This window comes from Ovis aries, chromosome 22 (genome assembly GCF_016772045.2).
Source record: "Ovis aries strain OAR_USU_Benz2616 breed Rambouillet chromosome 22, ARS-UI_Ramb_v3.0, whole genome shotgun sequence".
Classification (NCBI taxonomy): Eukaryota; Metazoa; Chordata; class Mammalia; order Artiodactyla; family Bovidae; genus Ovis; species Ovis aries.
The window spans coordinates 29,970,147-30,042,235 of NC_056075.1; the positions used below are offsets into that span (position 1 = coordinate 29,970,147).

The 72,089-nt window shown below is 46.2% G+C and overlaps 1 protein-coding gene across 7 annotated transcripts; it reads right to left on the reverse strand.

The window, feature by feature from the left end:
* Positions 1-2,593: 2,593 nt before the first annotated feature.
* Positions 2,594-53,708, reverse strand: XPNPEP1 (X-prolyl aminopeptidase 1). 7 transcript variants are annotated; one of them, XM_015103410.4, is made up of 22 exons: positions 53,654-53,708; positions 50,733-50,919; positions 47,462-47,550; positions 42,115-42,239; positions 31,331-31,394; positions 29,818-29,922; positions 26,399-26,491; positions 26,002-26,145; positions 24,209-24,304; positions 22,022-22,103; positions 20,009-20,219; positions 17,879-17,968; positions 17,547-17,597; positions 16,233-16,291; positions 16,017-16,094; positions 14,085-14,156; positions 12,056-12,116; positions 9,715-9,784; positions 8,679-8,852; positions 7,697-7,773; positions 6,386-6,484; positions 2,594-3,171 (listed from the first exon to the last, which is right to left on the reverse strand). In XM_015103410.4, exons 2-22 carry the CDS (start codon positions 50,750-50,752, stop codon positions 3,043-3,045), a joined length of 1,989 nt encoding a protein of 662 aa, XP_014958896.1. In that variant the 5' UTR covers positions 50,753-50,919; positions 53,654-53,708; the 3' UTR covers positions 2,594-3,042. The 7 variants fall into 7 exon arrangements, with proteins under 7 accessions (XP_014958896.1, XP_042094823.1, XP_014958898.2 ...); XM_042238889.2 differs by having other exon boundaries at positions 51,991-53,708; XM_015103412.4 differs by lacking the exon at positions 50,733-50,919.
* Between the last annotated feature and the right edge of the window lie 18,381 nt (positions 53,709-72,089).

Here is a 72,089-nt window from a genome sequence, read left to right on the forward strand (position 1 = left end):
GGCTTCTCACCGCGGTGGCTTCTTTTGTTGCAGGGCACAGACTCTAGGGTGCACGAGGTCAGTAGTTGTGCAGGAGCTTAGTTCCTCCACGGCATGTGGAGGACCAGGGATCAAACCCATGTCCCTGGCATTGGCAGGCACATGCCTAACCACTGGGCCACCAGGGAAGCCCCCCACAGATGGATTTTTTAACCAGAGGGTGAGCAAGCTTCCAGAAGGCAGCCTCTGGGCTATTCACAGCAGAGGCCCCATATCATAGCCATTTTTGAATCCCATCTTGTACCTAAAACTTCAGGAGACGGTAAAGGAAGAAAGACAAAGACAGAAGAGCAGCTTCCCTGAAATTCTTCCACAAATTTAGCACAATGCCCGCTTTTGCACCCAAACTTTTATCATTTAAAGTGAAGAGGAGTGATTCATTTGATCCTCATTTTTAACTCATCGTCTCCTCTGAGCTCTTGCACATCACAGTTTTATTTTGGTCCTCGGTCTTTTTGGGGCCATCTCGCCTAGTTTATGGCTCTTGAACTTCATGCCAAGACACGCGGGTCGGGCAGGAAGCTCTTGGCACCAGGAAATTTTTGTTTCTTGGGCTTGACCCAATTAAAACAAACTCTGCTCTGAGGCTGCCTTAGGAAGTGACAGGCTTAACAGCCTGGTGAACGAACAGTGGAGTTGCCGTCACACTTGAGTTACAGTCTGTTTAAACTCCAAAACAGCTGCAATTCACAGCTCCCATTTCCTGAGAAAGGGGAAGTTTCAGGATATCACAGAGGAGAAGATGGTCTGGATCCTCAAGAAGGTAGGGGTGGGGCTCCAACTTTCAGGTGGATGAGAGGCTGATTAGTAAGTTCTATCATCAGAGGGAAAACGTCTGTTTTAAGTCTAATCTTATGGAACATATTTGAAATATGAGCAAGGGGGAACCAAAGGCATTCAAGAATTGATCTCTGGCTGATCAAAATATATCCTGTTACTGTGTGGCACTGCTTCTGTGTTTTCCTACCTTTGTTACAAATATAGCCTGAGAACTGGCTGTCTATCTTGCTTCCTCCCACACAGCAAGTTGGAATCAATGACCCTTGGGAGGAAAGAAGGCAGGATGAGTGGTGTAAATGTTGACAAGTCCATTCGTAGGTATTCTGGCAATTTAGGGTCACCCTATCAGTCAAGTTTTCTTTGCTGCCCCCCTGGTTCAATACAGATGGAAAGTGAATGTGTTAGTTGCTCAGTCGTGTCCAACTCTTTGTGACCCCACGAGCTGTAGCCCACAGGCTCCGCTGTCCATGGAACTCTTCAGGCAAGAGTACGGGAGTGGGTAGCCATTCCCTTCTCCAGGGGATCTTCCCAACCCAGGGATGGAACCTGGGTCCCCTGCATTGGAGGCAGATTCTTTACCATCCGAGCTACCAGGGAAGCTCTAGTAAACACAGATTAGTTCATTTTCTACTCCCCAGCTGGAGACAGTAATGGGCACTGGCCCATGCCAGCCATGCTTTGGTGAAAAGCCAACGTATGCTTCTACTTACCTTTCACAAATCAAAGATGATTTGATTTACTGCCCAAATCAAAGATGTAATTTAAGATTCAATGAGGCTGGTTTTAAAAAGATATAGCTATGCAACAGAATAGTCTACAGTCATTAAAAACAATTGGATCTATGGGTACCAATATGGAAAAATAACTTGGTATATATATTGCCAAGTTAAAAAAGGAAATTGCGTATGTATAGAATAGCCCCATGTCTGTACATATGATGTGCATGTGTGCAGGAATATTCTTCTATCTGTGCACACACATTCTACATACTACTGAATACTAAAAAGAAAGAAACTGGCAAAAAAATATGCTGCAAATAGTGGTTATATGTTACAAGGTATGTCTTGGGTTCCTAAAGAAGCAGACCCAAAGACAAGGATTTGCATGGAAATGGCCTCTTGGGAGATGACTCCAGGAAAAGGAAAATGAGTCCCAGGAGGGAAGGAAGAAAATAAAGGGTGTGTCATTGAACAAGATCCCACGTCAGCAAGAAGGGCTCAGTTCCACTGAGAAACCCCAGGAGACAGTGTAGACCACACCTCGGACATCCCGGCTAAGGGCTGAGAGGTTCATTTTCCCAACCCAATGCTCACAGTCTGAGGCCTCAGAATTATAAGCTCTGCCAGCCCTTCAGGCTGCTCCACGTGTGCAAGTGCAGGGAAGGCCCAAGGACAGGAAGTCACAGGAACCAGCCAAAGACCACTTCCTACAAGCAATGAGACAAAGGGACATCCACACTGTCCACTGCAGACTGGATCATGGAAGGCTGTCACTGTCGACATGATTTTTTGTTGGTTTATTTTTTTTTTTTGGTATATCAATGACATTTTAAAACCAGAGGCAGGGAAGGAAAATAAAACTATTCAAAAAAACATTGGGCTTTTAGAGAAAAGAAAAAGAGGCTGAAAATTAAGTCAGAAGAGATACAGAGAGGCCAAGGAAGTCTCCCCAAAGGGCACTCCTGCACCACCTAGAACACGTGCCCTAAAGAGGAGCCTACCCCACACCCAGTAGGGTAGATGGTGCCGGGAGGACAGAAACAGCAGAGACGAAGCCCATTCTCACATTTTAATCTCAGGTCATAAATACAGTCTCGTGTGCATGAAGGGGATCATGAATGAGGGACTAGCACCGGGAACATGGCCATCACAGAGCACTGCCTGCTTCACCAGCGCCGGCCAGAGGGCTCCCTGTGGCAGCTCGGGGCGCCCACCCGATCAAGCACTCGGCTTATAGGTACCCTCCTTCTGGGGCAGAAATCTATTCTTAGCTCATTCAATTAAAAAAAAAAATCATAAAAGATTGCGTGTCTGCAAGAAAATATCAAAGAGGATAAGAACATTCTCAGTTCTTCTCAGAGTCTAAAAGTAAAAAGGGGCAGTAAGGAAGAAGGAGGGGACATGGGGGAAATGTCAGGGGTGTGCCGGGCTTCTTCCTTTCCCCAGAGCATTCTTGTTTGGTTTTTTGTCTTGTTTTTTGTTTTTTATAAAAACCAAGGAGGTATTAAGGCTGTTTGGAGATGGGCTGCGTCTCTCTGATGAGCCACTCGAGGGCTTCCTGGCGGCCCTGCTTTTGCAGCTCCTTCCCGATCACGTCCCTGCAGGTCAGGTGGTAGCTGTTGAGCCAGTCGCACTGCAAGAGGGAGGGAAGACAGACGCGTTCTCACCATCACACCTGCACCAAAGCCTGCCCACCGAGCAGTGGGGCCCCACATGCGGAGCTCACAGGGTGAGAGTAAAGGAGCACAGGACCCTCTCTCCCTGCCCAGCGACAGCGACTTCCCTGTGTTCTGCCTCCCTGGAAACAGACAGGACGAGCCACAGGGCTGATGGTGCGAACGTTCCCAGAACCGTCTGCTGCACACGGGCGTCAGTGACTCTGGGGGAACGGTGAACACCTGACGGCAGGCTGTGGCTCTGGGCTCCCCTGAGTGCAGGGAGACTTGCAGCCAGAGCTCCCTTCAACAGCCCCTGCCTGGAAGCCATGATGAGAGAGAGAGGGGCAGGGGGTCTTGTGGCTCCTGCACCCACCCCACTGCCTCGACCGCTGTGAAGACACACCTGAGGCTGTCCTACCGAGGCACTGATTTCCTATTCCGTATCCACCTCCTACAAAGCTGAATAATGTAGGATCAGCTAGGTCCATGACAGTCTTGCCAGTGCGGCCGTCCAGATGCACCCAAAGCCTCTGGTGGTCAAGGGCTGTGCTGCAGAGTGGGGTGGGCAGTACGCTTGACTTTCAGACACTCAACTGAATGAGGCCACCACACCAGGAGATTAAAAAGGAGGCAAAAAGGAAGGACTTGGTGTGTGTGTGGCGGGGGGCGGGGTGTTGGCGTGCTGAACCTGATAACAGAAATTGTGCATGTGTAAAAGGTTAGATCTCCTCCTCATGAGGAGGCAGGGAGGCTGACGTATGGAAGAAAGCAAGTTCTACCTAGAGCAGAACCCACTCTCTACTGTCCATGAAGGGGGCCTGCCCACTTCACATTAGACAGACAGGGGGATGCTGCCAATGGCTTTGACCCAACTAGGACTCCAGCTCTCACTGATAAGAGTCACTAGTCTGTCTGGCAGGTGGGGGCATGGGGGTGGAGGGCTGCAGTACCAAAACCAAGCAAGCTGCTACATGTCAGCAGCAAGGCCAAGCAGGGCTGTAAGGCAGCTCAACAGTGCAAGAGACAGGAGCAACAAGGGGCCACAGAGAAACTCCCAAGACTCTTTTGGTTGGGGGAAAACGGGGCCCCGTCAGCAGCCAAAGCACCACCACAAAGGCCCTGGCAGCCTGCAGCGCCCACACTCGTGTCCAAAGTCCTCTGCTGCCACCTGGTGACAGAGGGATGGGAATGCAGACCCAACCCCAAAATGCTAAGACTGTGAGAGAGTAAAGGGCAAGGACTGGGAGTTTCAAAGCCCGGTGGGCAGTATCTTGTTGTGGGGTATCTCTATGCCTTAAGACAGAATGAAGTCCCAGATTTATTGCGTGGTATATGGGAAATGAACCCTTCTGCTACATGAGATAATAAATACATTCTGCTTGGTTATATTAAATACTGTCCTCTACTTGTTATTTGTGGAAACTTGCTAATGATTCCAAGGTAAGAAGATATTCCCTGTCCTACAAAAACTGACTAAGAGAATAGTTCAGTGATTTGAGTCCATAAGATATAGTCATGAACAATGGTCCAGCCAATGTCATGGGGGAGTCACAGGTTAACAAAACTCTCCCTCAAGGAAAAACTGGCCTCGCTTAACTTTCCTCATGCGCTGTTTCCCTGGATAAAATGGAAAGTCACATGAGAGAAATGTCTCCTGACCGGTACAGCTCACATGGACAGCAAGGCCTCTCTGACCCGGGATTATTTGGCAGACGACACAGCCTTCAGCATCCAAGAGTGCAAAACAACTTATTAGTAGAGACTCTTTTGCTCAGAGCCTGGAAGCTGTGCTTGGGGGCCATGAGAAGAGACTGGTTCCTTGGGGCTGAGGGTTGCAAGTGGGGCTCCCATGCTCACTTCTGTGTTCTCATCCGCTCCCACCTAAGCTACCCCTGCGGGGACCAGGGAAGAGCCCCGGGACCACAGGAGAGAGTCTTCCTGCTGAAGAGACACACCCGGTGCTGCTTCCGGTTCCATATCCATCTCTGACCTGAATAGAGCAGCCTCGGGGGCCTGTGTCGGTCCCGTGAGCAGGAACGCTTGGCTGAACCAAGGGCTCTGAGGTCAAGAACAAGTGCCCACACACGGAGGGCATCAGAGTGAGAAGTGGATGACCTTCCTGTCAACCATCTGTGAACTGATGAGGCAGAAGAAGGGGCCTCTGGTGGAGAGAGCCCCATCCCACAGGCCTGTAGCAGGGGCTCTTCAGCCCGCAGAGGCACCTTCCTCTGGTGCTAAAAACAAGACCCACGAGGGCTCCACTGAGCATACAGTCCCACCTCACAGCCCCTGGGATGAGGCCAGCGGCTGCCCCTGGTAACAACCACCTCTTATTCCCACCACGCTGCCCTGCCTTTGGCTCCTGCTAGTCTGCCTTTTGCTGGACTTCCAGCCACCTGCCTTGCTCTGGAATTGGTATCCTTCTGGCTTCTGTCTTCCTGGCTCAAGCCTGACCACTTCACAGCAGATAGCTGGAGTGGTGTTATTTCTACCATTTTTGACCCTCGTCCCTGCTCTGACCTTGATCGCCTGCCTGACCCTTCCAGTCTGCCTCCTCAGTTCTGGACCTGAGCCTGGGGACCCACCCGAGGGTCTCAAGGGGTTTCAAGACCTGTCACCCTCTGAGCTCTACAGGTGAGCACGGCCATGCTTCTGCTCTGTGAAGGGTTTCAGAGCCCAGAGCAACCACCCACCTTGTCTGTGTGAAAATCACGCATATGAGCACAGATTGTGCTTCTCAGTTCCTTAGTGTTTCAAGCAACACAAGAAAACAATCTGGTGTGTGCAACAGCCAACAGCCCCCCTGCCCACCTGGCTTTTTGTGGGAAGACACACAGTCCATATTTGCTAAACATGCCTCCAAGCAGTTATGGCCCCTGCCCTCCTGAGAGGCAAGAGCACACTGTTCATTCCCACCTGTGAACACTACAGCCTCCGAGGGTGGGGCAAACAGGGCTGTTATCTACCTCGAAACCCAACAACTACAGGAAAAGCACCTACAGTCCTTGGGAAACCTAGGATGTTCCAACTCAACTGGCCTAGACTCTTGACTTCAAAGTGAAGATGGAGGCGAAGACACAGGGCAGAAAAGGACTTAAAAGTGAGGATGAACGGGAGGACTCAGGGCAGCTCTCCACCCTCCACCCCACACACACACTTCTGCCCCCTGCCCCAGGACACCCTTGTTACCTCTTTGTCTGTTAGAGAATCCACATCTATCATTTTGGTCTGTATTGGAACCAAAGTCAGAGGTTCAAAGGTCAGGCTTCCACGGTTGTTGAAGTTATACTATGGGAGAAGGAACACAATAGGAGCATTTACTCCTCTTCACCATGATGACCCACCCTGAGGTCACTCCCCTCAGACATGACCGCCCCTCAGCCAGGTGTAGCAAGAAATCAAGAGTGGTTAGCCGGTCACTATTTCTAACAGATGAAGGAGACACGAACAGGGCAGGGCCACATTCCAAGAGCTGCTCCGCTGTGCAGACCACAGCCTGCACCTTCAGGAAAGGCCAGACTGAGTGCTGAGGACCTGGTCAGCAGGTATACAAGGCTCCTGTCTGCTGTGATGGGGAGAAGGTATGGCAGGGGGTGGGGCATCTAGAAGCAGGCACATCTCTGGTTTGCTTCTCAAGCCTCTGCTAAGCTGTAAGCCCCCAGCAGATCTTTTTGGTTTTTTTTTTTAACATCAAGTACGCGGCCTGCCTTGCCCCAGCCAGGCCCCTCAGGTGACGTTAAGAGGTCTGTCCAGTGCACGAGGCATGGAACGGCAGAGCACACAGGCCATGCTGGGTCTCTCTGGCAGGGCCTGTGGGATGGGGAGAGGCAAGGCTGCTCCAGTGACGTCAGTGTGCAAGCAGAGAGCAGACCCCGGGGGCCAGCCACCCTGCAGGCCTAGGAAGTCACTTCCCTCCAGCTGTGGAGGAGGAGCAAACAGGTCTTGGAGGTAAAGCGTAGCACCTAAAACCTGCCTCCTCTTGGTAATGTGAAGGGGAGAGGGCACCACACCCATCTTCTCGCCCATGTGTGGTATCTGACCCAGCGGCTAGCTCAGGCTTCCTCAGTTTTACCTGATAACAATCATCTGGGACATCTGTTGAAAACAGTTCCCAGGTCCCAGCCCTGGAGATTCGGTTTCAACATCTGGAGGGAGATTTTAAACAAGCACCCCCCACCACCCCCCTCCATGCCCACACACACACGGTGAAGGTTTCATGATGAGACCCTGCCTCCAGTAAACTCAGGGCCCCACGTTACATGAAGCAGGGACCTGCCTGAGGCTCCCTAAGGTCCCGCCCAGGGTCCCCGTTCACTCAGGATTTTCTTTCTAGCTTTGCAGAAGAGAATGAATTCCAGGAAAAGACCCCAATACCAAGGGAAGGAGACTCCATTTTGGCCCCAGAATGGCATGCTCTTGGTTTGAAGGACAAAAGCCCTCATCTTCCCCCATGAAGGAATAAGGGAATTTTTAAAACAAAATAAATACACCATTACTCACCTTGGTCTTAACAGGCACCACCAGGACAACATTCTCAATGCGAATTCCAAAAGCCCCGTCTTCATAATACCCGGGCTCTAAAACAAACCAAACCCCTGAATGAGGAGCAGCCTGCGATGAAGACACGCACAGAGAAGCTCTCACTGCTGGGATGACCACACTTCAAAGGAGAAACAGCAGCAGGGCCACTCAATCCAGTGCAAGAGCCCAGATACACCTCTTCCCGTGAGGCACTTTTATCTAGAGGTCCAGAGACAGAAAGGCTTGGAATTCCTGAGAACTGGCTGCAGGGTAGGGAGTAAAATAACAGAAAATCCGCCAAACGAAGTATGGGGCAGAGCCGTAAGACACAATGATGCATGTGTTAAAATACGTTCACCAAGATTTGGTAACGACATAGGGACATATTAGGTAAGAAAGCAGAATACAGGCCATATGTCCAGTGCAATTTCAATGATACTAAAAAAGGTATGCACATATATAAAGAAACAAGAAGTCAACATATCCAAATGTTAAGTAATGTTTCCCCTGGGTGGCTGGATTACAAATGATTTTCATTTTCTTCTTTATATCATTCCACCGTCTCACATTTTCTACAATGAATATGTATTACTTTTATAATCAAAAAATGTGGTTGTTGTCTAATTCAAACTGACGGGAAGTCAAAGTGTTAGTCGCTCAGTTGGGTCTGACTCTTTTTGACCCCGTGGACTGTAGCCCACCAGGCTCCTCTATTCATGGAATTCTCCAAGCAAGAATCCTGGAGAGGGTGGCTACTCCCTTCTCCGGGGCATCTTCCCGACCCAGGGATAGAATCCAGGTCTCCTGCACTGCAGGCAGATTCTTTACCATCTCAACCACGAGGTGATAGAAGGGGCAAAATTTTCCAGTTTACTTTATAATAATTAAAATATAAGAAACAACACAGAGCTTTCCAAAAGGCAGAGGATCCACACGCAGCCTCTAGGTGAGGGACACCTACCATCAGTGACGATCATGCCGGCCTCCAAGGGCTCATCAGAGAATGTTTTATAACTGATGCCACATGGACCCTCATGAACATTCAGAAAAGACCCAACACCATGCCCCGTTCCATGCAGGTAATCCAAGCCAGAATCCCATAACGCTGAGCGGGCAAAGGAGTCAAGGAGGTGGCCTGAAAGACACATAAAGGACCACTTGGTGATATCTGTACAGCACTTTCCAACTTGCAAAGCACTTCAGAGATTAGATTTGTTAGTTTTGGCTCCAGAAGATGAAACAGAAACCAGAGGGTAAAAGTTACTGGAGGATTCAGGTTTCAGTCCAGCACAAAGAACTTTCTGACAACCGGAGTTCCTGAGCAGGACGGCTCCCCCACCAGTTGGAGCTCACTCTACAGCTGGAGGATGCTGGTCAGGGACGTCGCCCGCGGCAGGTAAAGGCTACAGTATATGGCACAAACATTCCCTTCCCGGTGCTGGAACCCTACGGTTTTGGAACTACAAAATGAGATCGTAACCAGACTACAAGCATGAGGAAAGCGGTACCCGGGGAGATGAGAACCAGGGCAGTCTAAGCAGATTCGAGGACGGGGTCTTATCAACTTCCCATGCAATGGCCCACCCACCAGTCCTCAGGCAACAGGATCTAGCTCTCAAATCAGGTTCCCAGTAAAATAAATCCCTGCACGGGTCCTGAAAGGAGCACTGGCCCAACAGCCGGGGCAGACGGGAGGCTGAGCCAGCTTCCCCCGCGGCCTTCATGCCTTGCTGCCCTCTCCTGAGAGCCACCCCCCCGAGCTCACCCAACACAAGTGGTCAGGAGGGAGGTACAGCTGACCCTAGGCCCGATCCTAAGTCTGGCTCCCTGGAGGTCCTCTCCGCTCAGTCCAGCAGCACCCCCACTTGCCCAGACTGGGCCTGGAGTAGTCTGGGGGCTGTTATGGCAAGGGGAGGACATGTGTTTTCACCCAAATGTAGACACGCTTGATGCCTGAACAAGAAAAAGCCTGCCATGTGACACAAGGCACCACCTACCTTTGGTTCCAGTAGGGAAAACTGCTGCACTCACAGCTATGTGGCCCTTGAGGACGTATGTGAAGCATTCCTGCCAAAGAAAACCCAGAGGGCAAGTTCAAGATGGGCATAGATGCTTTCATCCTGCAGTTTTCAGGTAGTTCTGAAAACCTTGCCTCTTAAGGTTTCATAGCCATCAGTTCAGTTCAGTCGCTCAGTCATGTCTGACTCTTTGCAACCCCATGAACCGCAGCACGCCAGGCCTCCCTGTCCATCACCAACTCCCGGAGTTCACTCAAACCTATGTCCATTGAGTCAGTGATACCATCCAACCACCTCATCCTCTGTCGTCCCCTTCTCCTCCTGCCCTCAATCTTTCCCAGCACTAGGGTCTTTACAAATGAGTCAGCTCTTCACATCAGGTGGCCAAAGTACTGGAGTTTCAGCTTCAAAATCAGTCCTAGCAATGAACTCCCAGGACTGATATCCTTTAGGATGGACTGATTGGATCTACTTGCAGTCCAAGGGACTCTCAAGAGTCTTCTCCAACACCACAGTTCAAAAGCATCAATTCTTCGGCACTCAGCTTTCTTTATAGTCCAACTCACACACCCATACATGACCACTGGAAAGACCATAGCCTTGACTAGATGGACCTTTGTTGGCAAAATAATGTCTCTGCTTTTTGATATGCTATCTAGGTTGGTCATAACTTTCCTTCCAAGGAGTAAGCATCTTTTAATTTCATGGCTGCAATCACCATCTGCAGTGATTTTGGAGCCCAAAAAAAGAAAGTCAGCCACTGTTTCCACTGTTTATAGCATTACCACAGAGAAAATCAGGGGAACAGAAAAAAAAAATGGTGGGAAAAAAACTTGGCCTTGGGACAAATTTTCTAGAAAATCTTGAAAGTCAATGTAGTAAAAGAGAACTGTCCAAGAGATGACCCCACTAGTCTTTCCTTTGAAATGAACTCTCTACCATTAGAGCCTCAGAAAGACTGAGGAAAAAGTAAGAGGTACTGATGACACTACCTAACACTATCAAGCTACTCCTCGGTGCCAGGTACAATGCTAAGCACTGTATGTCTAACCCCACTCTTCAGGATGGAGGCACTCCTGCCCCCTCACTTTACAGAGCAATGAAGTAATTAACATGCCAGGTCATGCAGTTCATAAGTGGCAGTATCTGGCCTTGGAGCCAGGTGGTCTTGCTACTCCTCCGTGCACCTCACCACCATCTATACTCAGCGCTTAGTCCCGACCGCCCAGACAAGAAAAGTGCTGTTTGGATGGGTAGTGGCTTGCCAGTAAGGTGCAAAATCAGCACTAAACCGCACATTGTTCAATCTGGTCCAGACTGAACACAGCACAGGAATCCCTGGTAATTAGTCGCTCAGTCGTGTCTGACTCTTTGAGACGCCATGGCTCCTCTGTCCATGGAATTTTCCAAGCAAGAATGCTGGACTGGGTAGTCATTCCCTTCTTCAAAGGATGTTCCTGACCCAGGGATCGAACCCAGGTCTCCTGCACAGCAGGCAGATTCTTTACCGTCTAAGCCACCAAGGAAGCCCCAAACTAAAGGTATCTGGACCCAAGGTCAAACTCGTCCAAGGTGCTGGTGCCAACTAATGAAGGACACGAGGGACCAGCACTAGGGTGTCTGCCCTGCAGCACCCCACAAAGCCCTCCTCCCTGGAAAAGCTTCCTGAAGGAGCTCCCAGGGAAAAGGGAGAGACTCAGAGATTCAGCCAGTATTTGCCAAGCAGTGGCTATGATCCAGGAACCAGCTGAGCTCACAGAACCTTCCCAGCCAGCCTTGGAGGTGAGTACTCTGCCCTCATTTTTATGATGGTCTAAGTGTCTAGGATCAAGGTCATGGAGCCTGGGAACAGCAGAGATCTGAAGCCCAGTGTCTAGACTCCTAGCATACATCTCTCTACCTTATAGCTGTATGCCAGAAAGCCCAGACACCAAGCAATGCATGTCATTTCAGAGGGTTCCTAGAGAGCTGAGGCTATAAACAGGAACACTGAAATTGAAAAAAGAAGGGGGGTAGCTTTCAGAATCAAATCTAGACACTGTTCAAAAAAAAAAAAAAAGAAAAAATTCACTACCCTGCTCCCTTCCCCAAAGAAGGCCAAAGTTGTTTAAACTTGAATCTGAGCCTGACCTTAGCAGACAGAATGCTCTTAAAATCTCTCCAATAATCAGTTACATGGATGTCATAAAGCAGATAAGCCTGACTCCACAGTAATGAGCTATTTTACTGCCCCACGTGTAACTTTTACTTATTTATACAATCCCTTTTCATGAGACGGAGTGGTCAGAGAAAGCAGAGGGCCTCCCGAGTGTTCTCTTACCTTCTCATAAGCCGTAGGAGTTCCAAAATGCATGGTGCGAGTGACGTCTGTGGTTCCATCCCTGCCCAAAAGAAAGGACAAGTTATAGTGTTCACTCCAAAGAAGCTCTTCCTCAAATACGAGACAGGTGAAGATGTGGAAAAAATTGAAACCTCATGCACTGACTGGTGGCCATGTAAAATGGAACAGCCACTTTGGAAAACAGTTTGCTGGTTCATAAAAGGTCTCTTAAACATGGAGTGACCTTATGACCCAGCACTTCTACTCCCCCGAGTAAACCCCCGAGAGAATGAGAATGTCCACACAAACACATGTACACTCATGTTTGCGGCAGCAGTGCTCTTCACATCCCAAACACGGAAACAACCTAAATGTTCAACCGGTGATGGGTGAACAAGACGCAGTACAATACATGCAATGAAACAGCATTCGGGAATCAAAAGGAAGGACGCCCCGGTGCGCGCTACAGCATGGATGAGCCCTGAAGGCATTACGCTAAGCGGCAGAGGCCAGACACTGACGCCATATATTAACATCACACAATTCCATTTATAGGAAATGTCCAGAGCAGGCAAGTGCATACAGACTGAAGTACGTTCGTGGTTCCCTGGCTAGGGGAAGATGGAAAGTGACTGCCAATGGGAATAGTCTTTCTTTTTTGGGGGGTGATGAAAATACTCTAAAATTGATGGTGGTGACAGCTGCACCACTCTAGGAACAAACTAAAAATCATCAACTGTACACTTTAATAAGTTGAATTACATTTCAATAAAGTTATTATAAAAAATAAAATGAAACACAGTGTGAAAGCAAGGATGGCCCAGCGCAGCGGGAGTGAACTCACTCAGGCCTCGACACACACGCACTCGTAGTCTACAATGTGAGGACTGTTTCATGGAAAACACCATTCCTGGGGTTATGAATGAAAGGGAAATGGACCTTCTGGCAAAAGAAGGGCAAACTCTAATTCCTCCTGTCAGGATGGCAAGCAGTTTACTAGAACCTAAAAATACCCAAATGCATCTTTTAAAACACCCCAATCTACCCCCAACAGAGAAAGGATAACTTCTAGAATGCTGCTAAAATGTAGAAGTGACCCAGTTACACCATTACCCAAGTAATCTCAATACTCGTAGCTCTAGGCTGTTATTAACACCAACTCATACTTCCCAGGCTGGATTGTGGCTTCCACATACTTGGCTGAGCTTATTTAATAACAAGGTTCTCCACCAGGCAAAGTCCCAGCTGCAGTGGAAAATGGAGTATTAAAAGGCCTGGCTTGGGGCTGGTGCAGGGGGATGACCCAGAGAGATGTTATGGGGAGGGGAGGTGGGAGGGGGGTTCATGTTTGGGAATGCATGTACACCTGTGGTGGATTCATGTCAATGTATGGCAAAACCAATACAGTACTGTAAAGTAAAACAAAGTAAAAATAAAAATTTAAAGAGAAAAAAAAATAAAAGGCCTGGCTCATGCTCTCTCGATGCAGATAACACCTATTTCAGCTCCTCCTCATGGGTTCCACCTCAAGACCCAATCAAATCATGGGTTCTCTGAGAAACTAGTCTAGATGATGACTGTGAAAGCAGCAAGGCATGAAGAAAGAAATTCAGAATGAGGTCATTCAGGGATGACCCTCATTTCTCATTCATCCTTTCAAAATTAAGCCCTCACTCCCCAAGGCCCTGAGGTCACTGCAAGTTGGGGAGCTGGCAGGTAGTTTATGGGCTGGGGCAGAAGACTTCCCAATGGTTCTGAAAGCCTACTTTCAGTTATTTATTTAGTATTTAACAGCTTCCAGCCAAGGACTAAACATTTCTAACAAACAGTCTTTTGTAGGAACAGAATTACAACTGGGCTATTTCAACAAGGGGTGAGGAAAAGGACAAGACATGGGAACAATTCCATCACTGGCCGGCGCGGAATGAGATGACCCGCTGAGAGATCTCAGCTGGAGCCCGCCTTGTCCACCTACTCAACTGCCCTGACTTAGCGGAGGCAGGCTCTCCAGTAGCCCCAATTCACTTACTTGTATTGAGCACCCGAGTCAATGAGGTACACCTCATCCAGAGACAAGGTCCTATTCGTCTCAGGGACCGGCCTAAGAAAATTAATTACAAATTAATTATTCCACAAATGTAAATGCTTCCTGAAGCCGGGAGGAGGGAATACAAGAGTTCTTTGCACTAGCCTAACAACTTATGTAAGCCTGAAATTATATCAAACCCAAGTTACCCAATAGGTTAATTATTGCAAGTAATATTAACCTTCTACTCAAGACTAGTCAACCTATCTCCCCAACTAGATAAGGAGCTCAAGAGAAGGAAGAATAACATATTTCTTTATATCTACCTCCATTTGTGACTAGAACAAAATAAGTGTTCATGAGATACCTGTAAAAACTACAAAAATAATCATCAATAGAAGCAAAAGGACCAAGCTTGAGAAGAGAGCAGCCTGGAGTCATTTGTCTTTATTTGGGGTGTGGGGGGGAGTAGCAGAGGATGGTTCAGTCCCCTGCCTCAAGCCTCCATTTCTCTCCCTCAGTCCTAACCCCACAGGGAGCCTCCCCACTTGCTTCCTAGACCACCAGAGGGGCAGAAGGCAAGTGCCTCACTTTGGAAGAAAAACTAAAGGGACTTTTGCTGGGGAAAGGAGTAGATCATGATGCTCTTATACTAGAGCACTATTTTCAAATGGATGTGAGGTATTTTTTAAAGCAGTTTGATCTCCTTCCAGACAATACACTGCACTGGGAAAAGCTAGACGGGACATGAGCATTCCAAGTCTCCGCCCTGCAGTGCAGAGAGGGTCTCACAGAGGTTCTCCTTCATTCGCAGGCAGTAAGGAGGCCAGTAGGCATTCGATCCCAACGACTAGAAAAGACCACCAGATATGGGCCCAGCACCCTGCTTCTCAACAGGCTTCCAACAGCCACAGTGAAGAAACACAAAGGGAAAGTGAGATTCTCCCTACTTGGACTGAATTTTTTTTTTTAAGTTCTAGGGTCGTATCCAGCCACAAAATTCATCACCTGTGCTAAATACAAGACAAGAACTCAAGTCCTTTTGATAGTTTAATGTTGGAACAGAAGCATTAATATGAGAGAACTGTAATAGCCACACCCGTGACTGTCTCCCACACAGCAGCTTCAAAATTCGTCCCAAGACTAAAAACTCTAAAAGTGATCAGTGGAAAGGGTAGAGGGGGGACTTGTGCCCAAGTACAGCATAGTGATACAGCCAGAGTGCTCCACCATGATGCATGTCACAGATGGGAAGCAAAGAACTCAAGATACTCCACACGAGGCAAAACCACGTGAGCCAGGCAAGCTGAAGCTGGAGCCCATGCGGGAAGCCTAGTTCCACATCCCACCACCTCCACAGGTGGGTCTAGCTCTCCCAAATTCATCATTGCCCTCCTGGTCTCACAGTGGAAGGAAGCTCAGCTCTGTGGGTCCATGGGTTCATGTGGTACAAATCCCCATAGGCTGGGGAGGAAAGAGGGTACAGATTATCTCCTTAAACATAACAGGGTGCTCCACAACCTAGTGGTAAGTTTGTTTGGTATGGAGGTCATGGAGCTCACAAGATGTTTGGACTAGTGCGTCAAGAAGGCTGTCGCCGTCAGAAAAGAAAAACACTAAAACTTCTAACTATCAAGATTCAGGGATTATGACAACAGATACTGCAGTCTCAGAAGGAAAGAGGGATGACCCGTTTCACTACATCATGGACAATGTCGATGGGCAACTTAGGTGCCAAAGAGGCGCTCCCAAAAGGCAGAGGCTTCGGATTGAGAGACAAGACCTCAAAGATCTTATTTCACACATAAGAACAATCTCAACAGACACATGGAGGTGGGCACAGGGGCCTTTGATAAAACAATGTCTCTCCCCTGCTCAGGCTCCTGTGCAGAAGCAGCAGCAAAGCCAGGCAGCGTGCTCCTCCGCATGCCTTACGCGTAGTGTATGATGGCGCCATTGGGTCCCGTACTGGAAATGGTTGGGAAGCTCAGGTCCACAAAGTCAGCCTGCTGCCTGGAACAGAGAGACACACACAGAGCAGAGCGGTCTAAAGGTTCTTACTGTACCAGGAATCAGCGCCCCACCCAGCTTCACTGAATGTGCCAAGGACAGGAGCACAACACTCACAGGGCCCCCCACAGCGATCCTTACCTGCGGAATTCTTCAGCTTTGTTGGCAGCTGAGATCTCTGTCACACCACCTTTGGGCACCTATGAGGAAGTTGCTTATAAACCACTGGGGTGTGATAAATTCACAGGTCTCCCACATACTATGAAAAGTGTTAGTCGCTCGGTCATGTCTGACTCTTTGCGACCCCACAGACTGTAGGCTGTTAGGCTCCTCTGTTACAGGGAGTACATTAAAAGCTTACTTTTTCCTCAATCTCCGTGTTCCAACTATCCATCCTATAGGACACAGCTTATGTCTCATCTTCAACAAGGAGGGAATTCCCAAAGGCTCTTACCAAAGCTATCTAAAAGTAAAAGGACTTCTATCCACTGAATTTTTCACTCAACTTTTCCCTCAGTATTATATTCTAAAACTTCCCCAAATTTAATACATGTAAATTTAAAACTTCAACAGCATTCCCACCTACAATAGCCCAAGAAAAAGATCCTAAATAAAGATAAATGCAAAGATATTATTACAAGGTGCTTGGTAATTGCAAAAAACAAAAAACAAAAAAACACTTTTAACATTTGAAAATAGGAGGAATGGGTAAATAAAGCAGCCTAGCCACTAAACACAGTCTCCATTTGGATCATTTATTTAAAATCTCAAAGAAAATGGGAAATGCTCACACTAAGATACTAAGTAAATAAAACAGAATACAAAATGATAGCGGTACAATGGGAGACATGTAAATATGACCTACACTGAAAAAAAAAAAACAAAAAATGACATGCACAGATGAACAATTGCCAGATGGGAAAAATTTGTGGGAATCAAAGTATTTTCTTCTCCCAAAGTAAGCTACTTTCAAAGAGTTGCTCACAAAATATTTAAAGGGAATACGATACCGTTTAATAAGAGCACAAAGAAATCACCTCCCTATCAGCTACAAGGAGTGAAAAGGCAAAAAACTAATGACCAAGAATCAATTTAATATAAAAAGTTTTATGGCTTAAAGCTCAGAATATACACAAAGATCTTTTTTCTCTTAATACAATCAGCTTGCCTGTAAGTCATTTTTCCTTATAATGAAAGTCCACTTTATTACAAGACAATTCCTTAACCCAGAAAGGATCCATTCTATTAAGGAATTTCTTTCTTCATCTTTGTTACCATTTTCTACAGTTTTTAAAAACACACACAACGAATTTCCACAAAGAACTCTTAAAAGAGAGTACTAAAATTAGATCAAGATCTTAGACCTCATGGTCGACCAGAGTCACAGTTAGAATCACATGTAGATAATTTCTGAATAATCTATGTCCACGTGTTAAACAAAGACTAAGAACCAACCTCTTTTTCCAGCCAGTTAAAGAGTTCACATAAGGCAACGGCATCTTTAATCTGTGCAAATAATAGAGACATTTTTTTAAGTTATGACTGAAAATCAGATGGGCAGATCCAAGGCCCAGCCCCAATGTAGAGGACCACACACCACCAGCAGTCAGGGCTTTCCATGCAGGAGATTCCCATGACCCATCCAGTATTTTATTTTCATTCTCTCATTAACTCTGGAAGGCTCAGAGACATTCCTACCTGCACCAGGGTCAAAGCCACACAGCAGGTAAGGGAGTTGGGCCTTCTGACCACCACACCCCCTCTTCTGCACAGGCTGCTTTACTCACGTGAGCTCGCCTCATGCCTTCTGATTCAGCAGAATTCTTCACAGCTTTGGCGATGCAGATGGGGGTGTAAGGCATACAGCAGCGATGATCCTGGGGCGGGAGGCAGCAGTGTGGGAATCACTTACCCCAGACCAAGATCATCCCTCCAGCCAGGACTCCTCACTTTAGACAAATCGCAGAGAGCGTGCACTCAGGCCCTCCCTGCTGTCCCTGCAGCCCAAAGACCTGCCCTTTTTGGGTGGTGACTCTGATAAAGTAAACCAAACAAGCTATTTCTCGTCTCCCGCCCACCCCTTAGCTCTCTGAGACAGCTGGCTGCCAGCCAGCAGCAAGATGCTGCTTTTCAAACCTCCATGGTCATGTCAGGGTTCACTAACGGATCAAAGCTTGACCGAAATAACCCCTTTCTGGCTGCACAAAGGAGGCCTTTTCCCACCGTCTGGGGATGCATGTGACCAGTGAGGGGGGAGGGAGCTCCTGTTCCTTCCCACCTCACGCTCAGGGATCAGCTACCATTAACAGTCAGGTCTTAAAGGGCTGGGGAAGAGTCTTCCCAACTGAGAACAAGTCAGAATCCAGCCCTGTGTTACCGGGAGCAGGGGGTAATTTTGTATCACCTTGCACTTGCATGGAGCTTCTCAAAGGGCTCTCCCTCTCTCCACGCTGCTTGTTCTCTCTCTCTTTTACATACCTGCCCCTCATTAAACAAAGGCAGGCATGACCCCAACGGAAGCAAAGCTCTGAGTAACTCCATCACACAGTGTGATAGTGACAGGGGTGCGATGGGAAAACCAGGCTAGAAGGCCAGGTCTGGACTCCGCCCAGGATGCCCCTGCTTAGTGGAGGAGACAGGATATTGCTGGCTTTGCCAAAGGCCACTCGGCAGCCAGAGGCCCAGAGCAGGGCAATCAAAAAGTCTCAACTAAGGTGGCATGGACTCTTGCCCCAGGCTTCAGTGAAAATGAGGGGGTACATGTCAGCTGCTTAGCACCACCCAGCAGAGGTTCGGTCAAGAACATCACTATCACTATCATTTGACCTTTGATAAATCCCCAACTCTCTAACCCTCCCTGGGCCTCAAGTCTCCTTAACCATAAAATATGGTGGGGGAGGCAGATATAGAGTAGTGTTTCCCAAACTTCAGACACTCTCACACCATCTGCACAGGGCTTATCCGGGTTGCCTACTCGCTGGACCCTTATTTACTTAAGACTCTTCTTTAGGTGATCTTTGAATCAACAGTCTATTGAAATCAACTCTCTCTTAAGAAATAATTTTTATAATACATGGTCTCATATGCTAATTATATTTTTTTCAACTACACACTAAAATGCTTTTTTTAATTGAAGTATGCTGCTGCTGCTGCTAAGTCGCGTCAGTCATGTCCAAATCTGTGCAACCCCATAGACGGCAGCCAACAGGCTCCCCCGTCCCTGGGATTCTCCAAGCAAGAACACTGGAGTGGCTTGCCATTTCCTTCTCCAAGTGAAAAGTGAAAGTGAAGCCACTAAGCTGTGTCCAGCTCTTAGTGACCCCATGGACTGCAGCCTACCAGGCTCCTCCATCCATGGGATTTTCCAGGCAAGAGTACTGGAGTGGGGTGCCATTGCCTTCTCCTATACAATATATTATATGTCTTAGATGTATAATAGAGTGATTCACAATTTTTAAAGGTTAAACTCCATTTAGAGTTATTATAAAATATCGGCTAAATTCCCTGTACTATATAACATATCCTTATAGCTTTTTTTTATACATAGCAGTCTGTACCTCTGAATCTGGTACCCCAATCTTGCCCTACCTCCTTTCCCTCTCCCCGTTGGTAACCACTGGTTCATTCTTTAAATCTGTTAAAGTGCTTTAAAAATAGATACATTTAAATAAACCTAAGTGTGAATGTGCACCACCTAAAATCATCTCTCATGCCACATCTTGGAAAACACAGGACTCACTGGGTTCTAAGAGCCCAAAGGGCTCATTGCAGGGACGACACCTCTGATATGACACCCAGTCCTGGGAACCTGCCTGAACAACCAACCTCTCTCTGCTTCAAAGAGAAGCCGCCTGATGCCAGGACTGGGAAGGGCCTGGTAGCCACAGTGGGTTTTGATTGGCTCTGGGGCTACCAACCTTGGGGATGGCCTCGCTCACAGCATAGCTGGCCTTGTCACTGACCCACACCTTCTCCCTTGGGGAAAGGCTGGCACACAGGATCTTGAGCTCGCTCAGGATGGACTTGTACGGAAGCACCTGGATTCTGTACTCGGCTTCCAGGCCCAAGTCAAGCAGCAGGTGTTCCTTCACAATGGGGGCGTCTATGCGGTCACCGTCAATGAAGAGCCTGCAGAGGGCCCAGAGGAGAGGTGAGGGGAAAGGCGGGCGCAGGAATCAGAGGGCAAGAACACAGACCCACACACAAGAGACAGGCTCTACCTTCCAGCATCCCAAATGAGCAGCTCCTCTTCCCTCCATGCCCTTCCCAAACCTGTGCTCCCTGCCCCGTGCATGCTACCTTCCACCCTGTCCCCCAAGCCAGGACCTGGGCACTGTCCTCCTTGATGCCCCTCTTTCCCTCCTACATGGAGATCTTTGAACTTATGGCCTAAGCACCCCTCAAACCTCTCCCGCTTTCACTGCAGCCTTGCCCACTTGCTGCCCAGGTTAGGGTTAGGGTTAACCACTACCATCTCTCATGGATTAGTGCCATGGCCTCCTAACTGGTCTCCCTGCCACTAGTCTTCCCTGCTGCTGCTGCTGCTGCTGCTGCTAAGTCGCTTCAGTTGTGTCCGACTCTGTGCGACCCCACAGACGGCAGCCCACCAGGCTCCCCCGTCCCTGGGATTCTCCAGGCAAGAACACTGGAGTGGGTTGCCATTTCCTTCTCCAATGCATGAAAGTGAAAAGTGAAAATGAAGTCGCTCAGTCATGTCTGACTCTTCGCGACCCCATGGACTGTAGCCCACCAGGCTTTTCTGTCCATGGGATTTTCCAGGCAAGAGTACTGGAGTGGGATGCCATCACCTTCTCCAAGTCTTCCCTATCCACTCTATTTTTCAATAATCATAATCCACCCCATAATTTCACTCCAATCATAAATTCTCTATCATAATCTACCCCGTAATTTCACTCCAATCATAAATTCTCTATGATTTACAAGCCTGACCATGTGGTTCCCTGTGGAAACTCACAGCATCCTCAGGACAAGGGCCCAAGCTCCTGAACCTGACTCACAAGGCCTTGCTTATGTGGCCCTGAATACCTGCCGGTCTCCCACTCCAGGTTTCAACCACACTGGACCACTCTGGGTCCTTCACCTGCACTGCACTCTCTCCTGCCCAAAGTCTCTGAGAATGCTGCTCCCCAGATTAGATCACCTGTTTCTCTTCCTCCTCATTCCCTACTCACCAAGCTAACTCCCAAGCACCCTGAATCTCTGTCTCAATATTACTGTCTCCTCTGATCAGGTCAGGCCCCTCCAATAACATCCATACCTGCCCCAGTGACAAGTGAGTGCCAACTATGCATCGGAATCCCCAACTCTAACCCAGGACCCTGTCTGCCTCATTCACCCCAACACCTAGTGGAGACTCTAGCACATAATAGGCACTCAATAAACATATCTGAATGCGGAAAGCCACTCAAACAAGAAAAGCAATGGCAAGAAGGCTGCAAGCAGCAGTTTAAAAGATAATTCAACAAGGCACGACTCAGGGGTTTTTCCTGCATCACTTCTGACTTTCTGAATGATGGGGTCTATTTGCATTGTGGACCCAGGACTGTGTATAACAAAGCCCATATCCCTCTCTGCCTTGGCTGTGAGGAGTCCAATGTGCGGCCTAAACAAGTCTTTGCAGCAGGGATTCTGTGAACTAAGCTTACTCTCTCTGGTTTTGTTCTGATGTCCTTGACACTAATTTTTTTATCTTCTAGTACCACCAATAATTTTCAGGATTATAAGAGAGGCAGGATATAAATTAATAACTATTGTTAAGGAAGGCAGAAGGGAAGGGGAGGCAGGAAAGGGCAGGAGAAAAGCACGACCCTGGTGCAAATCAGGCCGAGACCAGTGGGCCCGGGCCAGGGTGGTGGACTGGGGCTCCAAGGAGCTGTGGGGAAGACTTCAGGTTCGGGGCCAACACTCACATGATCGTCTCTAGTCCTAAGATTGCATAGGAGAAAAATACAGGATTGTGCTCTACATCTGATCCTCGGAGATTGAATAGCCCTGGAAAAAAAAAAAAAAAAATTCCTGTCACCCGCCCGACTGCGAGTTAAGGGGCAGCTGGGAGGATGCAGAGAGCGCTTCCACTGGCCGGGAAGGGCCGGCTAGACCTCTCAGAGAGGCCTGGAGCCTCCCTTCCCTGTCTCGCCTCTGAGCTGCAGTTGCGCATATCCACCAAATGAGGGCACCAGAACTGTGTCTTTCGCTGCCACATCACCATCCCGGGAAGGGAATGGAAAGAGTTATTAGTAAGAATTGCCCTCCAGACAAAGAGTTGAAATGGTCCACCCGGCGGTGACCCGCCAGGCCTGGCCTTGCCGCAGAAAAACCTCTGGCACTCCCAAGTACAAGGGCGGGAGCCAAGCACTCGGTCCCTTCTGAGGCAAGAGACTGAGGGTAGAAAAACGGAGACCCACCCACCAGGGAGGCCAGATGAGGCCCTCTGTGTAAGGGTCAGGAGCCCCGGGGAGGCGGAGCTTCCCAGCAGAGGAACAAAAGCAGTGAGTCAGTGGGGCTCTGGGCCCATGAATGAAACCCGAGCCGGCGGCCCACCCGGAGCCACGGCTGGGTGGAGGACCTGCATGGCCAGAGTCAGGGCCCTGGCGAGGTCACTGCGCGCTGGAGAAATTAGAGGGACCGGTGCTGAGCACAGCTCTCATCCCGGGGCCTCCCGCAGCCTAACACTTGCTCTCCTGAGAATCAGAGTGCAAAAAAGACCCTGGTATCAAACGCACTGCCGCTATTTTAAAACCACGGCTTCTTCAAGTACAGCATGGAGGCAATATGTTTTACCCATCAAACCCAACTAGCATTCTTTTTAAATGATAGTACCTGGGGTCGGTGAGAGTGTAGCAAGAGGGGTGTATTCATGCTGTGCAACCTCTCTGGCAGGTACATGGCATAAGATCAAAGGCCCTACCATGCACACACCCTCCAGCCCATAACACCACCTCCAAAGTCAACCAAAAGCTCAAAGAAAATTATCAGAAACTAAGACACAGATTGTGATGCACCAAGACTTTGATGGCAGTCCTGTAATACAATCATGAGAAAATGCAGAAATAACTCAAAGGTCATCCTGAGAGGAATGGTTAAGTAAATTGTACTATAACCATATGATGGGATATTTAATATTCACTTAAAATCATGTTTATATATGCTTAGAGTAAATACAGTGGAAAAAACCAAGTTACAAAATTATATATGCACAGAAATGTTAACTGATTCTGTGCAAGAAGATTATAGGTGACTTTTTTTTTTCTACTTGCTCTGCACTTCCCAGATTTTCCACAATGAAAACAGGGGATATTTAAATAATCAAGAGGAGAGATTAGCTTCATATGTTATTTTCTCTGATGTTGATGTTGTTAAGTTAATCAGGGATATAAATCACTGATACATGTAACAAAGTTTGAGGGCTACGCATTAGAGATTGTGCAGTATGCCATCTTTCTCTAGTGAGAAAATAAAAAGATAAAGCAGTGCCTTTTCTCAGGTACCTTGGGTCAAATCCAGTCAGAAAATAGAAAAAGAAGGTTCAACTATTCAGGTTCTAGAAGGCACTGAACAATTCCATGAGGATAGTTTAAAATCTAAAGATTTAAAAACTACTATTGTACCAAAAGGTTTGATGAACTTTCAGCTCCTGAGTTTTCTGAAGTAGAAATATTTCTAGAATAGCCTCATTGTGAAGAATCTGGGAAATACAGAAGTATAAAGAAAAAAAATATCTCCTCTGAGCTCACTTCCATACCTATAGAGACAAACCAATGTTGACAGACACAAAAAGTGTGGAGAAAACGCGCCTCCTCGGAGCTGTCACACCACTGAGCAGCCTGGCCAGAGGGGGACACCACCACAGATTTAGCATCAGCGCCTGGCTGTAATACGGCTCCAGACCAACCACAATCTCCTCCCCAATGCCCTGTAATTCTCCATCCAAAATAATCCCTTCTCCATCCCACTTGGCATGCCATATACCCACTGGTGATGGTCTTTTGCTTATTCTCTGACCACGCAGAAAACTGAATTCTGTGAACACACAGATTCCCAGAGAACCAACTGAGAGACTGGGTAACACGCCCCAACAGTGAAACCAGAGCACTCACACGCAATCTCATCCAGGGCAGTGACCACAAACCACACGACGCTCCTCTCAGCCATTTTCGACCGAAGGTCTGCAACCTTGTCCTTCCAGGAGATGCCTGCAAGAAAAAACATACTTGCCACTCCAGCCCCTGGTCTGGTCCTGGGGACTGTTGAGAGCCAAGTGAAAGAACTCATTCCAAACATTCACCAGCACCACATTCCAGGGAGCATGTTATCTGAGCGGACAGAATGCCTGGATACCAATCCCATACAAGAAAAGTGACTCCATCTAAGCTAGTTGACTGTCCAGAGCCCGGACTGCCTCACAACAAATTTAATCCATTTGTTCATCCAACAAATGTCTATGGAACCTCTCTCCTGCCCAGGCATCAATATCTGCAGATGCTTTGCTGGTCACGGCAGTTACAGTTCTGAGCAGTCCCTGCCCTCATGGGGCTTACAGTCTGGAAGGGAAGACAGATAATTAAACCAGCAATCAGTTACCCTTCTGTATAAGGACTGCTGCCATAGAGGAAGCACAGGGAGCTTTGAGAAGACACTAACCAGCAGAGAGAGCTCACCGAATCTTCAGAGGTCAGGCAAATATCACCCTCCATCTTACACTTCTAGAGCCTGCCTTTCAGTGCTAAGATCTAGGAATTCTCCACAGCTTGTCTCAGTGTGACTACCACTTCCAAACCACACATGCACTGTCAGACACAGCCAGCAACTCCCTGTTTACTCCTGTGGGCCCCAGAGAAGCTCACCCCACTACCACCACCACCACCTGACATGAGACAGCACTTGGACCTCATGGTACAGCCACCTATGAACAGGGCAGGCATCTGTCTCATGCACGCAGCCCCTGGCAGTGCCCTGCACATGGTAGGCACTCACGTGTCTGCTGACCCAAAGTCTCACCAGCCAAACCTGCTCTCCCTGCTCTGTAAAGAACAGGTCAGAGCCTTTCCTTCAGTTCAGCAGAATCCAAAGCATGCTGATGGACACTGTTTAGCTGACCCAGGGCCCCCCACTCCTCACTCCCCTCCCCCGTCTGCAATACCCTCTGGTGAGAGTGTCACAAGGAAGCAAGCAGACTGGGGGTGTCCCCACAACCAAACGCTGCTGTGAAGATCAGCTCGGGAATTCTGCTTAAAACTTGGCTGAGAGTCTGCATTGTAATGCTTTCTTCCCAGGACCCCTCTGGGCAATGTGCCTGCATTCCAGACAGCCCCGCTCCACCTCTCCTCTGCTATTTCTACAGCAAGATTCACTCCCCTCTGCCCCACCTCCAGGCCTTTCCCTCTGCACTCCTCACTCTCCCATAAATCCACACTTTCATCTCCCACAGACTGTTCACAGAACTTGCTCCTCACTCACCACTATCACGCAAGCCAAAGAAACCCACCCACTCCCCAAAGCCTCTAGGGCAGAGGACAGAGAGAGGGCAGGGGGCCTGGGAAGATTAACCTACAAGAGCTGGCAGAAGAAAAGGACATGGAATCTAGAAACCTCTAGGCTCTGTGTCTAATATCAGATGCGTGAGAGGGGCAGTGAGCAACTGAGTGGTAAAAAAAAAAAAAAAAAAAGCCATCTCAGCAGCACCCATGGGTCTACCCAGAGGAGCTCTGCGAGAGTAAACTATGCCCACGCAGGTGCCAACAGTGGAAGCAAACTGAACTCCTGCTGCACCCAACGCGCCACGTGCCAGAGAGGGGCCAAATCCTCCCATCGGCTCAATGACCTGGCTCCAGAGGACTTCAAGTGGAGGGGATGATGGCCAGGGCCTGCTGGGCGCAGCCGTGGTTCTGACCTGTGTAATCCAGGCCCAGTGTGATGAGCGGTTTGCAGGGACGCTCGGGGCGGTCTGTCCAGATCTTGTCCACAAGGTTGTCCTTGACAGGAATGAGGTGGTGGCCAGCACTTCTCAGAACCTTGGCCATCTTTTTCCAGTAATCTGAGGAAAAACACTGGTGATCTAGCTGTGAACTGAACACTCTCTATAGGCAGCAGGGCTCTGAGAGCCTGGCACCTTCTGACAGGCAATCCTGCGGCCCTCTGCTAACTCTTCTCCTCACCCTGACCTCCGCTGTGACCTCATGTCATGCTGAGCCCCCAAAGGTTCCACCACCCACAAGCAAACGAGGAGGGTGGGGAGGCATCTAGAACCCCAGGCCTCACCCAAGCTGGCAGGGCTTCAGCTTACTCACCTGTAGGAATGATCAGTGGGTCTACACCAACCCTGGATCCTTCAGGAAGTACACTCACCAGCCAGTCTTCCTGAGTTGGTGTGTCCTTCAGACCTACAGAGGGAAGAACTGATGAGAAACAATTCCCAGGGAGCCTGAGCTTGCTATCCTACCCAGAAGGGTGCAATTCACCAATAACATGAGAACAGGATCTTTACGAAGCATCTTCTTTAAAAAGGATTGACAGCACTTGGAAAATCTGAACTTCTCTTCATCCTGGAAGGCTAGAAGAGTTAGATGCTATAAAAGGAAAGCATAAAGATGGTATATAAGGGGAGGGTGAGACAGAAGAAAGAAGAAGCAGGATTTTCCCTAGACCCCTGGTAAAAGGCATCCTGGGAATCATTGCAACACAGGTGCATGATGTCATCCTGAAGATCATCTCATCGGCCTTCTCTGATGCCCCCACTAACGGTGATGAGAGCGTGAGTGGTGAGATGGTGCAGGCAGAAGCTCAGAGTTTCCCTTACGTCCCACCCAGGTAAGGCAAACACACGCGCAGGGCTCTCGCCTTACCTGGAGGGCATCATTGCAGAGGAAAGGCCCTGCCAGACGATTAGCCTAACTGGAGGGCTGAGCTCAAGTCTCAGCAGCAGAAATCTATCCAAAGACTGTAAGAGGAGCACACAGGAACCCAACATCATGTCCTTAACTGGCTCCCTGGGCTTCCCAATTACCAAGAGCACACAGCCCTTTCCGTTTCTAAGAGACTAGTCATAGGACACCAAATAAGCTTCACAAAAGGAACTAAAATTATTTTTGATATCCCAGTTTTTCTTTAATCCAACCCAGTATATCTTGTACATTTCAGATGTATACGTTTTCATCAGATTTTTGCTAAACAATTAACAAACATTTCGGTAAAATATCAAAGAGTGAAAGTTCTCATATTCCAAAACAGTACTGACTTTTACTACCTTCACCACATAATGGACGTTCAAAGGTTTATAAAGAAATGAGCTCATGAACTCAGTTCTAAAAGCCTGCCTAGAAACTGTCACTGAGTGATTTTCCTATCTGATTCTTTCCTATTTTTTTCCTCAAACCGCTAAACAAGCCAATTATTAAGGAAGTTTCTTGAATGCCCCTAGTATAACTCACAGAGTGAAGTCATATCATCTCCTAGCAGACAGATGTTGGGCAAAACCCCAGGGATCAATCACTCCCCAGCCACACCCACCAGAACCTCCCTACACAGGAGAGCCAGCGAGGAGGTGGGCTGGAGGTGGGCTGCAGGCAGAGGCTAGAGACGGCTTGGAGGGAAGAACGGCTCCTCCCCCAGGGCTGGTCTAAGGAAGAGGCAGATAGTATTCACTCCTCTGACACTCTGACCCCCAAAGCACTGACATCCCTAACAGCTGGAGTCTAGGCCCCAAAGAGAGATGCTCACATCCCAGAAGCACACTAAATGAGACCCTGGGGTGCAAGCAGAAAGTGTCAGAACTTCCATTTGTACTTCTTCTTAAAAATTAAGATATTAAACTTTGCTTGTATGTGAAATACACATGGACATAGCACATGCATCTAACATATAAAAAAATATACACATATGCTAAGGGCGCATGAACCAGCAACAGAGAGGCATGTAATCAAATAGTACAAAGGCCTAGAGAGAGGCCTATCCACTCCTAACAGCCCCACAATCCCGAAGGCCTGTGCTTGTGTGTGTGAGAGAGAACGCAACTGGGACAACACCAACCTGCAGTGTTGCCGTTTCTATAGTTTAAAAGAATTTTGAGAAACCCACGTTTAAAACAAATCCATTGCCAGGATAAAAACATTCTTAATTCCTCCCTAAGCCAAACATTTATACATGTATATGGAGAGTGTGTGGAGCATGAAGGCGTGCGTGCATGCACGCGTGCACACACACACACACACACACACACACACACACACACACACACACACACACACACCCTCAGTAAAATAGATCCTGGGGTCAACTCAACTCAGTACCAACAGCCCTCTGTTCCCTGAACTGTGAGTCTGGTAACAACCCGATTTCCGCAAACTTCCAACAACAAACAAGAAACATCAGGGATTTGGCCTTTTCTCCTCTTCCTCACTCAGCCCTGGCAGCTGCTTTCCCCTCCTTCTATTGTCCAAGTTCAAAATGCAGCAGGCTGTACCTTTGTACAATCACTAAAACCGTATTTCAAAAGACTACTCTGATGACAAGGAAAAATATAGCATGCAATTAAATGAAAACCCATGTACACACACACATCATTATCCAATAAACACTGAGCTCCATGCTTTCCATATATTATTTCTTTAATCCTCACCATTTTATGGTACTATTATCATTCCACTTTATAGATGAGGAAACTGAAGATGAAGTAACTTGCCCAAGAAAGCTGCAGACCCATGCTCTTGCCCTCTGGCTAAGCTGCCAGAAGTGAGTCAGGATCCTCCTCAGAGGGAGAGCTTCCTAACTCAGCTGCCAGGGGCTCCTTACCTTCACCTCATTTGAAATCACGAGGCAGCAGAGAGCAGTGGGAAGGCCCCAGGGCATGAGTCAAAGGCACAGGGTCCTCTCTGGCCCTCAGCTACTCCTCACTGAAACGAGGGTTCTGAGCCAGGGCCTTCCAAAATTGAATGCATGATGGTTTGTATATAGAAGCCTGTCACTCTCTTGTTCTTCCTTGTACCATGAACTGGACTGTTTCCCCTCAAAATTCATACACTGAAACCCTACCTCACAATGCGATCTATGTTTGGAGACAGGGGCTTAGGAGATACTGAAGGTTAAATGAAGTCATAGGGTAGAATTCTAATCCAGTAGGATTGGTAGCCTTCTAAGAGGAAGAGAAAGAGAGAACCATGTAAGGATAAGTAAGAAGGTGGCTGTCTGCATGCCAGGAAGACAGCTCTCACCAGAGCCTGACCACACTAGCACCCTCATTTCAGACGTTCAGCCATGAGAAATTAAATTTCTGTTGAAAAAAAATTTTTCCCAAAAAAACTTTAGACTTTTAGATTTCCAGCCACCAGCCATGAAAAGATAAATTTCCACTGAAAAAAATTTCTCCCCCAAAACTTTAGACTTTTTACGTTGTATTGGGGTATAGCTGCAGTCCATGGGGTCACAACGAGTTGGGTACGACTGGGCAACTGAACAACAACAGCCGATTAACAATGTTTTGGTAGCTTCAGGTGAAGAGCGAAGGTACTCAGCCATACATATACATGTATCCCTTCTCTAAATTTCTGTTGTTTGAGCCACCCCATCTACGGTAGTTTGTTACTAAGACACCTTGGATTCTAAAAGGGGTCCCTGGCCCCATAAAAGGGTTAAGATTCACAAGCCCTGAGGAGTTCCAGGGTCTCCTCCCGAGTCGGCCAGCTAAACTTAAGATGGCTTTGCATCTACGCACCCATCTTCATGAGCGTCCAGTTGCTGTCCATTTGCTTGGCAGCCTGGAGAAAGTAGCGCCCGTCAGTCCACATGGCCGCATGTTCTTCTGTGACGATGGCTGTGCCTGGAGGAGGGGAGCAAAGGAATGAGAGAGGTTCCTGACAAACACCTAGAAGCTGCCCAAAATGACAGCAGGCAGGCGAGCATGGTGAGAGGCCCCAGACACCGCGTGGCCCCACCACCGACCCCCACTTTGGTGGGGCAGATGGGCCTCTGACTCCAAGGAAACCTCCAGGCAAGAGAAGACGGTACCACTGACAACCAGTTGTGGGCCAACTGCTGAAAGCAGCAGTCTGGAGGCAGCCTGGGTACTGGTCCCTGCACAGAAAGGACCCCATGTGCACAACGTGAGTCAAGGCCAGGAGGACAGGGGTCTGTGGACAGAGGGCCACAGGGCCTCTAGTCAACAGGAGTGAGCTGGAAATGGTTCCTGCTCAGCAATCACAGCCACCTGCTCCAACAGACACCCCAAGGGAGGTGTTTTGCCTTTCCCAAGAGAGACCGCCTGGGCGCTGTGAGCATTCAGGGAGACGCAGGGAGTTTACGTCTCCACCTCTACCTGCCCTCAGCTCCCACAGGCCCAGAAGAACTCAGGGCCTTTCAGCAGAGGTGTCAGCCTAAATCAGCTGGAATGTGCCAACCAACACATGCACCTACATCAATGGAAGCAGTGCGCTAATTGCGAAGAGAGGGGCTCCCGCCAAGCCTAGCCACTTAAGAGGATGGGAGCCTGAAGGGGAAACCCACCCTGAAACTCAAGGGCACAACAGCTCTTGGAAAAGTAATGCAGGATGCCAGTGTAGCTCAACATTAATCTTTATTATTCGAGTTGAAAGGGAAAAGGGGGAAACCAAGAGTTAAGTGCTTAGAGAATTACGGGGGACCAGAAAGCTAAGGAAGGGGTCCTGAGGATGCCACTCATGTCTCATTTCTTATCTGCAGTGCCAGTTACACAGGGGTACTCATGATAAACTTATCTGTCTGTATGTTATAGTTCATAAAAAGTTCAACAATATTTTTTTTGGCTATACTGGGTCTTCATTGTGGCAGGCAGGCTCAAGAGCCTGCAGGCTTCCCTAGATGCAGCAGGAGGGTTTGGCTGCCCCAGGCATGTGGGATCTTAGCTCCCCCACCAGGGATCAAACACACATCCCCTGCTTTGAAGGCGAATTCTTTTCTACTAGATAACCAGGGAAGTCCCCCAAGACTATTTTTAAAATAAAATTTTTTGACTTGAAAAGCAAAAGAGTCATTAAAAAGAAGCATCATTAACACATGAGAGAAGAGAGTCACTAAAACGTAAGCTTAGGAGCTGCAGGCACCGGGACCATGCCCCCTCTGCAGAGGGTCAATGGGGACATCTGGTCTGTATTTTCTTTTTGGTTCTGTATCACAGACTGAAACTGGGTCCACCTATTTTAGGGAGGCGAACACAAGTGCCACAAGAACAAAGAGAGAATTTAGTGACTCACCTGCAGAGCCATCAAATCCAGAGACAAAGGCGCGCCGACAATCACACGGAGCAATGTACTCACTCTGGAAAACAGAGAGGTCAAGGAAGTGGACCTTGATCAGTCACAGCCCAGCAGGACCACAGAGGCTGGGAAAAGCTGGGCACCTGCCTTCAAGGAACTGACAATCTAGCCAAAAAGGCAAGCTGAACATTAAAAAAAAAAAAAAAAAAATTAGTGCACACTACAGGCAACCCGAATTAATTAAGGGCTCCCTTGAGCCTCAATTTTTCACCTGGGAAACAAAGCAAGAGAAATAGATCAAAACTGCTCTTTCCTCGCTGAGATCTTACTCGAAAAACAATCTGATAGCCTTCTCCCTTCCTTGCCACTGACATTTAGGCATCTGTTATTTTTCTGAAAAGCCTGAATTTCTGTTTTATGTGCCAATAACTCTCTAACTTAACTCTCTTTAGCTATCAGCTTATTTCTGAACTTCCTGTCTGTATCCCCTATCCAAGGCAGTGTCACCAATCTCTCCCACGCAGACCCTGTCCCTTCCTGTTAGGGAACAAATGCTTCCTCCAACCCAGAAAGCTTCAGCAAAATAAAACGTCATGTTCAACTCCAGGTCCTCCCCAGCCTCTGAGTGGAATGGGATCAGGGAGAAGAAAGTAAGAGGTTCCATTCCTGGGGACAGGGTACGAGGCCACAGTGTGTACTTTTGTGCCAGTGAGGCCCAGAGACTCAAGGAACTTGTCCAAAATCACATAGCTCAAAAGTAGCAGAGTCAGGATTTGAACCTGGGCAGTCAGCTCCAGAGCTCAACTCAAGCCCTATGCCACACTGCCCCCCTAAACACATCATCTTGCATCCTCAAAATGATTCTCCGGGATAAGACCAATAGCAAATTAGAAAATTGAGGTTCAAAGAGAGAATCTTAAAGTAACTAACAGGTCAGCAGCAGGGCCAGGATCTGACCTGCTTGAGCCCAGAGCTGCTGTTCCTCCTCCTGTCAGCAGGTTGTTCCTGAGCTGAAGGACCTGGCAGAGTTCAGAAGGCTTAGGATAGGGTGGTCCAGGGGCTAAGATTCTGCGCTTCCAATGGAGGTGGCTCAGGTTTGATCCCTAGTAGGAGAACTAAGATCCCCAATGGTGCAGCCAAAGTGCTCAGGATAGAGAAGGAGGGTGGGCATAGGCACTGGCTGGACCTGAGGGCATTTTGGGACAATCAACACAACATAGGGGAAAAACTGGCTCCCAGGTTTCATTCCTGCCATGTGGATGAAAGCCTCCCCTTTCACCAAGGCAGTCAGAATTGCAGCCTCAGACCAGTCACAAGACCGAGACCCACAGAGGTACAGGAAGGGCCACAGAGAATCACAATGGTGGCATGAAGGAGCTCTGTGATCTCTGAGCCACAGCTGCCCTCCAGCAGGCCCAGTTACGTGCTCGGTGACGCACCTCTCCCGCTCTCTCAGCCTCAGTCCTCGCTTCTACAACGGGTCGTTTCAGATGGTTGACTGCAACGGCAAGCAAATGTTTGATCCCCAAAACACAAAGGAACATTGACCAGATAGCACTAAGCACACAGAAAGAAATGGCCACCAGCATCACTGATGAACTGTAGAGCCCTTTGTTTATTAACCCAGCAATTACTGAGTGCGAGACTGAAAAAAATAAAAAAAGGCCAAGATGGGGGAGCGGCTTCCCACCCTTCTCCAAGTTGTGCTGTGAGGAATAGCAAGTACATGTTCCACACAACTCACCAGAAACCCAAGAGAGCTGCACATACACAGAGAAGAGATGATACTAATGTCTGCTTCCTGAGTGCTGAAAAAAGCATCTGAGAGGCTGGGAAAACTACTCTTGTGCTAACAGTCACAGCACAGAAGAGAGAAGACCTGGAGCGGACACGCGAGCGACAAGGAGGTCCCCTGGGCTTGGGGCTCTCCCGCTTGACACACAGCGAGGACTGGAGTGAGGGGCTGGCAGAGAAGAACTGCTGGCCTTGATCTGGCTTGGCCCTGGCACACAGGGACACTCTTGAAGAGTGCCCACTCCCAACTTGGGGAAGCCTGGAAGGAGGCATGGGGGCCCCCCAGGGGTTTACCTAGAGTTTCTCTGAAGAGAGGTGGAATTAACAGCAGGTGGATGTGTTTGGTTTGGGATCAAGATGAGGGCTGGGGTAAGAATGTCTAGACATGACCTAAGTGGTCAACATGCCAGAAAGACATCGCTGACCGAAGCTGTCACCTCCACACCAACAAGGCTAAGCAGACGCCAGACAGGCACTGGCCCAGGCCTCCCCCACTTCCCTCAGCCATGAGGCTGGCAAAGCCTGGGAACATTCTCCCTAGAGAGCAGCAAAAGGCCTAAAATAAGCCAAAGCCTTAGGATACTAGGGAAAAGTCTCAAATAAATACAGCCATGGGCTTTTTCTCTAAAACTGTGATGTCTGTCCATCTTTAATACCCCTATCCAAGCCTCCCTCATCTCTACCTGGACCACTGCCCCTGCAATCCACTCTTCACACACATAGTGAGCTTTCCAAACTGTGTGCGTGTGTATACATCATATTAGCATGTGTCTATGTGTGTGTGCATATATTAGCGTGTGTGTGTATCATAATAGCATGTGTGTGTATATCATATTAGCATGTGTCTATATGTGTGTGTATCATAATAGCATGTGTGTGTGTGTGTGTATGTTATGTTTTTCAAGGGGATGCATGCTTAGTCATGTCTGACTCTTTGTGACCCTATGGATTGTAGCCCACCAGGTTCCTCTGTCCATGGGATTCTCCAGGCAAGAATCCTGGAGTGGGTTGCCATTCCCTACTCCAGTGGATCTTCCTGACCCAGGTATCAAACTCATGTCTCTTGCATCTCCTGCACTGGCAGGCGGATTCTTTACCACTGGCACCACCTGGGAAATCACATCACGTTAGCAGCATACTTACAACCCATCAATGACTTCCCATCACACTTAGAGTAAAATTCAGACCCCAGCAGAGTCCCCAAGGCATGGCTTGATCAAGCCCTGCTCTCCTCCCAGAACTGCCCTCCCACAACCCACCCATTCACGGCACTCCAGCCACACCACCTGCTTCTTGCTCCTTGCACTTTCTGATCTCATTCCTCCTTCAGGGCCTCTGCACGTGCTCGTCCTTGTGCCTGTAAAAGCCTCCCTCTCATCATGGCATGGCTAGCTCCTTATATTTCAGGTCAGATGTCTCCTTCACAGAGAAGCTTACTCTGCAGCTCCAGGAGCCACACAGCCTCTTCTATCTCTCGGTTTAGCACGTGCTCTCCTTCATGACTCTCATGCTGTTACTGTATTGTCCTGCCCAGAATGTAAGCACCAGGGGGTCAGGGTGTTTGTCTGTCTTGTTTGTCACTGTCCCTGAACCGGGCACAGGCCCACAACCAATACTTGTGGAATAAGTGAACGAGCAGAAAGAAAGATGAACCTTCCTTCATACTTAAGACTTTAGCCACCCCTTTGAAAATGGAGAAAGAGCTCCAAGGCAAGAAATGGAGGTGGCCTCTAGAAACTGGAGAAGACAAGGAAATGGATTGTCCCCAGAGCCTCCGAAAGTCACCAACCCCTGCTGATTCCAGCCTTCCACAGCTGGAAGATATTAAATGTATGCCACAGTAAGCCACTAAGTTTGCTACAGCAGCAACAGGAAGCTAATGCTTTGTCCAACAGGAAGAAGACCAGAAGGGATTATAACTGGGGTTTTGAACTCATAAGCCCTAGTGTACGGCAGGTAAACTAAAAGAGTAAAGCAGGACAAGGGGCTGCCTTTTCTAGAGAGCAGCTCCTACTCAGCTCTGATTCCTGTCATGCTGCGGTGTGGGCTCCACCTTCAGTATTTCAGGAGAGGCTAAACAGATGTATGTTCGTGAGATACCATCCCATTTTTAAATGTTGGCATCTAATTCAAACAATGAAATAACACACAGCCAAATAAAGCATATCAGTAAGCTACAGGAAAAAAAAAAAAAAACAGAAAGAAAGCCTCAGCCATATCTCATAATCCAGCTCACACTTGCCCCTTTCCACAAGCTTTCTGACCCACCCAGCTTTCAGAGACCTCCCACATCTCTGAATTTCACAGAACTGTCCACACTGGCATTGATCCATGCCCCCCACCTTGGGTGATGATAACAAATAATACTGGCTAAGACTGCCTAGTTGCCAGTAACTATCTTCATTCCCCCTGATTCTAATCTTAACAGCAGCTCTGGAAGGTATCATCCTACCTACCTATAGGTTGAAAAAAAAAAAAAAAGAAAAGAAAAGAAACAGCCGCTCAGAGAAGTAAACTACCTACTTACCTCCGCAAGACACCACTGCTCTAAAAGCAGAGCTGAGATCTGACCTCAGGTCTGACATTCCAAAGTCCGTGCCCTTACCACACTGCCAAGCAACATCTTTTATTCTGTATACAGACTGCACATCTGGTCTGCACAACTGGATTATAAACTCTAAGGGAACAAAGATGCCCCCCACTCACCTCTACTTTCATCAACCACGTGACAGATGATTCCCACACCCAGGAATCAAACCTGTGTTCAAGCCTGGCTCCCACACTTACTGGCTGGGTAAAGCCTAAGGTTCAATTTTTCATCTGTAAGGCAGGGATGACAAAAACACCCATGTGGGAGGGTTGAGGTATGACATAAAGCAACTAGCACATGCTAAGCTTTTGATAAACTACAGCACTTATTATGCACCAGATGATGAACTAGACTCTATGGGAAACATAGGAAAATATCTTCTCAGAGTGGACAGTCCAGCAAACAAAATAAGACAGGTGTCAGTGAAACGTCAGCCCTAATGATCAGCACATAAATTATGCTGCATATGCAGTATGGTATCTGCTATAGTTCCAAGCTCAGATGTGCTTTGAATTGAATTCTTCAGGCCAAGCTCAGAGGTTAGACCTGGCCCACCAGACAGGTGAGGAGAAGCAGGAAGGTAACACGGAGAGGGGAGAAAGTTCAAGAAGGCCCAGGAGCAGAGGTTTGTGGCAGGACAGCGAATGATTAGCCTGACTGCTGAGGCAGAACGTTCTAGGGAGTGGCAGCAGAGATTCCTGGAAAGGCAGGCTGAAGACAACGGTCAAGACCTCAAACACCACACTTAGAGGCTTGAACTTCCTCCTGCAAGTTCTAGATAGAGAATAAAATTTCAAGAGGGGGTAGTGACGTGACCAGAGCTGGGTTTTAAGAAGAGTGAGCAACATGGACACGTGCAGACTGAACAGGGCAAGCAAGGCGATGGCTGGGTGCCATGGTAAGCACGACTCAAGTTACGTGAGCCTGTGCGGGGTGACATCTGTGCCCCTCACTGGCCCTTCACCTCATAAGCCATAAGCCTGGCACAATGCCTCAGATATATGAGGTTTTCAAAAAAAAATGAAACCGAAAGACTAAATGGCTATGTGTGCACAGGAAGTCCCCGAGTTCAGACTGTGAACAGAGACGAGAACCACCAAACCCCAAATACTGAGGTAACATCCAGTCCTCAGCATTTTCATCTCGTTTAAATGAAACCAAGTCGAGGTAACAGGAAAAACACTGAATAGCTGTCCAAAGAATCAAAGATACCCTTTCCCTACTGTATAGTCACTGAAAGCGGTTGGTTTCCCATCTAGGACTTCATTTCCCAGACCCCCTTGCAGCTAGGTGGGGTCACGTAACTGGTTCTCACCAATGCAGAGTGGGTGGGAAGTGCTGTCTAGGTCAGGGCAATGCAAGACGGATGTGCCCTCTCCATACTACTCCCCTTCCGCCAGCTGGAATGGTGGCATCATAGGATGGAAAGTGCCTGGATCCCTGAATCACCCCTCTTCCTAGTGGAAGAAAGTCACCCACCAACCACAAGCACCCACTCTGGACTGCCACAGGAACGAAATAAGGCTCTATAGCACCGAGTCACTGCAACTTTGAGATGTGTTCCCACAGCAAACATTACTCCAATTAAGACGGTGGCTGAAATCACTGTGGGATAAAAATCACTACCTCCACCCCAGGAGAGAGCCTATTTAAGAAATAAAAAACAGGAAGCCAGCTCCGGGAGGAATGGGAGTAGAATCCAAAGAGTCTAGGAAAATCTGATTCATGTCTTCCAGAAGGAGGAACCATAAACACAGCCAAAAACTCAAGTTGGCAGAGTCAGCCCCGCCAGAACGTGATCTTTTGACTAAGCTGTGCCCAAAAGCAGAATGAGGGGCCTTACAGAAGGAGAAGATGAAGAGCTCAGATTTCTCAAAGGTGGTGCCAGTGCAGTTCTGGCCCCAGCCAACAATTCTCCTGGTTTGGGGCCAGTGGTGCCCACAAATCCCAACATTTGACTTCAACAGTACCTGAAAACTGTAAGAGAGAAAGGACACATCTTTGCAGTAAAAGTCCCTCAGGGCCCAAACTCATTAACACCATAACCCTTGTTCTGAATTTAAAAGGAAAAACCCTCAGAGTCGCAGAGGACAGAGAAGAGCAGACCCCTGGAGTGCCAAGACCTTGCACAATCACGCATTTGGGATGCATATTCTCTCCAGCAACAGTGTGTGGGTGTCTGCATTTCTGGTTTGGAAAGTACACAAAGGACAGAATTCAAGATTCGTCTTCGCTTCTCCAACACCCTCCCTCCCCGACCCAGAGGAGAAATTCCATCAACCCAGAATCTAGCCTGAAAGGAAACAGCTAGGGACAAGAGCCCCAGAGAACAGCAGCCTCTCTATGACTAAGGAGGCTGCTGTGGCAGCTCACACGCAAAGCCAGCCCTCCTTCCTGTCCTCAAAATCCTGGTGTGGACCCAGGCCCCACTTCACAGTCATCCCAGCTTTGCCCTTCCTCTTCACGGACCCGAAGCAAGAATGTGGGGCTTCTCATTTCTTTCTGTGGATGGCACCACAAACCCTCCCAGTCTCCGAACTTCCCCATTCCCTCATTCATCTGCCTGCAAGGTTCTTGCTCAGTCTATCTGCTGCTGCTGCTGCTGCTGCTGCTGCTGCTGCTGCTGCTGCTGCTAAGTCGCTTCAGTCACGTCCAACTCTGTGCGACCCCATAGACGGCAGCCTGCCAGGCTCCCCTGTCCCTGGGATTCTCCAGGCAAGAACACTGAAGTGAGTTGCCCTTGCCTTCTCCGAATCTATCTACTGCTTCTCCTCTAAATCCTTCCCTTCTTCCCTGCTCCTAAGGACAACACCGAAGTCCAGGCCCTCTGCACCCTCACTCTAGGACCCTGCAAGGACCTCCAAATAGGGCTCTCAGTTCCCAGTGTCTCCCTTCTCCAATCTACACTGAACACTGCTCCCACTGACTGATCGCATCACCTTCTTGTTCAAAGACCCACAGTGGGTCCCTACTACATTTAAATAGAAATGTGAACACGATGCAATTCCATCCTTACCCTGCCAGCTTCACATACTCTCTCTGACCAATGAGCTCAGTCTGCACTTTACCTAAATCTGTGCTGACCATTACAGTAGCCCCCAGACACATGTAGCAACCAGGCACTTGAAATGCGGCTAATGTGACTGAGAAACTAAATGTTTAATTTTATTTCACTTCAAATAACTTAAATTTTAAAAATGATGCTCAAGACTCTATTATCATAAATTTTTTTTACTATGTTTGGAACAACGTTGGCATCTAAGTCCACTTTTCAACTGCAGATCTTATGAAATCTAAATATAGATCAAATATTTCCAATGAACAGTCCACACTTAAGTTGAGATGTTCTGTAATAAAGTAGATACCAGAATTTAAGACCTAGTATTAAAAAAAAGAATGTAAATTATATCATTGATGATTTTTATACTGATGATGTGATAAAATGGCAATATGTTTGGACATACTGGGGTAAAAAAAAATTATTTCACTGTTTCTTTTTACTTTTTTTCCACCATAAATATTAGAATTGTTAAACTACATACATGCCTCACATATTTCTATTGGACTGATTGAGTTCTTCTCTATGACATTTACTAGTTGAACTTTGTGTTATATTTGTGACAGGGGCTATCTACTCTGTAATCTGTTTAAGGGAACATTTCCCTTCATTCATCGCTATAATAGTAATAATAGCAACAATAATAGCAACAAATATAAAGAGATTTATTAGGTGACAGATACACTTTAAGCATTTATATTTGTTAACTCATTTAATCCTAGTAACAGCCCTAAGAGATAGGCATGTCATTATTCCCTTTTTTGCTGATAGGTAAACTGAGACCCAGAGAGTTTAATGAACACTTAGGAATTTGAGGTAACTCACTTGAGATCAAGCAGCTAGCTAGTTAGTGATAAATCTGGCACCAGAACCCAGACAGTTTCTAGAGTCCATACACATATCAATATGCTAACTGCTGGCCCTCTACTTAGCCAGTACCCAATACTTAGCCCTGTTACGGCAGTCAGGAGACAGGCATCAAACAAACAAAACACAACTTCTCCTGCCTGGCAAGGCCGATGGCTAGGCTACAGCAATAGAATGATAGTCAAAGATTATAAGAGAAAAATGGGGGGCAGGCGTGGTGAAAGAGAAGGGGACAGCAAGAGTCCAAGAATATAAGTTGATGAGCCTAAACAGTAACTTCTGCAATGAAAGTGACAGCTAATATCAAGCAAGCTTAACTTTTCTGTTTTAGGACATTGCTGGAAAACACATTTTTCCATGATTAGAGATTCACCTTTCTTATCCGTGGAGGAGCCATCCAATTCTGAAATTCCAGACCTATTATAGGAGATGAGACACTAAGCGGAAACCTGGAACATCACCTGGCGTTTGGCCAGTGTCGCTGCCGTTCCCAAGTTGAATAAGAAACTGCTTTGGGCCTATTTGGTTATTTAGTCACTAAGTGGTGTCCGGCTCTTTGCAACCCTACGGACTGTAGCCTGCCAGGCTCCTCTGTCTGTAAACAGACAGATTTTATCCTAACTTCAGGCAAATGAAAACTAAAACACCAACACCACAAAGTTTCCAAACACTCTTAAGTGGAAAAAACCTTCAAAAGTTGAAGCAAGTAATACTCACAGGTCACATCTTTCCATGTAATAAGGCCTCACCTGGAGGTGAAGGTTCATAAATAGAGCAAAACTATGAAGAGTTTGGCTGGGACTCCATGACAGCTTGTGAGACTCTTTGAAAGGAGAGACCCGATTTCAGACAATAGTGTGCGAGGCTGTGAGCGTTAATATTAGGTGGCAACTTGACTGGGTGAAGGGATTCCCAGATAGCAAGCTGGTAAAACATTATTTCTGGGTGTGTCTGTAAGGTTGTTTCTTGAACAGGTTAACATTTGAGTTGGCAGACCCAATAAAGATCGCCCTCACTGATATACAGGGGCAGCATCCAATCCGTTGAGAATCTGAAGAGAACAAAAAGGTGCAGGAAGGGCAAATTTGCTCTCTCCTGTTCGAGATGAGACATCCATCTTTCCCTGCTCCAGACTTCAGCATTCCTGGGTCTCAGGCCTTTGATGTGAAAGCATCCCTGGTACCCTCTGCAAGCTGAAGAACCAGGAAAGCCAGAGGTGTCATTCCAGTTCAAACCGAAGCCTGAGAACCAAGGGAGCTGATGTTGTGTGAGCCACCGCTCAAAATATCATAATATCTCTTTCTTTCCTCTCCCTCTCTCCCCATATGCATGTGTTTGGTTCTGTCTCTCTGGAGAACCTTACTGATACAGGGACTTACGGAAGACCCTAAACCAACTGCTACATGACATGCTCCGCCATCCCGCCCAATACTGCAATAGGGCAGTTACAGTCAAATCAGTCCAGGGCAACTGCCTGATGCTTAAAAGGCAAGAGAATGAAAAACCCCACTGATGAATCCAGCAGAGAATCCATGTGACCTGAAGCCCAAGTCCAAAGGCTGAACTCTGGGGCAGACAGGAAGCAGGTAGGGGCCCATCAGAAGTACCCAGGCAGGGGAAGAAGAAAGGAGTTCCCTGAGGATGAGGCCAAGGTCTGTCCTTCTTAAAGGGTGGGATGCCCGCCTCCTCTGCCACCTACACTCCTCAGGCCCAACTTGTGCAAGCCACGCTACGTACTCACGTTCAGTCCTCAGTCAGGACGAAAGGTGAAACCCTGGTTCCTATGGAGTTAGTGAATCCTGTTCATCTAAACAACAGAGGCGGATGGCAGAATTCCATTACCAGACCCCCACCCTAAATCCCACGTCTCTGTCTATCTCCCCACTGCCTACTAAACTTAGCATTAACGTACCCGGTCACCATGTCTTCCCACATCCAACAACCCCCTGTCCTGCTTGATCTTCTGCTTCTACACTTAACACCTGCTCTCCCACCTCCTCCTTCAACCTTTCAACCACTTTCACTCGCCAAATTCTCCTCTTCGGCAGCCTCTCCTCCTTACATACTATTCTCCCCTTTCTCTCCCCTCTTCAAGGAGCAAGTTCGAACCCATTTATTGTAAAGAAACTGCTACTAAAGATCAACAGACAAAGGAATTCCCTGGAACACTGAGTCCCCTACTCCACTCTGAGATGACTGGAAATTCCACAGACATTTAAATCTGGAAAATGCTGAATATTTCATCTGCTTCTTAGAGTTACACAGCGCACCCTAGTATATCAAAGGCTCTGAGAAATCCTACAGTTAAGAAACTGTTCAAATGGACACAGTTCCCTGTGCCGAGCCCTGGAGGACACACTTGGATGTGGTTTGACAACTAGAATCCTAGAGTACAAACACACTGAGGGGGGAAAGGAGGAAAAGAAAGGAGGGGTTGATGAATCCCATCACCAGCCCATCTCCACTCAGTACCTGGTGAGCGTCTCCCGACGGGATGATGTAGGCCTGGATTGGTTCTGTCACGTACTCCAAGTTCCTCATGGCTTGTCTCAGCTGCCGAAGCAGCTCTGAAGTTACCTTTGGAGCCATTCTGCTGTCTGCAACAACAGGAAGAGTTTGTTCCAAAACCAGTCAGACTGCCCCACGTAACTCAATGACCAGCTGAGTTCCAGATAGGAACGTTGTATAAAAACTGATGATCTACACTAAGACACCATGATCCTCCAAAGTCCATAGTTTACCCTGGAGTTCACTGTTGGTGCTGTCCATTCTATGGGTCTTGACAAATCTCTAGTGACGTGTACCTATCATTAGGATTTAAGAGTTTAATAGTTTTCATTGCCCTAAAATCCTCTCTGCTCAGTCTATTCATCCTTCCCTTCTCTCCTCCAATCCCTTGGTATGACTAATCTTTTTACTGCCTTCATAGTCTTGCCATTTCCAGGAAGTCACATTGTTGTAATCACACAGTATAAAGCCTTTTCAGATTGACTTCTTTCACTTAGCAATGTGGATTTGAGGTTCCTCCGTGTCTTTTCATGACTTAATAGTTCATCTCTTTTATTGCTGATTATTATTCCATTGTCTGAATGTACCACAGCCTATTAATATTTGTCCATTCACAAACTGGAGGACATCTTGGTTGTTCCCAAGTTTTGGCAATTTTGAATAAAGCTGCTATAAATATCCATGTTGCAGGTTTTTGTATGGATGTAAGTTTTCAGTTCCTTTGGCTAAATACCAAGGAGCATGACTGCTGGATCATATGGTAAGAGTATATTTGGTTTCTAAGAAACTACCAAATGTCTGCTAATGTGGCTACACCATTTTGCATTGCCACCGTTAATAAATTCAAGTTCCTGCTGGTCTACATCCAAGCCAGCGTTTGGTGTTTGGGACTTTTGGATTTTACCAACCAATTTTTCAAACAAATAAAAAATACTTGGCTTAACCAAAAACATCCTAATGTACCATCCTGTAAATAATGGAGAGTTATATTGAGGTCATTGTACTACAGGTTATCTTTAAGAATTTATACCCTGGGGCTTCCCTGGTGATCTGGTGGTTAAGAATACACTTGCCAATGCAGAGGCATGAATTCGAGCCCTGGTCCCAGGGGCTCCCACATGCCGCAGATCAGCTAAGCCTGCCTGTGTGCCACAACTATTGGGCTATTGCTCTAGTGCCTGGAAGCCACAACAACTGAGCCCATATGTTGCAACTACTGAAGCTCGCATACCCTGGAGCCGACGTTCTGCAACAAGAGAAACCACTGCTATGAGAGGCCCGCGCACTGCAATGAAGAGTAGCCCCCTCTTGCTGTAGCTAGAGAAAGCCCAAGTGCATCAAGAAGACTCAGCACAGCCAAAAATAAAATAAATCAATAAGTCTTTTTTAAAAAGTGTATACTCTGACTCATCGTAGCTTATAGTCTGCTAGGTATGGATCTTTTTTTTCATTTTGGTTCTTTTTCTTTAACAGTTTTATCTGGTGCTTCTCCATCACCATCACCACCTTGGGCTATAAAACCCTCAGTCTCTATGGTTATCTCCAATAGATTCCCCTACAGGGTATGATACTAATCTTGGGACTCACTGGGAAAGTGCCCCATCTTATTTGTAACCTGCAGGGGCAGCTACAGTTACTGGCCTCAGGGCTCCCACTCAGAAGTTTCCAAAAGACAGAAGTCTCCAAAAGAGAGAGACACCAGAAACAGTCCTATTCATGAGTCAAACATATCCATGATCCCTGCATTTCAGTCGCTTCTGAATACTTTTCAGAGGGACATCCTTTCCTTTTGTCTGTCCTACTGAGCCTATAATTTCATATGTACATGAAAAAGAGGGATCAGAAGTATCTAATGACCTAAATTTATACATTAACACCTCCACTGAGTTCAAAATAAAGCCTATTGTGACTTCACAAGCTTGCCAGCATCCGAAAACTTTATTATGACATCTTTTGGGGTTTCAAAATAAATTTGTGCTTCTGAATCATATTTCTGAGCAATTTAATATTTTTAAAAGTCAAGCAAAAACATAAACATCCTTTGGAGCAGTATTCCAACCTTGGTGGCACATGAGAGCTACCTAGGGGGGAGTATAGCCTGAGCATCTGGAATTTTAGAAAGCAACTATATGATAGAAACCAATGTATTTTCTTTTGACATCACTAGTTTCCTCTGTTCTTCCAAATAGAAGAATTTGACTTCTATTTGGACATATCCTGACTTAAGGATTTTGCTAGCACTGACTAGGTGTTTATTGTGCTGACTGTGGCACGGATCAATACTATCAGTTACTGACTTCATCAGTAAAGTCAACAGACCCAATGGCAAGCACAAAATCTTCAGTTACAGGTGGCACTAGTGGTAAAGAACCTGACTGCCAATGCAGGAGACATCAGAGACACGGGTTCAATCCCCGGGTCAAGAAGATCCCCTGGGGGAGGGAATGGCAACCCACTCCAGTGTTTATGCCTGGAGAATCCCACAGACAGAGGAGTCTGGCTACAGTCCTTAGGGTCACAAAGAGTCCAACACGACTGACATGACTTAGCACAGCAAGCACACGCTGAAAACCATCAAAGGCAAGATGGAGCCGGTCAAGGACATCTCTGCTTCCTGGTCACCGCAGCCTGCTTCCTCAGCACACACTCTGACCTTCATCACCATCTCTCGCCTCACCAATACATTCCTCCTCCAGACTGGCCTCCCTTGGGATCACCAGCATCCTCAGTTTCTCTCCACTACAGGGCCATCTTCACACTTTCCTCCACAATGCCCCCTGCCACCCTCACCACTATTAACATCCCCCCTGAGCCTGCCTTCCTCACCCTTCACGCCCCTCACATTTGCTCAGTGTCCTCGGTCTGATGCAGACACGTCTTTGTCACCTATATGAGACTCAACGAAAAGATTCCCAATACCACAGCCAGAAGATAGGATGGCTGTGGCTGAAGCAACAAATGGGCTGCAGCCACGGAGGCAGCTATCATGGAGATGGATACAGTGAGAAAAGGTGGCTGCAGGACAACCGGCCTTACAAGTGAGGGAACGGGTGAGCAGCTAGAGTTGAGGAGGAGACAAAGCAGGTACAATTACGAGACCCAACCACTGAGGCGGCGGCAGCTGAAATGACAGTCACGATGGAGGAGATGGAAACCATGGCGGGCGATCTTCATAGGCTAGTTTTTATGAGGATTAAATGGACTATCATATGAAAAGCATTTAGAAGCAGCGCCTGGCACATAGTAAATGTTGTGTTTGCAATTACTAGAGGTAGATACACAATTAACTACAATAACTATGAAAGCAATGTGAGAAATGGTGAGAATTGGTGGCTATATTACTTCTCCTTAAGGCAGAGGCCACGTCATCTTCATCCCTGAATCCATGTATCTAGCCCAGCATCTCATACATGCATAAGCTCACTCGAAGATGGCTGAATGAGTATCACAGCTCTGTGCCTATCTTTTCAGACTCAACATAACAGTGATGAATCTTCTGTGAAAGAAAGCTAGGATCCTAGAAGATGCCGTATTTTAGCATCTGCTCATTGCACATCCCATTACTTTTCAGAAACGTTAGAAGCAGCCAAGAGCTAATCAGGGTGTGCAGAGACGTGGGGAGCCAAGAACAACAAACCTAGTGCATGATGTAAAATTAGCCCATACATTGCCAGGTATTTTTAAATCATGCTCTAAAAAGAATGACTCATTTGAAAGTCTCTTGCATATGTGGGTCTGCTTTTAGAAATAAGTTCCTAAGCCTTCAACCTTTATCACAAACAAAAGACTTTTCGCTGCTTGGAATTACATGAAGAGCACACCCTATTTACCTCACTGGGTGGCTAGAAGAATTTAACATGACAGCCTGTGTAAAAGCACCATACATGGCAACTGATACACTGTAGAAGCTCAATCTGAATCTGAAGCACCAGCTGGGATTCCTACATGTCTTGTTACGAAAATAGAAGGGGCTGGTTTACTCCAATTTCAGCATCTTAGCATTTTCACAGATGCCAAGCTGCTCCTCCAGCACCCAGAGCTTTAGAGTTTGTTGCTCTGTCCCACTGCTGAGCAAGGGCCAAGAGCTTTACATACATTAGTGGTTAATCCTCATAATAATCCCCACCCAGGGAGGTTCCCATTTCACAGATAAATAAACAGAAGTCAAATACTTGATGACCCAAGTCAAGCGGATCATCAGGACGAGGACCCAAGGCCTATCCAATTACCAAGCCCATGCACTGATACATCATCTTATCTAGAGAACATAACAGAGGCGGCTCTCTTAAAGCAATTCTAAGACCCAACGAGTCAAAACAAGTGGGCTCCAGTTTCCAGCTGGAATTTACAACCTCAGACAACTGAAGCTCCCTGAAGCTCTATTTCTTCATATGCAATAAAAAGAAAGAGAAATTCTCACCAAACTCTAAATCCAATGGTTCTATCACTTTTCCCTTTCCTACTTCCTCTTCTTCTCGTTCCTTCCTCTCCTTCCTCCAACATGGTCCAAAATGTGTTGGACACAGTAACATTTGTCAAGAAAAGGGACCTAAAACTGCATATAGTTACAGCATTGATCTTCCAAAGAGAGATCAGTTATGGTTACTAACGTGCTTCATGGGACTGATCTTTTTCAGTCAACTAGAAGGAAACACTGTAGTTCTCCTGAGTAGTCCGCAGAAAAGGGACTGGAAATTTAGAAATATACCACTTCTTTTTTTTTCCGGAATTTGGGTTTCTGGCAACCCAACAATATAACTAATCAGTTCTGGGAAGAGGATATGGTTCCAGAAAATTTTCCCCAAAGGATTTTCCTGAATGTCTGTTCCATTTATAAAGCACAATAATATATTATAAACTTATTTCATAGTCTTAAGATGAAAACTGAAAGCCAGTCTCTAAGGATGTCAATAAATTATATTAGAAATTAGAAAAATCAGACTAGAACTTATTCAATAACAACCTATCTCAACCACTACCACCACCATCACCACCATGCCAAGAACAATGAATTCAAAAACCATATCCCTCTACTTTCTACTGAAAAAAAGTAACATATATATGTGTATATATATATACACACACACACACACACACACACACATATATAAAATATATACATACACACAATAACCAAGAACTCAGGAAGCCAAAAGACAAAATGGGTTCTAATTTCCAGACATACATCCCCTCATCCCTAGACATGATCAATTATTAATCCCTTACCCTCCCTTCTCTCTCAACTTGGTGCTGAAGCAGAGGAATCTAAAATCCTTCCAAGATGTTCCATCTAAAGAGGCAAAATTATTACCTGTTTCCACACCTGGGTCTCCTGAGTATGTCAGCTCGTTAGGTTCAATTATTCTTAAATTTCTCAGCTGAAAATCCTGGTAATTTGCCCTAAAGAAGAGAAAGAATAGGCTATTGCATACTTTGACCTCAGTAAACGTGGCAAGGTTTAGTCAGAGAAGAACATCAACTCGACTTAGCAATTTTCCTTTATGAGATGGAAAAACTCTCACCCCAATATCAGTGATGAAATAAGTAAGTTTCAGATAAAACATCACCATGGCAGGTAAATCTCAAACTCAGTCTCTAATTCATGAATTTTCTTCCACTATAAGCAGATCCTAAATTCATACAGAAATGCAAAGAATCTGAAATAACCAAAACAATCATGAAAAAGAACAAAGTTGAAGGATTCAACCCTTCCTGATTTCAAAATTAATAAAACTACAGTAATCAAGACAGTGTGGTACTGGCATAAAGATAGACATATATCAGTGAGGGCTTCCCTGGTGACTCTGTAGTAAAGAATCTGCCTGCCAATATAGCAGACATGGGTTCAATCACTGGGTCAGGAAGATCCCCTGGAGAAGGAAATAGCAACCTACCACAGTATTCTTGCCTGGGAAATCCCATGGACAGAGGAACCTGGCGGGTTACAGTACGTGGGGTCACAAACGAGTTGGACACAACTTAGCGACTTAACAACAACAACCAGATCTACCTCCTAAGAATCTGTATGCATGTTAAGAAGAAACAATTCGAACGAGACATGGAACAATGGACTGGTTCAAAATTGGGAAAGGAGTATGTCAAGGCTGTATACTGTATTATTTAACTTACATGCAGAGTACATCATAGGAAATGCTGGGCTAGATGAATCAGGCTGGAATCAATAGTGCCGGGAGAAATATCAACAACCTCAGATATGTAGATGATACCACTCTAATGGCAGAAAGCAGAGAAGAACTAAAGAGCCTCTTGATGAGGGTGAAAGGAGAGTGAAAAAACTGGCTTAAAACTCAACATTCCAAAAACAAAGATCATGGCATCTGGTCCCACTGCTTCATAGCAAATAGATCGGGCGGAGGCAGGGGGGTGCAGAATGGAAACAGTGGCAGACTATTTCCTAGGGCTCCAAAATCACTGCTGATGGTGACTGTAGCCACAAAATTAAAAGATGCTTGCTCTTTGGAAGACAGCGTATTAAAAAGCAGAGGCATCACTTTGCCGACAAAGGTTCATATAGTCAAAGCTATGGTTTCTCCCGTAGTCATGTATAGATGTGAGAGCTGGACCATAAAGAAGGTGAGTGCCAAAGAATTGATGTTTCTGAACTGTTTGTGCTGAAGAAGACTCTTGAGAGTCAGAGTCCCTTGGACTGCAAGGAGATCAAACCAGTCAATCATAAAGGAAATCAACCCTGAATATTCATGGAAAGGACCGACGCTGAAGCGGAAGATCCAATACTTTGGCCACCTGATGCAAATAGCTGACTCACTGGAAAAGACCCTGATGCTGGGAAAGATTGAGGGGAAGAGGAGAAGAGGGCAACAGAGAATGAGATGATTGGAAGGTATCACCAACTCAATGGACATGAATTTGAGCAAACTCTGGGAGATGGTGAAGGACATGGAAGCCTGGCACGCTGCACCCCATGGAGTTGCAAAGAGTAGGACACGATTTAGGGACTGAACAACAACAACATCTAATGGAGAAATATATAGTCTCTTCAACAAATGATGATGGGACAAATGGATATCCACATGTAAAAGAAGGAAACTGAACTTCCACCTTCACACCATATACAAAAATTAACTCAGAATGGATCACAGACATAAATGTTTTCTTAGAAGAAAACAGAGACATAAATCTGCCTGACTTTGAATTAGGCAATGATTTCTTAGATATGACATTAAAAGCATAGGCAGCAAAAGAAAAACAGACGGGACTTCATTAAAGACTGGAATGCTTCAAAGGATACGATGAAGAAAGTGAAAAGGCAACCCATAAAATAAAACATTTGCAACTCAAATATATGATAAGATTCTGGTATCCAGAGTATATAAAGAACTACTATAGGGACTTCCCTGGTGGTCCAGTGGTTAAGCAACCACCTGCCAATACAGAGTACATGGGTTCAGTCCCTGGTCTGGGAAGATCCCACAAGCCACGGGGCAACTAACCCCATGAGCTGCAACTACTGAAGCCCACATGCCTAGAGCCTGAAATGAGAAGCCACCAAAATGAGAAGCCCATACACTGAACTAGAAAGTAGCCTCTGCTCACCACAACGAGAAGGCCTGCACCCAGCAACAAAGACCCAGCTCAGCCAAAAATAAATAAAACGTTTTTTAAAAAGGACTATTACACCTCAACAATAAAAAGAAAAATATTACAATTTTTAAATGGTCAAAGATTCCAAATAGACATTTCTCCTAAGAAGATATACAAGTGGCCGATAATCAACATGAAAAGATTTTCAGCATCATTATTCATAAGGGAAATGCAAATGAAAACCACAATGAGATACTGCTTCACACCCACTAGGAAGATTATAATTTAAAAAAAAAAAAGGACAAGGGGCAAGGACGTAGAAAAATTGGAACAACCAGAAAATCACTGGTGGGAATGTAAAATAGTACAGTAGCTTTGGAAAACAGTCCAGCATTCCTCAAAAGATTAAATACAGTCTTATGACCCAGCAATTTCCCTCCTAGGTACATAGCAAAGGAAACTGAAAACACAAGTCCACATAAGAACTTACACACAATGTTCACAGAAGCGTTATTCATGATATTCAAAAAGTAGAAACAACCCAAACATCCATCAACTGGTGGATAAATAAAAGTGGTCTAAACATACAATGCAATATTATTTGGCAATAAAAAGGAATAATTACTGATATATGCTACAATGTAGTAAAGCTGGAAAACATTTTATGCTAAGTGAAAAAAGCCAAAGATGATCATATATTGTATGATTTCATATGCAGTGTCCAAAAGAAACAAATCCATAGAGAGAGAGGAGGCAGTGGTTGCTTAGACGTAGGATGGAGCTGGAAATAAGGAGTGACTGCACTGTGTACAGCGCTTCTTCCAGGGAGGATTAAAATGTCCAAAAAACTGATCATGGTCATGGTTGCACAACTCTGGGAATATCCTCAAAACCACTGAATTGTACTTTTTAATAGGTAAATTGTGTGGCACATGAATTATATCTCAATAAAGTTGCTATAATATTTTACAAAGTAAAAAACCTCTTTTCCTTGGACAGAAAACAAGTCACATTCTCACCTGGTTTCCCTTGACTTCATATACACATTTAAAAGACGGTGAGCCAAGGAAGTCAATTTCTCTACATACTCAAGTGACTGGTTGACACACAGGACAGGAGAGCTGGAGGGAAACTATTCAAAAGCAGCTCTATTCATTCACTTTACATGAGAAGAAACAACTCGCCACAGGCCATAAATATTAGGAGCTGCAAAGACAAGACCAGAAATCAGTCTGACAGGTGACGTTCCCAGAGAACTTGAGTTCAAGCACTCTCTGTCAGCATCACCAACTCCATCTTCCTGTAAGGATCAAAGGAGCCACAAAGCAGCTGAACATTATAACAATCATGCTCCTGTCATATCCTGGTCTCTGCAGAGTCTGAAATCCATCTACCCTTCACTTACTTGGACAGACACATTCTCCGGCTCTCAGAGCAAGGTTATCATTAAATGTTAGAGCTAGGATATACCTGAGGGATGATCCAACTCAGCTCCCACCTCTAGAAAGAAACTGAGAAACAGAGGTCAACAAATTGCTCAAGGCCTCAGAGCTATTTGATGGCACAGCTAGGCTAGCACTGGAGTCTAGGCCTCCCAACTTTCACTTGAGTGCTTTCTCCTGCCCCAGACTTCTTCAGCCTGTGGTTGTTGTTTAGTCACTTCGTGTCTGACTCTTGCAAGCCCATGGACTGCAGCCTGCCAGGCTCCTCTGTTCATGGGATTTCCCAGGCAAGAATACTGGAGCGGGTTGCCATTTCCTTCTCCAGGGGATCTTACCCACCCAGGGATTGAACCCGTGTCTCCTGCTGGGCAGGAGAGTCTTTACCACTGAGCCACCTGGGAAGCCCCTTCTCCAGCCAACACCTTCTCAGTATCACGATGTGCCATGAGATGAGTAAGAGAAAAGAAGCATGCAGAGAACTTCCTATTCAATCTATATGCAATCTATTTATAAGATGGTTATGGCACATTTTTCTCCCTCTCTCTTTTTAAAGAAATCCCAGCAGTGTTATTACCCTCCCCATGCTGCCAGTCCAAGATGAGAATCACAGGTGTGTATCATTCAGGATGGGGCAAAACAAGGACCAAGATGCTCAGTCATGCCCTGTAAGGTGAGACAAGGGTAGAATGGAACAGGTTCTAGGGTGAAGAAGTGGGCAATGTTATTTTTGCCTACCCAGAATCCAACCCTCCCTCTTTTGGTCAGAGCATCTTTGTTTTCCTTCTGAAAATGTCTCTTCTCCACTTTCAGCCCAGAGAGTTGGAATGAGTCTCACCTGTTCACCCACCAAGTTCTGGGATCCAGGCCTGCTCAATCCATCCTTCCAAACCAGCGAAGGACAAAGGATCAATCCATCCTTTCAAACCAGCGATGAACATAGGATCAAATCAGTCCAGTGAGGATCAGATTTGGAATTTCTGCTCCAACCATTAGGTAAAAGGACCCTATTTCTGCTGGGGCTGTCAGACTACAATTGTCATAATCTGCCAAAGGAGAAAGTCTGCCTGACAATGAAGCCAACACTGAAGAAATCAGAGCTAAGAAGTGTAAGAGAGAAACCAAGTCTGAAACTGGTGTGGTCACCTGGACTCAGCTGCACTAGAAGCTGGCTCAACCCCTTAACTAAGTCAATTTGAGTTCAGTTTCCATCATCTAAACCAAGCCATGTTTACAGTGATAGCACTCAAATTCTGCCATTGGGGGAAGTACCTAGGGCAAATGGCCCCCCTTCTCTCAGCTCTCAGTGGCCTCCTGTGTAAGGTAAAGAGGCTCTTTCAGTTGATGCCTAAAGACCCTTCTACCCCTAAAACGTTGTGAGTCTATGAAACCAGCAAAGACCAACTTGGTCCTCAAAGGCTACTTCTCAGCCTAGGGCCCTAACTCAGGATCCACTTGTCTGAACCCACCTCCAGCACTTAACACACAGGCAGCTCCTTCCCCGTGCAGGTTAGCCACACATCAGACATCCTTTCACAGGGTGGGCAGGTTCTCTACTCATCCCTAACATGCTGTGGCAAGGCCAAGTTCAACTCAAGGTCGGCTTGGGATCCCTCCACTCACAAACACCAGCACAAACCTTGGTCTGTGTTCAGCAAGTGAGTCTGCCCAGGCTGCGAAGCCTATTCATTCAAGTTTCAGCTAGTTAGAGGATGGCTGACCTCGTGTGGATAGCCAGGGTGCTTGGCTTCTGACCTTTGTGACCCTCAACTTATCTCTCAGCCTCCTCCCATTTTGTTAGCTGCTCTGATAAGTATTCCCTGGGTATGGGGGAAGCACAGGCTGCAACCTGTTAATGTGAGACCAGGGGATTATCCTTCTCACCTCCCTGAATCCAGGGAGAACCCAGGGCAGGTTACCGGTGGGACTTTCCTGGAAATTATGCCCTAGTATTCCCTAGCCTCTGAAAACACTTGGGTGGGGAAGGGCCCGCTGTTGCCTATGCTTGTGGCGGTGACAGATCAGTAAGGCGAATTGCAGGTGTCATACTGTCAGGGTTGTAATTTGAGGATTAGATTCCCAGGGTAGAGGAGCGAGGGCAGGGGCTCGCCCGCCTCCCCGAACCCCGAGAAGAGCCAGTAGGGGTCAACTTCCTGCCAGAGCGGGCCTTCTCACCCGGCCGGGGAAGGGGCGGCGATGGCCATCGCCCCCTCGGGCCGATCGCCGCAGCTCCGCACACACACAAGTCCGGGGACCTGGCTCGGGCTGCCTGGGGGTGCCCGCGACCGCTGGAAACCAACCGGAACTTGCCCGGCTGCATGGTTCCCTCCCCTGTGGCCTCGCTCGGGGGGCTCCAGCCAGCCCCAGCCGGCGCCCGACTGCGGTGGGCCGCCCGCAGCTCTTCACCCGCTTGTCCCTGCCTTCCGGGGTGCAACATGCGTGCCCAGGCCCGGGGGGCCGCGCGCTGCCCGGACGCCGGATCCCCGGCAGAGCGCCCTCACCTTACTCGCGGTGCCTTTCTGGAGGCTGCCATTCGGCGGTGACGTGCCGGGGCCCACGTCAGTGGAGCGCAGACCAGCTGATCGCCGGCGGACCTGCAGGAGCACAGGAGGCCGGCGTGCGCGCCGGGCCGGCCACGCCCCCCTCTGAGGCGTGAGCCCGCGCCGCGGCCCCGCCTACCCCAGGCCCCGCCCACTCACCCCCGGACCGCCCCACCGCGCTGAACCCGTCTGCGTTCCCCTCCCAATCCGCAAGCTTCTTTCCTCGCGCCTAGTGAGGGAATGGAGGCTGTGCCGTGGCGTGTGGTTTCGGTTCATTTTTCTCGCCATTCCCCAAAGAGGAAAAAGAAGGGCTTTGTCGGCCGAAGGGGCTGCAGAGGCGCGATGAGCTAACCTTCAGGGATGTTCTAGCTTTTAGGAGGACGTGCCCAGTTCTGAAAGTGCCTCAACACGCTCTCACTTCCTGAAGCTTAAGCATGTTCCCAATATACAGGCAAAAGCCAGCTGCTCACTCCACTTGAATAGCTAATAGGCATCTCAAACTTATGTCCGAACGGCACTCCTGGCCCAACGCACCAAAACAGAACGGCGCTCCCGCAGTCAGTGGATAGATCTTGGAGGCATCCTTGCCTCCTCTTTCACACCCTACATCCAGTCTGTCAGAAAATCGTGTTGGTCCTGTCTTCAACACAAATCCGTAATCCAGCCTCTTCTCATTACCCCGACCTGTCCCCCCTCCAGGTCTCTGTCACTACCTTCTCACCCTTGTGATTGATTATTCTGGCTTGCCTAATACCACCGGCACCTGCACAGCCTAGCCTAAACTTAGCAGCCAGGTCAGCCCTTTCACGTCTGAGATCTTATCCCTGCTCTGCTTAGCACTCTCTGTTGGTTCGTCCTTTCATTCAGGGTAAAAACTCTGCTTGGTTTGTCCCTAACCATTTCCTCTGTTCTCACATTGCTCACTCAGCTCCAGCAAAACTGACCTCCTTGCTTTCTTTGAAAAAGTTGGGTACACTCAGAGCCCGTGGACTTGCTCTTCCCCCAAATATCCAGGCTCCCTTCCTCACCTTTCCCTCCTCTTGCCTTCAAGTCTTTGCTCAGGCATCACCTTCTCAACAGACCTAACATGCTCACTCTATTTAAAATTGTAAAAACCTCCCAAATTCCTAATCCCCTTACCCTGCTGTTTTTTTTTTTTTCCACAGCACTTACTACCTTTTAACATGATAAAAAATGTATATGTATATTGTATTCTGCCCCCACCTTATACACACACACATCATAGCCATTAGTGCAGGAGTGGTGTCTGTGTTAACGATGAACAATATGGGACGTGTACTAAGTTCTCATTACATATTTTCTGCTTGAATGAATGTCTCCAGAATGTGCAGTACTCAAGGGTAGGGACAGTGGCTCTCCTGTTCATTGTTATGAACCTGGTGATTAAACCAACACTCGGAACAAAGTCAGCACTTCAGAAACATTTGCTAACTGAAAGCAATCTACACCTCTTCCTTTGACCTTGGTGAAGCCCTGATGCATCTGTAGCAAGCAGTTACGCTGCATGCAAGAGCTTGGAGTCCTAGTTGTTATTCAGTCAGCATCTAGACAAGCTAAATTAAGGCCTGTAGAAAAAGTATAAAAGAACTAAAAGATGTGGCGCCTTGGAAAGTAGCAGATGTCTGTTTCATTTCCCCAAATTTATGAAGCCAAAAAAAAAAGATTGTAAATAAAATGACTGGTTCCAGCCCACATCTGAAAGATGGTGGGAAAGATCAAGTTGTAAGGGAAAAAAAAATAGATGTCAGAGAGACAGATTAAGTGGAACCTAAAGGGAGCAGGTATTTCATAATCACATCGCCTAGAGTCTGCTCAAGATTTATCACATCTGGCTTTAGGGGAAAAAGAGAAATACTTTGTGTTCTCTGAACCGGATTTGAATTTCTGTTTGCAGGATAACAAAGCATCCCTCCCCATCTTGAATTTCTTTCAGGAGAAGCTCAGGGAGAAATTGTTGAGCCAAATCATCAGCAGAGGGTGAGAACACTGGGGTTATGTCGGGCTCTCCTCCCATCTCTGAAGTCCGCACATGTCTGAAGAGACGGAACAGTCACATTGACTCATACTTACTTTGTGCCTCGACCACAACAATCCAAGGAGTAAAAGACTGTCATCCTCATTTTACTGTTGAGGAGATCAATTTGCAGAGGTTAAGTCACTTTCCCAAAGTCCGCAAGCTGGTAAGTGGTTGGACTGAGGTGTACATTCAGGCGACAGGTCGTATTCCTCGCCCTCAGACACTGAATCATCACTAGGTTATATGAAAGGAACACTAGAGGTCACCTCATACAATCTCGTAGTCCTCATACAATCTCTTAGTCTCACATCATGTGTGGATGTGAGAGTTGGACTATAAAGAAAGCTGAACACCAAAGAACTGATGCTTTTGAACTGTGGTGTTGGAGAAGACTTCTGAAAGTCCCTTGGACTGCAAGATCAAACCAGTCAATCCTAAAGGAAATCAGTCCTGAATATTCATTGGAAGGACTGATGCTGAAGCTGAAGCTCCAATACTTTGGCTACATGTTGTGAAGAACTGACTCATTAGAAAAGACCTGGATGCAGGAGGAGAAGGGAAATGATTGAAGGCAGGAGGAGAAGGGGACGACACAGGACGAGATGGTTGAATGGCATCACCAACTCGATGGACGCGAGTTTAAGCAAGCTCCAAGAGTTGGCGATGGACAGGGAAGCCTGGCGTGCTGCCATCCATGGGATCACAAAGAGTCAGACACAAGTGAATGACTGAACTAACTGACTAGGGTTCACCTCATACAATCTTTTAGTCCACACAGTGGAAAGCAGGAAGCAACTGGATTCATCATTCCAACTCAGACTGGATGGGTTTTAAATGTAGCCAGAAACATTGTTAGTCGCTCAGTTGTGTCCAGTCCTTTGCGACCTTATGGACTGTAGTACACCAGGCTCCTCTGTCCATGAAATTCTTCAGGCAAGAATACTGCAGTGAGTTGCCATTCCCTTCTCCAGGGGATCTTTCTGACCCAGGGACTGAGCCTGAGTCTCCTGCACTGCAGGCAGATTCTTTACTATCTAAGCCACCAAAGAAAGACCCTGTTACTGGGAAAGATCTAAGGCAAAAGGAGAAGAGGGCAGTAGAGTATGAGTTGGTTAGATAGCATCACCGCACCAATGGATGTGAATTTGAGCAAACTCTGGGAGATAGTGAAGGACAGGGAAGCCTAGCATTCTGCAGTCCTCGGGGTTGCCAAGAGTCTGACACGACTTAGTGACCGAACAATAACAACAACAAAAAAAAAACATTGTGTGGATATATGTTATGGCTTGAATTGTGTCCTACCAAAATTCAGATGTTGAAGCCTCAACCCCCAAACCTCAGAAGGTGACATTATTTGGAAGTAGAGCAGTGTAGATATAGTTAGTTAGAATGAGATTGTACTCAGGTAGAGTGGACCCCTAGTCAGAATTACTGATGTCCATATAAGAGAGAATTTGAACACAGAGAAAATGCCATGTGAAGATGAGAACAGAAATCAGAGCAATGCCTCTATAAGTCAAACAACTCCAAAGACTGCCAGCAAGCCACCAGAAGCTAGGAGAGAGGCTTGGAACAGATTTTCCATCATGGTTCTCAGAAGGAACCAACACTGACAGCACCTTGATCTTGGACTTCCAGCCTCCAGAGCTATGAGTTAATAAATTTCTGTTTGAGCCACCCAGTCTGGTATTTTGTTACAAAAGCCCTAGGAAACAATACGAGGTGAGTTCCAAACGTTCCAAGTATATGAACTGTGTGAGCTGTTATTTTGGCCACACAGCACTCATCCGTTATCTTTCTGGTAACCGTTCTTGTATTTCCCTCTGAGGATCCATCTTTGCTTCCATCCTTCCCTCTCTTTCTCTCAGTCCAAGTTATCTGGTGAAACACTTGGATTCCAGCACAAGCCACAGGGATAGGCTCAGAAATAGGACCAATGCAACGAAATTTCCTTGGCAATTGCTGGAAGAGAGCCTTGTTCTCCTTTGCCAGGCAAGAACCCAGAAGCACCTACTCTGGAGCTGCTGGCTGTCCATGCAACATGTGAATGGCACTAAAGCAGCAGAAGGCAGAGCAGGGAGAGAGAAAAAGAAACAGAAACCTCTTAATATCATTTGTGCCCTGTATCCTGCAAGCCTGAAACCAGATCTCCCTCTGGACTTTTTAGATGTCAGCCAAAAAGTTTCCTTTTGTGTTTAGGTCAGTGTGACATGAATTTTCTGTCACTTGCAATCAAAGAGCCCTCACTGAATCATTTAAGTAAGTTATGTTCCATCTATACAACTGGATTTTATCTATGAAATGGGTATAATTGTGTTAATATTGACAACTGTGAATTAAGATATTGGGCTTCCCAGGTGGCACTAATAGTGAAAAAAAAAAAAAAAAAAAAGCCTGCCAATGCAGGAGACATAAGAGATCCAGGTTCAATCCCTGGGTTGGAAAGATCCCCTAGAGGAGGGCATGGCAACCCACTCCAGTATTCTTGCCTGGAGAATCCCATGGACAGAGGAGCCTGCTGGGCTACAGTCCATAGGGTCACACAAAGAGTCAGACACAACTCAAGTGACTTAGCGTGCACACCTATTTAATACTGATATAGATTTATTTTTTACAATAAAAAGTAATCGGGGACTTCCCTGATGGTTCAATGGTTGGTACTCATGCTTCCACTGCCAGGGGTTAAGGGTTCGATCCCTGGTCAGGGACCTAGCATCCCGCATGCTGCACAGTGTTGCCAAAAATTTTTTTTAATAAATAAATAATCATGAATAAAAAGAAAACAATCCACAGAATATTAATAATGCTTACCTCAAAGTGGCAGAATTTGGGGTGATCTTAATTTTTCTTTGCTTCTTTGGTTCTTTTGAGATTTTTTTAATCTAAAAGAAACTTGAAGTATCAATATTGATCAATTCTCTGATCCTTTCACCTTTGAAGAGAGAAGGTGAAAGAAGGAAAGTTATTCCATCCTTCAAATATGAGCATCACAAGTTATAGTAGTCCTTCAGTGTTCAACTTGATACCTGGTTGATGGCCTGACCATTGACTGGGGAGGTGGGACAGCCCTGTTGGTAAACCCCCAAATGAGAGGACTGAAAAGATAGAGATTCCTGTAGGCTATTAAACAAAATTACAACTTCAGTGGATGATTTTAACCTTTTCAAACATTTCAATTTGTTCTAATAAAATTGATAGTTATAGGAACAGTGATGAGTGAGGCTCTCATAAATTGTTTTAATATGGTCTTATTTTCTGTAAAGTTAACTAAAAGATAGGCCTGTGGTTACACCCTAGAAAGGAATCAGAGAAGAAAAGCCAACTTTCAGGATCATAGAGTCTGCCAAAACAATGTACTGTAAATTAAGGGTGGGAGAATGCATTTGGCTCAGATCAGAATCCACTCACCCTTTGTATTCAATGAAAACTGAACTCAGACTTTTGATATCTGAGTTCCATTTACTCTTGGCAAAGCTCTGGTTTCTGGTTTTAAAAAAAAAAAAAAAAAAACCTCAAGAGGCCCAGAAGATTTCTTGGACATCAAAAGTTTCTTGCACAAACAACATATTGATGAGCTAAGTGTAAATGAATCAGAAACATACTGAGTAAGTGACTCTAAAATACACACACCCTCCCATGCTATACAAAAAAAAGAGGCTCAGAGAAGTGCAATGTTTGTCTCTTCCCTTAAGGAGGATTCCTTTTAACCGTATTTTATCCCTTTTTCAAGAAGTTTTGCGGGGACCTTTGTAAGATGCAACAAAAGAAAGAACATAATTCGCTGCTCCCGACATTGACTTTTCACATTCCCTTCCTGGCTGTGCCCTGCAAGAGGGGCTTTGGATAGAAGGGCTTCCCGGTAGCTCAGCTGGTAAAGAATCCACCTGCCCTGCAATAGACCCCAGTTCGATTCCTGAGTCAGGAAGATCCCCTGGAGAAGGGAGAGGCTACCCACTCCAGTATTCTTGGACTTCCCTTGTGGCTCAGTTGGTAAAGAATCCTCCTGCAATGTGGGAGACCTGGGTTCGATCCCTGGGTTGGGAAGACCCCCTGGAGAAGGGAAAGGCTACCCACTCCAGTATTCTGGACTGGAGAATTCCATGGACTGTATAGTCCATGGGGTCGCAAAGAGTGGGGCAGGACTGAGCAAATTGCACTTTCACTTTCACTTTCAGCATGGCCTAAAGGTCAAAATCAAAAGAAAAACTCTGGTCCTGGCTCTGCCTCTAAAAAGGCACGTGACTTTAGAACTGGTAGAGCAACTTCTTCCCTGGTTTCCTAAAAATTAAATGGGACCAGCCCCTTCCAGACCTGTTGTTCATTTGATCAAGTCCTAGTAAGAGAACCTGAAGTTGGCAGCCTAGCAGATATGTTTTATGTGGCCCTCACTGTATTCTTTTTTAGTAACAGCTTAATGGGTGTATAATCCACCTACCATACAATTCACCTATTAAAGTATGCAATCCAGAGGTATTTTAGTATATTCACAGAGCTGTGCAGCCATCACCACTATCAATTTTAGACCATTTTCATCACACTGACAAGAAATCTACACCCTTTAGCATCACTCTCCAATTCCCTTCATCCTCCCCACTCTAGGCAACCACTAAGCCACTTTCTGTCTCTATAGTTTTGCCTCTTCTGGACATGTATGAATGGGATCATAATATATGTGGGGTTTTTTTGTGGCCTCTTTAGCTTAGCATAATGTTTTCAAGGTTTATCTATGGTGTCGTGTGGATCGCTACTTGATTCCTTTTTATTGCCAAATAATATTCCCTATAATGTCTACCTATATTTTAGTTGATGAACATGTGGGTTGTTTCCACTTTGGGAATATGGTAAATAATACTTCTATGAACTTCTATGATAAATATGACTTCTATGAAGTCATGTTTAAGTTTTCTTGTGGACATATGTTTTCATTTCTCATGATTATATACCTATGTGTGGAAACATTGAGTCATAGTATTGCTCTGTGTTTAACCATTTGGGGAACTGCAGAAATATTTTCCAAAGTGGCTATATATTTTGCATTCCCAACATCAGTGTATGAGGAATTCAGTTTCTCCATATCCCCACCAATATGCATTACTATTTTTCTTATTGATTCTGGCCATCTAACTGGATGCAAAATTGTACCTCACTGTTTTGATTTGCATTTCCCTGGTAGCTAATGATGTTGAGCTTATTTTCAAGTGCTCTTTGGTCATTTGTATTTTTTCATTGGAGAAATAACTGTTCAGATGTTTTGCCCATTTTTAAATTGGATTATTTCTTTCTTTTATTATTGAGTTGTAAGCATTTTTTATATATTCTAGATGTAATTCCCTTCATCAGATATATGACTTAGAAATATCAATTTTTTTCTCCCATTCTGTGGGTCATTGCATCTTTTATTCTAGTTAGATTGCAACACTTCAAAAGGAGACATTCTCTGTTTAAACACACACACATACACACACACACACACACACATCTTGGAAATTCCCTGGCAATTCAGTGGTTAGGACTCCAAGCTTTCACTGCCAGGGGCCTGGGACCAGGGATCTAAGATCCCACAGGTCACATGGCATAGCCAAAAGAGAAAAAAGAGAGTGGGAAAAAGGATGTAAGTTCATTAAATAAATAAATAAAAATTTTAAAGTTACCTTTTCATCTTCTTTTTGAAGATCAGAAGTTTGGTTTGGCAACACTAGTCCTTCCTCCTATGTAGCAGCAACCAGCCAGAGAAGGGGCTACTCCCTTGGGATAGGATGATGTGATCTTTTCTATTTAACCTGCTAGGCCCCTGTATACATCTTAGTTTGTAGTTCCTTCTCTTAGAGAATTTGACAAAGCATGAGCTGAATTTACACTCCACTGAAATAACCCTTGCAATTAATCAAGCACTTCCTGCTAGGCTTCCCTGGTGGCTCAGATGGTAAAGAGTTCGCCTGCAATGCAGGAGACCCAGGTTTGATACCTGGGTTGGGAAGAGCCCCTGGAGAAGTGAATGGCTACCCAAGCCGGTATTCTTGCCTGGAGAATTCCATGGACAGTGGAGCCTGGCAGGCTGCAGTCCATGAGGTCGCAGAGAATCAGACACAACGGAGTGACTAACACACATACTTCTTGTTAGAATGTTTCTCACCTTTGGCACTTAAACACCAACTCCCCCAAACATAGCACAATTCAGCAAATTCCCCCACTCTTCCTGTTTTGTGATTTGGATTTTGTAAGGCATGGGGCTTGGCAAGGGTCCCAGAGTTTTGGCAGCCTTATTGGTACTGATGTCATGAGTGTCCCTTGCCATAATGCATCCTCATCACTAACTCAAACCAGCCAAACTCAAACAAATGTAGTTAAAAAATAAAGTAACAGGCTGCCTGAGCTTCAAAACACTGCATAAAAATACCAGAAAAACAATTTTGTGCTTAAAACCACTGCCAAGAGTGGAAAATCACAATTTCTGATTGCTAACGATCCTTTTCCCTGATCATAATTTGCCTGTCACAAAAAAAAAAAGTCTTCTCTAAGAATAAAATGAAAATCTCTAAAAAGATATATTAGTAATTTAACCTGGTCATGGAACATTCTTTTCCCTTGTGTCTCATTAATTTTTGTTTGACTCTTTACTCATCCATTCCTTCATTTAAATATTTTTATTCTTACTCTTCTTTTTTTTTTTTTTAGTTTATTTTTGGCTGTGCTGGGTCTTCACTGCTGCACATGGTCTTGCAGCGACCAGGGGCTATTCTCCAGTCGTGGTACATGGGCTTCTCACTGGGGCTGGTTGCAGAGAACGGGCTCTAGAGCTCAGAATCAGTGATTGTGGCACACAGGCTTAGTTGCTCCACAGCATGAAGGATCTTCCTAGATCAGGGACTGAACCCATGTCCCCTGCATTGGCAGGTGGGTTCTTAACCACTGGACCACCAGAGAAGTCCTCGTACTCTTCTTTTTTTAAAAACAGCTTTATTGAGATATAATTCACATACCAAACAAATCACCCTTTAAAGTGGACAAGTAAGTAGTTTCCAGTATATTCACAGAGCTGTGCAACCACCAACACTGTCTAATTTCAGAACATTTTCATCACCCCAAAAAGAAAATTCTTACCTTTCATCATCACTCCTCATTTCTCCCATTTTTTCCTCAGCCTTGGGCAACCACTAATCTGTTTTCTGTCTCAGTAGAGTTGTCTTTTCTGAGCATGTCATGTAAACGAAATCATACAATATGGCGTCTTTTGTGTCTGGCTTCTTTCATTTAGCATAATGCTTTCAAGGTTCATCCATGTTGTAGCATGTATTAGTGCCTCATTCCCTTTTATTGAAGAATAATATTTCATTGTATTCCCTGGTGGCTCAGACAGTAACGCATCTGCCTGCAATATGGGAGACCTGAGTTCAATCCCTGGGTCTGGAAGATCCCCTGGAGGAGGAAACGGTAACCCACTGCAGTACTCTTGCCTGGAAAATTCCATGGACAGAGGAGGCTGGTGGGCTACAGTCCATGGGGTTGCAAAGAGTTGGACATGACTGAACAACACTTTCTTTCTTTCTTTATAGGTATACCACATTTTATTTATCTGTCCAAATAGACATTTGGGAGATATAAAGAACTCATACAAACCAGTAGCAATAATAATAATAATCCAGTTTAAAAATGGGCAAAGTATCTGAATAGAGATTTTCCCAAAGATTTACAAATAGCCAATAGGTATATGAAAAAGTATTCAATATGACTAATCATCAGGAAAATACAAAACTAAACCACAATGAAATATCATCTCACACCTCTTATGATGGCTATGATTTCAAAAAATTAAAAATATAACAAACGTTGGCAAGGATGCAGAGAAAAGGAAGCACTACTACCCAGTTGGTAGGAATGTAAACTGGTACAGCCATTTGGAAAATAGTGTGGAGGTTCCTCTAAAAATTAAAACTGAACTACCATGTGATCCAGTGATCTCACTTCTGGGTATATTGCCAAAAATAAATAAAATCACAAAGAAATCTGCACTCCTATGTTTATTATAGCATTGTGCACGATTGCCAAGATAAGGAAAAAACCTAAGTGTCCATCAACGAATGAATGGATCAAGAAAATGTGGTATATATACAAAATGGGATATCATCCAGTCTTCACAAAAAGGAAAGACTGTCATTAGAGATATGGATGAGTCTAAAGGACATTATATGATGTGAAATAAACCAGACACAGGAAAAACAAATATCACATAATCTCACTAATGTATGAAATATTAAAGTCAATTTCTTAGTAACAGAATAGAACAGTTATTACCAGGGGCTGGTGGATAGGAAAAAGAGGATATATTGATCAAAGGGTTATCTTAGGTATAAGATAAATGAGTTCTAGAGGCCTAAGGTACAGCATGGTGAATAGAGCTAACAATAATGTATTATATAGTTGAAATTTGCTGAAAAGGTAGATCTCAAGTGTTTTTTAACCATGGGAGGTGATAGACACATTAGTTTGATTATTATAATCATTTCACAATGTATACATATATCAAAACATCACATTGTACATCTAAATATATATAATTTTTACTAGTCAAAAATTAATTAATTTGATTTTAATCAATATTTGAGTTGCTTTCACTTTGGGACTATCATGAATAATGCTGCTGTGAACATTCACATATAAGTTGTTTTGAGTAGATATAAGGTTTCCTTTATCTTGGATATATGCTTAGGACTAGACTGCTGGGTCATCCGGGTCATATGGTAACTCTATGGTTAATATTTTGAGGAACTATTTCTTAAAGTGGCTGCACTATTTTATACACCCACAAGTGATGAATATGGGTTGCAATCCCTTCACATCTTTGTCTGTTCTTACTATTCTTTCATATACATATATATAAATATTCATTAATGTTTATTTCACTGCATTGGTCCTAGTTGCGGCACGTGGGGTCTTCGTTGCAGCATGCAGGCTCAGTAGTTGCGACACGCAGGCTTTTTAGTTATGGCACATGGGCTTGGTTGCCCCACAACATACAGGATCTTAGTTCCCCAACTCAGGCTGGAATCCACATCCTATCCATTGCAAGGCATATTTTTAACCACTGGATCACCAGGGAAGTCCCTGTTCTTACTATTCTTGATTGAAATGTTTGCCCTCCTTCTCCATTAACTCTCCCCAGATTTCACTGAAATTCCAAATGGTTTTTGCCACTGCGGAAGTGAAGAGGCACTTCATTTTAGAGAACCCACTCACTTTAGCCTCTCTTTTCAGGGAAGTCATTCGAAAAATTATACTTCAAAGGTCCCCATTACTCTAGTAAATCAGATGTGTAAGTACCAGAGTCTGTGAGTACCTAGTCTAGATATTTTAGATACAAACAAAGGAAAGTAATTCAAGTATGTAAATTAAAGCTATAGATTTATGAAATTTAGGAACTGGAAGGAACCCTAGCAGTCCCTCAACCAGTGATTTCATTTTTATCAATGAGAGTGCTCAGCCCAGGAGATTCATGTGAGCAAGGCCACACAGCTGGTTTCTTACAGAATAAGCCTGGATCCCAGCACTGCTGGTTCTTTACTATCACTCACTGATCTGAGCAAACCCAGCTCAGCAAACACCAGGACAGTTATAATTTCAAGAGCAAGGACTGCATCCATACACACACAAAGCAAAGAGAAGAATGAGATGATTCTCTGGATAATTCCTACCACAAAACCAACTCAAGTCAAAACCTAGATCAAAGATTGTGAATTGGCTTCCTGAGAACTGAGCCTAACACATAGGCATGTTTAGCTTAGGCTACATGGTATTTGGGGCTTCCCACATGGCACCGGTGGTAAAGAACCCACTTGTCAATGCAGGAGACATAAGAGACATCGGTTTGATTCCTGGACCAGGAAGATCTCCTCCTGGAGGAGGGCATGGCAACCCACTCCAGTATTCTTGCCTGGAAAATCCCATGGACAGAGAAGTCTAGTGAGCTACAGTTCATGGGATCGCACACAGTCAGACACAACTGATGTAGCTTAGCATGCACACACATGGTATTTTAAGGTTTTTAAAAATAGTTGCCAACTCATAAAAATGAGATTTCACCTCCTCGCCCCCCAAATCTATTAATATTGGGTCTGTGGTTCCTGCAACAAACAGGCTGGAGTGGAGCAATACCACCCAATGACCATCCCAGTGGGCCCCATTCATCATGCAGCCTGCCTTGTTCCTGAAAGTACTTGAATTGAGGGTTCTTAGTCCAAGTAACTGAGATCTATGTGAGGCCTCGGTGCTTTTGCTGTCTGCAGGAGTACGTCCACTCTGCATGGGACCCTGGTTAAAGAGAAAAGATGCACACCAAACAGCCAGCCAAATACCAGCGGGCAGCTGAGATGTTTGCAGGACTTTTCAGGGGAGCAGACAATCACAAGGGGAACCAGAGTGCCAGGAGAAGGTGCGGGGCTGTGGGGCCTCCTTTTTGCCTTGGTTCATAAAATAAGCAGCAGATGCTGCAAGGCCGCCGCAGATTTCAAAGAGAAATGGAGACGGTATGGAGCCTCAGAGCAAGAGAAACTCTTAGGAACAGCAGGCCATCTCATGAGCTGGGGCCCTTCACCACCCCCGACCCCCTAGGTTTGAGACGCTGGGCTTTGCTCATTTCCAGAAAGTGCCATCTAGTTTGCTCTGCTGCTGCTGCTACTGCTAAGTCGCTTCAGTCGTGTCCAACTCTGTGCAACCCCGTAGACGGCAGCCCACCAGGCTCCTCTGTCTCTGGGATTCTCCAGGCAAGAACACTGGAGTGGGTTGCCATTTCCTTCTCCAAAGTTTGCTCTGCAGTGCAGCACTATCAGCTCTTCTAATCAGCTGCTAACTGGTGACCCGGGAAAAACAATACGCAGGACCCTAAAGGCAATTCCGAAGACTAAACAAAAGAACTCCAGACAAGCACTTTGCACTGTGTCCGGAGCCCAGAAAGAACACAAGCAATGTTGGTTCTGTTATTACTGGTGAACTCCCACAGTGCATTTTAAAAAACTGATATCGATACATCTTCATAAAATCACAACTGTCAAAACCTGAGGAGCCGGTGGAGACCATCCAGTTCCCTAAACTTACAAGGAAAGCAGTTTCCTCCTCCCTCAGATGAGGTGGTGGCCCGGATCCGTGTGTGGTCCCCTCAGTCTAGCGTTCTGTCAATGCCCCTATTGTGTAAAGCGAGGCGCACCTGTAGACTCCAGGGTCGACTTGCCCGCGGGGTGGGCCCCACTGTTATGCTAAAGAGTCACCTTTCCTGGCAGTTTTGGCTCACCACTTTATAGTCAGAACTTAAGAGGCCCCTGGGTGAGGCTCAGAGACAAATGAGCCAGGAACACATGTGGGAGAGCGTGATTTACATCCTTCCCCTCTTCGCTGGGGTAGCCCAAGTGTGTGAGCAGTGGGATGGACAGCTCGGGTGGGAGTTCAGCACAGCTGTGAAAACAGCCCGTCCCCCTGGCGGCCCCCAGCTCTCTGGCACAAAGAAGCCATGGAGTGGCTTCAGGAAGTAGGAGCATAGGAGGAACTGCTCTTCAATGGAGAGAGGAAAACAAAGTATTCAGCCATATGACCTCATCACCAACAAGGTCCTTCTTTGAAGTTAGGTGGAATTGGAATCATGTGGGTGCTAAGTAATAAAAAATAAATGTAATAGATTGAAACTGTCTAAAGAACATTTTGTTGTGCTGTTACCAAGTCCAACCTCACTCTGCTCACTGCACAACAAGCCAATGAATGGAGAAAGGAGGTGTTGAGGCTAGGAAGAGACTTTAATTGGGGAGCTGGCAGACTGAGAAGGTTGCAGGCTAGTGCCTCAAAATAACCATCTTCTTGGGGTCTGGATGCCAGGTTCTTTTATAGATCAGAGAGAAAGAAGCAATGAGGAACTAAAGTCAAAAGGCAGAATAAAGAGGGAGATGCAGTGGGGAAGTAAAGCAAAAGGGTCTTGAGTCTTGCAAAACATCTCCAAGGGAAAGGAACGCCTTCAGAAGCGGTGTGCAATCTCTTTAATCTTCTATTCACAGGTGGCAGGGACAAATGATATCTCCATGAGCTGAACAAAGGCACTTTAGTTTACAGGTAAGCAGAGGGGCAGGGTCCTCCTGGCAAGCCACTAAGTATGATTATAATAATAAAAGCAAGTCAAACAATTTCCCACTTGAAATCAAAATTGGCTTCCTCCCTGCAACAGTGTGACATGATCACCGGTCTACTGCAAACAGGATTTGAAAGTCTAAAAACCTTAAGCTGCTGCTGTGCTGGGCAAAGCTCTGTCTAACCCTCCACCTCACTTTGGGCTCCAGCCTCCCCATCAAGTTCCTCAGTGGGACCTTCCCTTATGCCTCAGGACCTTTGCACATGGTGAATGCTCTAAAAGGCTGTAAGTTCCCTGGAGAAGCAGTTGTGCTTCCAGGTCTGTCTGTGTGTGTGTGTGTGTGTGTGTGTGTGTGTGTGTGTGTGTTTGAGGACAGCAGAGGGTGGGGGACTGGCATGGCACTTAAGGAAAAGGAGATCCAACTGATTTCTCAGAGAAGCAGAGGAAGAATTGGAAGGAGAAAGTGTCTTTGGGGACCTGCTTCTGCCAATTGCTGAACTGTGTGACCTCAGGTCAAATTTCCTGCTCTGTAATATGGAAGATCGGATGTCCTTCAAGACCTGCCCCTGCTCTGGCATTTGGTGACTCTAATATCAAGCGAAGAATGACCAAGATATTCCTCTCCTAAGTCTGCACAGCCTACAGACAGACAGACAGACAGACATATGTTTACCAAGAGGCACATACAAATGCAGCACTGTTTATTGTGGCCCCAAATCAGGAACTGCCCGCCTCTCCATAGACAGTAAAGTGGATAAATTGTGGTGTATCCATACAATCGATAGAATAAAGCCATGAGAAAGAGCAAACTACTGCTCATGCACAACATGGATGATCCTCACAAACAGGACCCAAACATCTAAAAGGTATTGTAAGAATCTGCCTTTATAAAGTTCAATGACAGGAAAAACTTATTTGTAACATTAGAAGTCAGGTTAGTAGTTACCCTAGCAAGAAAGCAATGGGGGTGAAATGTGGCTTCCAGGGAATGGATGATGTTATTTCTTGATCTAGATTTTTGTTCATGGGTATGTTGACTTTGTGGAAATTTACAGAGATGCACTATTACAACTCACACAATTGCCTATAAGCAAATTAGTGAAAATTTTACTTAAAGCCACTTTCAGAATAAAATCCAAAAGACTCTCTTTAAGATCTTAGGGTAAGGACAGTTTCTAAAGGACAAATCTTTAAGGAAAAATGATTAATCAATTACACAAAAATTATCTAAAGAGGGAAACAGAAACAACAGCAATGAACATGCAAGCAGCTTCAGTCTAAGGAATAACATCACGAATGGGGAGCATTTATTTTGTCATAAACTATGCCACACCTTTTGCAAACATTATCCTTTGAATATCCATTATACATATAATTACCCTATGAGGTCACTGCTATTATCACTCCTAGTTTGCAGATGTTTAAACTGAGGCTTGGGGCTTCCCTGATAGCTGGTAAAGAATCTGCCTGCAATGCAGGAGACTTGGGTTTCATTCCTGGGTCGGGAAGATCTCCTGGAGAAGGGATAGGCTACCCACTCCAGTATTCTTGGGCTTCCTTGGTGGCTCAGCTGGTAAAGTATCCGCCTGCAATGCTGGAAACCTGGGTTCAATTCCTGGGTTGGGAAGATGCCCTGGAGATGAGAACGGCTACTCACTCCAGTATTCTGGCCTGGAGAATTCCATAGTCCATGGACTCGCAAAGAGTTGGACACGACTGAGCGGCTTTCACTTTCACTTCAAACTGAGGCTTGGAACTAAATTATGTGGCTACTGAGCCAGTACTTGAACTCAGGTGGGCCAGCCTTCTAGGCTTACCCCACTCCCTACTCTGCCAATGAGGTTTAGAGGTCAGCTCATCAGACATCCAGGTTGTAGAGAGAGGGAGGTCACAGGTCCAGATTCCCATCCTAGTCCTTTCTCAGCGGTCTTTTTGAAAAGGGCAGATGATTAGAGTTATGATGCCAAGATGCCCCTCCCCTGAGATCAGGAGCTAGGGTCCAGTCAGAACTCTCTCCCCATGAGGGGGCAGAGTGAGTGTGAAGGATGGCATCTGGGGCTGAGAACTGAGAGGAGGCGGATGGCCTTGTCCCTTTCATTCTCAGTGAGAATCAGTGCTGATGGCTTCTGCAGTTCCTCAAGAAGAATTCTGTGTTCCAGCTCATTTTCTCCCCCCAGGTGTCGCCCCAAACTCTCAAGTTCACTCCAACCTCTGAGCACAGTCTCACAGTTTCTCCCACTTGGAAGACCCTTCCCCTTCTCTTCTACTTAATTCGGCTATCTGTCCCAGCCCAGCCCAGCCCAACCCATACCTCTTGAGTGAAGTTGGTCTCTATTACTAGAGGCCAGCCTTACCAAATAGAACTTTCTGGAGAGGAAAAATATTCATTTTGCTCGGTCCAATATGATGGTCACTAGCCACATGTGGTTACGGAGTACCTAATCTGGCTCTTACAGAGTAGTACTTACCGAGTATCTACTCATTTAATAAGTAATAACTCCAGAGAAACAACTTGTATATATTCCTAATACTTTGCTCACTTGCATTTGAGTTTAGAATAAGCCCCAAGTAAAACAGTGGACCAGACGGATGGGTCATAGTGGAGGGTTCTGACAAAACATGATCCACTGGAGAAGGGAATGGCAAACCTCTTCAGTATTTTTGCCTTGAGAACACCGTGACTAGTACTCTAGCTGGTATGACTTTAAAACTGAGCTAATTTTATTTAGTTTTACTTTACATGTAAATAGCCACATGTGACTAGTGGCTGCCTTGACTTAGGGTTTCCCATGTAGCTCAGCAGGTAAAGAATCGGCCTGCAGTACAGGAGACCCCAGTTCGATTCCTGAGTTGGGAAGATCCCCTGGAGAAGGGAACAGCTACCCACTCCAAAGAGTCAGACATAAATGAACGACTTTCACTTTCACTTCTTTATTCCTCAAAGAACAGAATACAAAGTTGGTTGGTTCTCTGAAGATTTTATTTGCCTAAGTCTTGCCTTTGAACCACTAGCATAAAAAGGGAATTAAAAGTAGAAAAAAATCTACTTTAATGGCCCTACTATGCCATGGGGTTGCAAGGAGTCGGACACAACAGAGTGACTAACACTTCCATTTTCATGCTCAAGATAAGCAAGATCAGATTGGTTTCTTGCTAAAATAAGTTGTTGTCAGAACAGGCCGAGGTAGAATGCAAGGCTGGAGCACTTGGAACCCAGAGTAGCTGATGCTCCACTACAGGGGGAGGTGCAGGGTGGGGGCCATTCCAGGGAAGAAGCTAATAGCTCCCCAGACACACAAGCAGCGCCCAGTGTCCAGATGAGGGCAGCTTTGGTGCCGGCCAAGGACTTCAACTCCTCTGAGGCCTCCTGCGTTTCCTGGAATCCTCTTCTTGCACCTCAGAAGTGGCTCGCACTTCCAGGAACTGCCCAGGTCTGGGGCCAAGTGCAGAGATGATTGCAATGCAATGGGACAGCAGGCCCTTCGAAGAGCCTGGTAGTGGATTGTGTGCAGGAGCCCCCCTGGTTGCTAATTAAAGGCGTCAAGCATAGCATTCCGTGAACTCCCCTTCCCTTCTCCAAGTCTCAGAAACACCCTGGGGAAATTTTCTCTCTGATTCTCTGAAGTGCTGACTGACAAGCATGTCCCAGTCCCCATAGCTTGAACTTAGGCTCTGCCCACCTGCCTAGAGTGTCTTCTTGGGGACAAGCAGGAAGGAAGGGGGTCACAGGGGCATCAATAGCAAGAGCTAGAAAGGAGAAAGGCCTGTGAGTCCCATGCGACTGGAGGATGGAAGACACACAGGGGCTAACGTCTGTTAAAGACTGTTTGTCAGGTGCTGTGTTCCAAGGCCCAGGTGCTCCCATAGCTCAAACAGGAATTTTGAAACAGATGTAGGTTGAGTAGCAGGATGGAGCTAGAAATGAAAGGGAGAGGATTGGGGAAGCTTGGATATCCTGGCAAGTAGTCTCCACATCAATCTGAGAGGTCTTTGTATGGAGTTGGAGGAGCCTCAGGACTTCCTTTGGTGGCTTCCCTGGTGGCTCAGATGGTAAAGAATCCACCTGTAATGCAGAAGATGTGGGTTCGATCCCTGGGTCGGGAAGGTTCCCTGGGAAAGAAGTGGCAACCCACTCCAGTATTCTTGCCTGGAGAATCCCATGAACAGAGGAGTCTGGTGGGCTGCAGTCCACAGGGTTGCAAAGAGTCAGACAAGACTGAGCAAGGAACACTCTCACTTTTACTTCAGTACTTCCT

What these genes read in the sequence shown, in the direction of transcription:
- XPNPEP1 (XM_015103412.4), bottom strand. Translation starts at nt 53,685, where the DNA reads ATGGCAGCCTCCAGAAAGGCACCGCGAGTAAG. An exon ending in AGACCCAGGTGTGGAAACAG is followed by an intron (nt 42,240 to 47,461) that starts GTAATAATTTTG and finishes CTGTTGTTGCAG; the next exon opens with ACAGCAGAATGGCTCCAAAG. An exon ending in GACTCGGGTGCTCAATACAA is followed by an intron (nt 12,117 to 14,084) that starts GTAAGTGAATTG and finishes TCTTTTGGGCAG; the next exon opens with GGATGGAACCACAGACGTCA.